At 58.6% G+C, this 71,932-nt stretch overlaps 1 long non-coding RNA gene across 1 annotated transcript; it reads right to left on the reverse strand.

Moving 5' to 3' along the window:
• Nucleotides 1-5,843: 5,843 nt before the first annotated feature.
• On the reverse strand, nt 5,844-49,831 carry LOC142077097 (uncharacterized). Its single transcript, XR_012671548.1, has 10 exons — nt 49,601-49,831; nt 48,967-49,093; nt 27,398-27,472; nt 26,634-26,881; nt 26,000-26,126; nt 12,154-12,228; nt 11,390-11,637; nt 10,756-10,882; nt 6,523-6,597; nt 5,844-6,006 (listed from the first exon to the last, which is right to left on the reverse strand). It is a non-coding gene; the product is annotated as an uncharacterized LOC142077097 (long non-coding RNA).
• Between the last annotated feature and the right edge of the window lie 22,101 nt (nt 49,832-71,932).

The following is a 71,932-nucleotide window of genomic DNA, read 5'->3' on the forward strand; positions in this document are numbered from 1 at the left end:
CAACAAAACCAACGCCCCGGCAACAAAACCAGCGCCCCGGCAACAAAACCAGCGCCCCGGCAACAAAACCGCAGCCCGCGGGAGAAAACCAGAGCCGGGAAACAAAACCAGAGCCCCGGGGAACAAAACCAGAGCCCCGGGGAATAAAACTAGAGCCCCGGCCTCAAAAGCCGGGCCCGAGGCGCGTTACCCGAGCTCCGAACAGTGGAAGTGGCGCCCCGTGAGCAGCAGAACCGGCACCTAGAACCGGCACCTAGAACCCGCACCTAGAAACCCAGGAGCCTGCTGTGGGCACACCGGGACCCCCAGCAGCACCGCAAATAGGCCCAGAAGCACGCCAAGATGCCCAGAAGCATCCTCTGGCCACCCCGACAACCCCAGGAGCACCCCGTGGGCACACAGGGACTCCCAGAGCATCCAGAACCCCCACAAGCACCCCAAGACCCCCACGAGCACCCCGTGGGCATCCAGAGACCCCCCCGCAGCACAACAAGAACCCCCAGAAGCACCCCAAGACCCTCAGGACCATCCTCTGGGCACCCAGACACCCACGGGACCACACCAAGAACCCCCGGCAGCACCCCAAAGGCAGCCGGTACAGACCTCAGAGTTCTGCACCATCTATTTGCATGGACCTTAACAGACCTCATGCTTTCCCACAGGAGACTTCTCTCACCTTCAGCCCTCTATCTTGTGATGCGCAGGCCCGGGCCGTTTACTCGGCGTCTCCCGTCACTTTGGGGTTCCTTTAGACTGGCTTTCGAGGATTCCTTTACAAGGGGAGCACACATAGGCTACACAGACTATAAGCAAGGGGAAAAGCAAGCACTTCAGTCACTACAATCATGCCTTACGCTAAGGGTATTTTGCAAAGCCAGTGTCTTACCAACCCGACGACCAGCAGAAAGACGAACCATCCCTACATTCTCGGATCGTCTTGCGCCGCAAACTCAGCCCCAGCAGTCGGTAGGTGCCAGCTTTACGTGGGCGTCCCCACGGAGGCAACGGTGACCTCGCTGTACACCGGCCCACTGTTCTTCGGGAAAATCCCGGTATTTATACATTTGCCAAGGAAACGGGTTTCGACACACGTGGCCAGCGGGTGCCGAAACACGCCTCAATTGGCAACTCTCAACATAGGGAGCCTACGGCGCATGCGCTCGCCGATCGAGCGCGCTGCACGAGCCACAGCCACCCCGTCTATTGGTTCCTAGGCCTTGTTCACGCAACATATTACCATAGTCCAGCATTTACGTATTAACCTATACTCAAGCCAACAGCAAAAGGTAACAAAGCAAGCAAAATTATACCTTGTACTTTATATTTCTTCGTTACGGCACGTCTTCCACGTCCTTCACGTCCTCCCCTAACATTTTCTCAACCTTCCTTCTCCTTCTGTATTCAGCATTTTCACACAATAGACCATGAACCGTCTGTTTTCTATGCTGACTGCCGTTTTCTTAGCTATCTATTTCTCACCCAGCGTCCAGCCACGGACCAAAAGCCCATCTTTTAACCCTTCCGTATGCGTGTGTATCTCCCGTCAGCTGCGGACAGACTAAAACAGAACAGACCTCATCGACACCCAAATCCAACTGCAAAACCCACCTCAGTAAGGCTCGTGAACACACCTCCCTTTCCCAACCAAAAGGTGCCCTGGTCCCAAAAGTTTAGAAACCCCTTCTCTTCTCCTCAACCGTCAGGGAAGGAACCCCGCTCCTTCCTGACAGCTCCTGCCCTGGATTTGCACCCCTGAACCCCCTGTGTCGCCCGCTCCCCGGGAGCTGCTCTTCCCAGCTATGCCCAGGCTTCCGCGAGCACCTCCTATCTTCCACCTTCCCACACACTCTCACCTCTGCTACAGCCCCACAAAATAAGCAAAGTCCTGACGCTTGTCATCTACGAGGGGCTGGCCGCAAGCTGCATCCGTTCTAGGGACAACATGATACTCTGTGGGCGAACGGGAAAGGCCATGAGCCGTTCCATACGCTGAAAGGTACTATGCCTTATATGTCCCTGCTACTTTCTTGAACAATGCTAGAACTCCGTCTACAGATGCATACAAGATGCTCACCTCAACCCCTGCTAAATACTCTCACCATTGCTCCTATCCAGAGACGATGTCAACAGCTTCTGCAATATACAGCGTCTGGTGGAAAAAAAAAACACAACAAGGTTCCATCTTCAATAAAGTCAGGAATTCCAAAACAATACAATGCACCTGGAATAAAATAAAAACCAAAACCATATTATTAACCAAAACCATACATCTTGCCACCTCTGAACACCCAATACAAATTTACTGACCTGGGGGGAAAAAAAAAAAAGCTGCATACAAGTGTGCTTTCTTCTACACATGCAGCTGAACCTTGACTGGTCCGGAAGCTCTTACCTTAAACAGACACCTCTGCTTCTCTAAATATCAAAACAAGACTACGCAAAGAGCTTAGGCAGCTCAAAAGCTGCAGTCAGCTGCAGGAACAGCAGACCACCACCTCCAGAGAAGCCCAGCAGCAGAATGAGCTGCCTGAGGAGAGGCTGTAGCTCATATGCTCCGGGCCCCACCCACCACCCTTCCCACAATCCCCTGGCAAAGGGGAGGAGAGAACGACCAGAAGCACGGGGAACAAAACCAGAGCCCCGGGAACAAACCCAGGGCCCGGGGGACAAAACCAGAGCCCCGGGAACAAAACAAGAGCCCGGGGAACAAAACAAGAGCCCCGGGAACAAAACAAGAGCCCCGGGAACAAAACCAGAGCCCGGGGGACAAAACCAGGGCCCGGGGGACAAAACCAGAGCCCGGGGGACAAAACCAGAGCCCGGGGGACAAAACCAGGGCCCTGGAAACAAAACCAGAGCCCCGGGAACAAAACCAGAGCCCGGGGAACAAAACCAGAGCCCCGGGAACAAAACCAGGGCCCCGGGAACAAAACCAGGGCCCCGGGAACAAAACAAGAGCCCGGGGGACAAAACCAGTGCCCCGGGAACAAAACCAGGGCCCGGGGGAGAAAACCAGAACCCCGGGGAGAAAACCACAGCCCCGGGGAGAAAACCACAGCCCCGGGAACAAAACCAGAGCCCCGGGAACAAAACCAGAGCCCCGGGAACAAAACCAGAGCCCCGGGAACAAAACCAGAGCCCGGGGAACAAAACCAGGGCCCGGGGAACAAAACCAGAGTCCCGGGAACAAAACCGCGGCCCGCGGGAGAGAACCAGAGCCAGCGGGAGAGAACTAGAGCCAGCGGGAGAGAACCAGAGCTCCGGGAAAAAAACCAGAGCCCCGGAAACAAAACCAGAGCCCCGGGAACAAAACCAGGGCCCGGGGAACAAAACCAGGGCCCGGGGAACAAAACCAGGGCCCGGGGAACAAAACCAGGGCCCGGGGAACAAAACCAGGGCCCGGGGAACAAAACCAGGGCCCGGGGAACAAAACCAGAGCGCTGGAAACAAAAACAGAGCCCGGGGGACAAAACCAGGGCCCGGGAAACAAAACCAGAATCCCGGGGAGAAAACCAGAGCCCCGGGAACAAAACCAGAGCCCCGGGAAAAAAACCAGAGCCCCGGGAAAAAAACCAGGGCCCCGGGAAAAAAACCAGGGCCCCGGGAAAAAAACCAGGGCCCGGGGAGAAAACCAGAGCCCCGGAGAGAAAACCAGAGCCCTGGGGAGAAAACCAGAGCCCTGGGGAGAAAACCAGAGCCCCGGGAACAAAACCAGGGCCCCGGGAACAAAACCAGGGCCCCGGGAACAAAACCAGGGCCTCGGGGGACAAAACCAGGGCCCCGGGAACAAAACAAGGGCCTCGGGAAGAAAACCAGGTCCCGGGGGACAAAACCAGGGCCCCGGGAACAAAACCAGGGCCCGGGGAACAAAACCAGGGCCCGGGGAACAAAACCAGAGCCCCGGAAACAAAACCAGGGCCCCGGAAACAAAACCAGGGCCCCGGGAACAAAACCAGGGCCCCGGGAACAAAACAAGAGGCCCGGGGAACAAAACCAGAGGCCCGGGGAACAAAACTAGGGCCCCGGGAACAAAACCAGAGCCCCGGGGACAAAACCAGGGCACGGGGGACAAAACCAGAGCCCCGGGAACAAAACCAGGGCCCCGGGAACAAAACCAGGGCCCCGGGAAAAAAACCAGGGCCCCGGGAAAAAAACCAGGGCCCCGGGAACAAAACAAGAGGCCCGGGGAACAAAACCAGAGGCCCGGGAAACAAAACCAGGGCCCCGGGGAGAAAACCAGGGCCCGGGGGACAAAACCAGGGCCCGGGGGACAAAACCAGGGCCCCGGGAACAAAACCAGGGCCCCGGGAACAAAACCAGGGCCCCGGGAACAAAACCAGGGCCCCGGGAACAAAACCAGAGCACGGGAAACAAAACCAGGGCCCCGGGGAGAAAACCAGAGCCCCGGGGAGAAAACCAGAGCCCCGGGAACAAAACCAGAGCCCCGGGAACAAAACCAGAGCCCCGGGAACACAACCAGAGCCCCGGGAACACAACCAGAGCCCCGGGAACACAACCAGGGCCCCGGGAACAAAACCAGGGCGCCAGAAACAAAACCAGGGCCCCGGGAACAAAACCAGGGCCCCGGGGAATAAAACTAGAGCCCCGGCCTCAAAAGCCGGGCCCGAGGCGCGTTACCCGAGCTCCGAACAGTGGAAGTGGCGCCCCGTGAGCAGCAGAACCGGCACCTAGAACCGGCACCTAGAACCCGCACCTAGAAACCCAGGAGCCTGCTGTGGGCACACCGGGACCCCCAGCAGCACCGCAAATAGGCCCAGAAGCACGCCAAGATGCCCAGAAGCATCCTCTGGCCACCCCGACAACCCCAGGAGCACCCCGTGGGCACACAGGGACTCCCAGAGCATCCAGAACCCCCACAAGCACCCCAAGACCCCCACGAGCACCCCGTGGGCATCCAGAGACCCCCCCGCAGCACAACAAGAACCCCCAGAAGCACCCCAAGACCCTCAGGACCATCCTCTGGGCACCCAGACACCCACGGGACCACACCAAGAACCCCCGGCAGCACCCCAAAGGCAGCCGGTACAGACCTCAGAGTTCTGCACCATCTATTTGCATGGACCTTAACAGACCTCATGCTTTCCCACAGGAGACTTCTCTCACCTTCAGCCCTCTATCTTGTGATGCGCAGGCCCGGGCCGTTTACTCGGCGTCTCCCGTCACTTTGGGGTTCCTTTAGACTGGCTTTCGAGGATTCCTTTACAAGGGGAGCACGCATAGGCTACACAGACTATAAGCAAGGGGAAAAGCAAGCACTTCAGTCACTACAATCATGCCTTACGCTAAGGGTATTTTGCAAAGCCAGTGTCTTACCAACCCGACGACCAGCAGAAAGACGAACCATCCCTACATTCTCGGATCGTCTTGCGCCGCAAACTCAGCCCCAGCAGTCGGTAGGTGCCAGCTTTACGTGGGCGTCCCCACGGAGGCAACGGTGACCTCGCTGTACACCGGCCCACTGTTCTTCGGGAAAATCCCGGTATTTATACATTTGCCAAGGAAACGGGTTTCGACACACGTGGCCAGCGGGTGCCGAAACACGCCTCAATTGGCAACTCTCAACATAGGGAGCCTATGGCGCATGCGCTCGCCGATCGAGCGCGCTGCACGAGCCACAGCCACCCCGTCTATTGGTTCCTAGGCCTTGTTCACGCAACATATTACCATAGTCCAGCATTTACGTATTAACCTATACTCAAGCCAACAGCAAAAGGTAACAAAGCAAGCAAAATTATACCTTGTACTTTATATTTCTTCGTTACGGCACGTCTTCCACGTCCTTCACGTCCTCCCCTAACATTTTCTCAACCTTCCTTCTCCTTCTGTATTCAGCATTTTCACACAATAGACCATGAACCGTCTGTTTTCTATGCTGACTGCCGTTTTCTTAGCTATCTATTTCTCACCCAGCGTCCAGCCACGGACCAAAAGCCCATCTTTTAACCCTTCCGTATGCGTGTGTATCTCCCGTCAGCTGCGGACAGACTAAAACAGAACAGACCTCATCGACACCCAAATCCAACTGCAAAACCCACCTCAGTAAGGCTCGTGAACACACCTCCCTTTCCCAACCAAAAGGTGCCCTGGTCCCAAAAGTTTAGAAACCCCTTCTCTTCTCCTCAACCGTCAGGGAAGGAACCCCGCTCCTTCCTGACAGCTCCTGCCCTGGATTTGCACCCCTGAACCCCCTGTGTCGCCCGCTCCCCGGGAGCTGCTCTTCCCAGCTATGCCCAGGCTTCCGCGAGCACCTCCTATCTTCCACCTTCCCACACACTCTCACCTCTGCTACAGCCCCACAAAATAAGCAAAGTCCTGACGCTTGTCATCTACGAGGGGCTGGCTGCAAGCTGCATCCGTTCTAGGGACAACATGATACTCTGTGGGCGAACGGGAAAGGCCATGAGCCGTTCCATACGCTGAAAGGTACTATGCCTTATATGTCCCTGCTACTTTCTTGAACAATGCTAGAACTCCGTCTACAGATGCATACAAGATGCTCACCTCAACCCCTGCTAAATACTCTCACCATTGCTCCTATCCAGAGACGATGTCAACAGCTTCTGCAATATACAGCGTCTGGTGGAAAAAAAAAACACAACAAGGTTCCATCTTCAATAAAGTCAGGAATTCCAAAACAATACAATGCACCTGGAATAAAATAAAAACCAAAACCATATTATTAACCAAAACCATACATCTTGCCACCTCTGAACACCCAATACAAATTTACTGACCTGGGGGGAAAAAAAAAAAAGCTGCATACAAGTGTGCTTTCTTCTACACATGCAGCTGAACCTTGACTGGTCCGGAAGCTCTTACCTTAAACAGACACCTCTGCTTCTCTAAATATCAAAACAAGACTACGCAAAGAGCTTAGGCAGCTCAAAAGCTGCAGTCAGCTGCAGGAACAGCAGACCACCACCTCCAGAGAAGCCCAGCAGCAGAATGAGCTGCCTGAGGAGAGGCTGTAGCTCATATGCTCCGGGCCCCACCCACCACCCTTCCCACAATCCCCTGGCAAAGGGGAGGAGAGAACGACCAGAAGCACGGGGAACAAAACCAGAGCCCCGGGAACAAACCCAGGGCCCGGGGGACAAAACCAGAGCCCCGGGAACAAAACAAGAGCCCGGGGAACAAAACAAGAGCCCCGGGAACAAAACCAGAGCCCCGGGAACAAAACCAGAGCCCGGGGGACAAAACCAGGGCCCCGGGGAGAAAACCAGGGCCCGGGGGACAAAACCAGAGCCCGGGGGACAAAACCAGGGCCCTGGAAACAAAACCAGAGCCCCGGGAACAAAACCAGAGCCCGGGGAACAAAACCAGAGCCCCGGGAACAAAACCAGGGCCCCGGGAACAAAACCAGGGCCCCGGGAACAAAACCAGGGCCCCGGGAACAAAACCAGGGCCCCGGGAACAAAACAAGAGCCCGGGGGACAAAACCAGTGCCCCGGGAACAAAACCAGGGCCCGGGGGAGAAAACCAGAACCCCGGGGAGAAAACCACAGCCCCGGGGAGAAAACCAGAGCCCCGGGGAGAAAACCAGAGCCCCGGGAACAAAACCAGAGCCCCGGGAACAAAACCAGGGCCCGGGGAACAAAACCAGAGTCCCGGGAACAAAACCGCGGCCCGCGGGAGAGAACCAGAGCCAGCGGGAGAGAACCAGAGCCAGCGGGAGAGAACCAGAGCTCCGGGAAAAAAACCAGAGCCCCGGAAACAAAACCAGAGCCCCGGAAACAAAACCAGGGCCCGGGGAACAAAACCAGGGCCCGGGGAACAAAACCAGGGCCCCGGGGACAAAACCAGAGTGCTGCAAACAAAAACAGAGCCCGGGGGACAAAACCAGGGCCCGGGGGACAAAACCAGGGCCCCGGGAACAAAACCAGAGCCCCGGGAACAAAACCAGAGCCCCGGGAACAAAACCAGAGCCCCGGGAACAAAACCAGAGCCCCGGGAACAAAACCAGGGCCTCGGGGGACAAAACCAGGGCCCCGGGAACAAAACAAGGGCCTCGGGAACAAAACCAGGGCCCGGGAGAAAAAACCAGGGCCCCGGGAACAAAACCAGGGCCCGGGGAACAAAACCAGGGCCCGGGGAACAAAACCAGAGCCCCGGAAACAAAACCAGGGCCCCGGGAACAAAACAAGAGGCCCGGGGAACAAAACCAGAGGCCCGGGGAACAAAACTAGGGCCCCGGGAACAAAACCAGAGCCCCGGGGACAAAACCAGGGCACGGGGGACAAAACCAGAGCCCCGGGAACAAAACCAGGGCCCAGCGGACAAAACCAGGGCCCGGGGGACAAAACCAGAGCCCCGGGAACAAAACCAGGGCCCCGGGAACAAAACCAGGGCCCCGGGAACAAAACCAGGGCCCCGGGAACAAAACCAGGGCCCCGGGAACAAAACCAGAGCCCCGGGAACAAAACCAGAGCACGGGAAACAAAACCAGAGCCCGGGGGACAAAACCAGGGCCCCGGGGAGAAAACCAGAGCCCCGGGAACAAAACCAGAGCCCCGGGAACAAAACCAGAGCCCCGGGAACAAAACCAGAGCCCCGGGAACACAACCAGGGCCCCTGGAACACAACCAGGGCCCCGGGAACACAACCAGGGCCCCGGGAACAAAACCAGGGCCCCGGGAACAAAACCAGGGCCCTGGGAACAAAACAAGAGCCCCGGGAACACAATCAGGGCCCCTGGAACACAACCAGGGCCCCGGGAACACAACCAGGGCCCCGGGAACAAAACCAGAGCCCCGGGAACAAAACCAGAGCCCGGGGAACAAAACCAGGGCCCGGGGAACAAAACCAGAGTCCCGGGAACAAAACCGCGGCCCGCGGGAGAGAACCAGAGCCAGCGGGAGAGAACTAGAGCCAGCGGGAGAGAACCAGAGCTCCGGGAAAAAAACCAGAGCCCCGGAAACAAAACCAGAGCCCCGGGAACAAAACCAGGGCCCGGGGAACAAAACCAGGGCCCGGGGAACAAAACCAGGGCCCGGGGAACAAAACCAGGGCCCGGGGAACAAAACCAGGGCCCGGGGAACAAAACCAGGGCCCGGGGAACAAAACCAGGGCCCGGGGAACAAAACCAGAATCCCGGGGAGAAAACCAGAGCCCCGGGAACAAAACCAGAGCCCCGGGAAAAAAACCAGAGCCCCGGGAAAAAAACCAGGGCCCCGGGAAAAAAACCAGGGCCCCGGGAAAAAAACCAGGGCCCGGGGAGAAAACCAGAGCCCCGGAGAGAAAACCAGAGCCCTGGGGAGAAAACCAGAGCCCTGGGGAGAAAACCAGGGCCCCGGGAACAAAACCAGGGCCCCGGGAACAAAACCAGGGCCCCGGGAACAAAACCAGGGCCTCGGGGGACAAAACCAGGGCCCCGGGAACAAAACAAGGGCCTCGGGAAGAAAACCAGGGCCCGGGGGACAAAACCAGGGCCCCGGGAACAAAACCAGGGCCCGGGGAACAAAACCAGGGCCCGGGGAACAAAACCAGAGCCCCGGAAACAAAATCAGGGCCCCGGAAACAAAACCAGGGCCCCGGGAACAAAACCAGGGCCCCGGGAACAAAACAAGAGGCCCGGGGAACAAAACCAGAGGCCCGGGGAACAAAACTAGGGCCCCGGGAACAAAACCAGAGCCCCGGGGACAAAACCAGGGCACGGGGGACAAAACCAGAGCCCCGGGAACAAAACCAGGGCCCCGGGAACAAAACCAGGGCCCCGGGAAAAAAACCAGGGCCCCGGGAAAAAAACCAGGGCCCCGGGAACAAAACAAGAGGCCCGGGGAACAAAACCAGAGGCCCGGGAAACAAAACCAGGGCCCCGGGGAGAAAACCAGGGCCCGGGGGACAAAACCAGGGCCCGGGGGACAAAACCAGAGCCCCGGGAACAAAACCAGGGCCCCGGGAACAAAACCAGGGCCCCGGGAACAAAACCAGGGCCCCGGGAACAAAACCAGAGCACGGGAAACAAAACCAGGGCCCCGGGGAGAAAACCAGAGCCCCGGGAACAAAACCAGAGCCCCGGGAACAAAACCAGAGCCCCGGGAACAAAACCAGAGCCCCGGGAACACAACCAGAGCCCCGGGAACACAACCAGAGCCCCGGGAACACAACCAGGGCCCCGGGAACACAACCAGGGCCCCGGGAACAAAACCAGGGCGCCAGAAACAAAACCAGGGCCCCGGGAACAAAACCAGGGCCCCGGGGAATAAAACTAGAGCCCCGGCCTCAAAAGCCGGGCCCGAGGCGCGTTACCCGAGCTCCGAACAGTGGAAGTGGCGCCCCGTGAGCAGCAGAACCGGCACCTAGAACCGGCACCTAGAACCCGCACCTAGAAACCCAGGAGCCTGCTGTGGGCACACCGGGACCCCCAGCAGCACCGCAAATAGGCCCAGAAGCACGCCAAGATGCCCAGAAGCATCCTCTGGCCACCCCGACAACCCCAGGAGCACCCCGTGGGCACACAGGGACTCCCAGAGCATCCAGAACCCCCACAAGCACCCCAAGACCCCCACGAGCACCCCGTGGGCATCCAGAGACCCCCCCGCAGCACAACAAGAACCCCCAGAAGCACCCCAAGACCCTCAGGACCATCCTCTGGGCACCCAGACACCCACGGGACCACACCAAGAACCCCCGGCAGCACCCCAAAGGCAGCCGGTACAGACCTCAGAGTTCTGCACCATCTATTTGCATGGACCTTAACAGACCTCATGCTTTCCCACAGGAGACTTCTCTCACCTTCAGCCCTCTATCTTGTGATGCGCAGGCCCGGGCCGTTTACTCGGCGTCTCCCGTCACTTTGGGGTTCCTTTAGACTGGCTTTCGAGGATTCCTTTACAAGGGGAGCACACATAGGCTACACAGACTATAAGCAAGGGGAAAAGCAAGCACTTCAGTCACTACAATCATGCCTTACGCTAAGGGTATTTTGCAAAGCCAGTGTCTTACCAACCCGACGACCAGCAGAAAGACGAACCATCCCTACATTCTCGGATCGTCTTGCGCCGCAAACTCAGCCCCAGCAGTCGGTAGGTGCCAGCTTTACGTGGGCGTCCCCACGGAGGCAACGGTGACCTCGCTGTACACCGGCCCACTGTTCTTCGGGAAAATCCCGGTATTTATACATTTGCCAAGGAAACGGGTTTCGACACACGTGGCCAGCGGGTGCCGAAACACGCCTCAATTGGCAACTCTCAACATAGGGAGCCTACGGCGCATGCGCTCGCCGATCGAGCGCGCTGCACGAGCCACAGCCACCCCGTCTATTGGTTCCTAGGCCTTGTTCACGCAACATATTACCATAGTCCAGCATTTACGTATTAACCTATACTCAAGCCAACAGCAAAAGGTAACAAAGCAAGCAAAATTATACCTTGTACTTTATATTTCTTCGTTACGGCACGTCTTCCACGTCCTTCACGTCCTCCCCTAACATTTTCTCAACCTTCCTTCTCCTTCTGTATTCAGCATTTTCACACAATAGACCATGAACCGTCTGTTTTCTATGCTGACTGCCGTTTTCTTAGCTATCTATTTCTCACCCAGCGTCCAGCCACGGACCAAAAGCCCATCTTTTAACCCTTCCGTATGCGTGTGTATCTCCCGTCAGCTGCGGACAGACTAAAACAGAACAGACCTCATCGACACCCAAATCCAACTGCAAAACCCACCTCAGTAAGGCTCGTGAACACACCTCCCTTTCCCAACCAAAAGGTGCCCTGGTCCCAAAAGTTTAGAAACCCCTTCTCTTCTCCTCAACCGTCAGGGAAGGAACCCCGCTCCTTCCTGACAGCTCCTGCCCTGGATTTGCACCCCTGAACCCCCTGTGTCGCCCGCTCCCCGGGAGCTGCTCTTCCCAGCTATGCCCAGGCTTCCGCGAGCACCTCCTATCTTCCACCTTCCCACACACTCTCACCTCTGCTACAGCCCCACAAAATAAGCAAAGTCCTGACGCTTGTCATCTACGAGGGGCTGGCCGCAAGCTGCATCCGTTCTAGGGACAACATGATACTCTGTGGGCGAACGGGAAAGGCCATGAGCCGTTCCATACGCTGAAAGGTACTATGCCTTATATGTCCCTGCTACTTTCTTGAACAATGCTAGAACTCCGTCTACAGATGCATACAAGATGCTCACCTCAACCCCTGCTAAATACTCTCACCATTGCTCCTATCCAGAGACGATGTCAACAGCTTCTGCAATATACAGCGTCTGGTGGAAAAAAAAAACACAACAAGGTTCCATCTTCAATAAAGTCAGGAATTCCAAAACAATACAATGCACCTGGAATAAAATAAAAACCAAAACCATATTATTAACCAAAACCATACATCTTGCCACCTCTGAACACCCAATACAAATTTACTGACCTGGGGGGAAAAAAAAAAAAGCTGCATACAAGTGTGCTTTCTTCTACACATGCAGCTGAACCTTGACTGGTCCGGAAGCTCTTACCTTAAACAGACACCTCTGCTTCTCTAAATATCAAAACAAGACTACGCAAAGAGCTTAGGCAGCTCAAAAGCTGCAGTCAGCTGCAGGAACAGCAGACCACCACCTCCAGAGAAGCCCAGCAGCAGAATGAGCTGCCTGAGGAGAGGCTGTAGCTCATATGCTCCGGGCCCCACCCACCACCCTTCCCACAATCCCCTGGCAAAGGGGAGGAGAGAACGACCAGAAGCACGGGGAACAAAACCAGAGCCCCGGGAACAAACCCAGGGCCCGGGGGACAAAACCAGAGCCCCGGGAACAAAACAAGAGCCCGGGGAACAAAACAAGAGCCCCGGGAACAAAACCAGAGCCCCGGGAACAAAACCAGAGCCCGGGGGACAAAACAAGGGCCCCGGGGAGAAAACCAGGGCCCGGGGGACAAAACCAGAGCCCGGGGGACAAAACCAGGGCCCTGGAAACAAAACCAGAGCCCCGGGAACAAAACCAGAGCCCGGGGAACAAAACCAGAGCCCCGGGAACAAAACCAGGGCCCCGGGAACAAAACCAGGGCCCCGGGAACAAAACAAGAGCCCGGGGGACAAAACCAGTGCCCCGGGAACAAAACCAGGGCCCGGGGGAGAAAACCAGAACCCCGGGGAGAAAACCACAGCCCCGGGGAGAAAACCAGAGCCCCGGGAACAAAACCAGAGCCCCGGGAACAAAACCAGAGCCCCGGGAACAAAACCAGGGCCCGGGGAACAAAACCAGAGTCCCGGGAACAAAACCGCGGCCCGCGGGAGAGAACCAGAGCCAGCGGGAGAGAACCAGAGCCAGCGGGAGAGAACCAGAGCTCCGGGAAAAAAACCAGAGCCCCGGAAACAAAACCAGAGCCCCGGGAACAAAACCAGGGCCCGGGGAACAAAACCAGAGCCCGGGGAACAAAACCAGGGCCCCGGGGACAAAACCAGAGTGCTGCAAACAAAAACAGAGCCCGAGGGACAAAACCAGGGCCCGGGGGACAAAACCAGGGCCCCGGGAACAAAACCAGAGCCCCGGGAACAAAACCAGAGCCCCGGGAAAAAAACCAGAGCCCCGGGAACAAAACCAGGGCCCCGGGAACAAAACCAGGGCCTCGGGGGACAAAACCAGGGCCCCGGGAACAAAACAAGGGCCTCGGGAACAAAACCAGGGCCCGGGAGAAAAAACCAGGGCCCCGGGAACAAAACCAGGGCCCGGGGAACAAAACCAGGGCCCGGGGAACAAAACCAGAGCCCCGGAAACAAAACCAGGGCCCCGGAAACAAAACAAGAGGCCCGGGGAACAAAACCAGAGGCCCGGGGAACAAAACTAGGGCCCCGGGAACAAAACCAGAGCCCCGGGGACAAAACCAGGGCACGGGGGACAAAACCAGAGCCCCGGGAACAAAACCAGGGCCCAGCAGACAAAACCAGGGCCCGGGGGACAAAACCAGAGCCCCGGGAACAAAACCAGGGCCCCGGGAACAAAACCAGGGCCCCGGGAACAAAACCAGGGCCCCGGGAACAAAACCAGAGCCCCGGGAACAAAACCAGAGCACGGGAAACAAAACCAGAGCCCGGGGGACAAAACCAGGGCCCCGGGGAGAAAACCAGAGCCCCGGGAACAAAACCAGAGCCCCGGGAACAAAACCAGAGCCCCGGGAACAAAACCAGAGCCCCGGGAACACAACCAGGGCCCCTGGAACACAACCAGGGCCCCGGGAACAAAACCAGGGCCCCGGGAACAAAACCAGGGCCCCGGGAACAAAACCAGGGCCCTGGGAACAAAACCAGAGCCCCGGGAACACAATCAGGGCCCCTGGAACACAACCAGGGCCCCGGGAACAAAACCAGGGCCCCAGAAACAAAACCAGAGCCCCGGGAACAAAACCAGAGCCCCGGGAACAAAACCAGAGCCCGGGGGAGAAAACCAGAACCCCGGGGAGAAAACCAGAGCCCCGGAAACAAAACCAGGGCCCGGGGAACAAAACCAGGGCCCCGGGAACAAAACCAGGGACCCGGGAAGAAAACCAGGGCCCCGGGAACAAAACCAGGGCCCGGGGAAGAAAACCAGGGCCCGGGGAAGAAAACCAGGGCCCCGGGAACAAAACCAGGGCCCCGGGAACAAAACCAGGGCCCGGGGGACAAAACCAGGGCCTGGGGGTCAAAACCAGGGCGCGGGGGACAAAACCACGGCGCGGGGGACAAAACCAGTGCCCCGGGAACACAACCAGGGCCCCGGGAACAAAACCAGGGCCCGGGGAACAAAACCAGGGCCCCGGGAACAAAACCAGGGCCCCGGGAACAAAACCAGAGCCCCGGGAACAAAACCAGAGCCCCGGGAACAAAACAAGAGGCCCGGGAACAAAACAAGAGCCCCGGGAAAAAAACCGCGGCCCGCGGGAAAAATACCAGGGCCCCGGGAAAAAAACCAGGGCCCCGGGAACAAAACCAGAGCCCCGGGAAAAAAACCAGAGCCCCGGGAACAAAAACAGAGCCCCGGGAACAAAACCAGGGCCCGGGGGACAAAACCAGGGCCCGGGGGACAAAACCAGGGCCCGGGGGACAAAACCAGGGCGCGGCGGAAAAAACCAGGGCCCCGGGAACAAAACCAGGGCCCGGGGGACAAAACCAGGGCCCCGGGAACAAAACCAGGGCCCGGGGGACAAAACCAGGGCCTGGGGGTCAAAACCAGGGCCCCGGGAACAAAACCAGGGCCCCGGGAACAAAACCAGGGCCCCGGGAATAAAACCAGGGCCCGGGGAAGAAAACCAGGGCCCCGGGAACAAAACCAGGGCCTGGGGAACAAAACCAGGGCCCCGGGAACAAAACTAGGGCCCCGGGAACAAAACCAGGGCCCCGGGAACAAAACCAGGGCCCGGGGGACAAAACCAGGGCCCTGGGGACAAAACCAGGGCGCGGGGGACAAAACCAGGGCGCGGGGGACAAAACCAGGGCCCCGGGAACAAAACCAGGGCCCCGGGGACAAAACCAGGGCCCGGGGAGAAAACCAGAGCCCCGGAGAGAAAACCAGAGCCCTGTGGAGAAAACCAGAGCCCTGGGAACAAAACCAGGGCCCCGGGAACAAAACCAGGGCCCCGGGAACAAAACCAGGGCCTCGGGGGACAAAAGCAGGGCCCCGGGAACAAAACAAGGGCCTCGGGAACAAAACCAGGGCCCGGGGGACAAAACCAGGGCCCCGGGAACAAAACCAGGGCCCGGGGAACAAAACCAGGGCCCGGGGAACAAAACCAGAGCCCCGGAAACAAAACCAGGGCCCCGGGAACAAAACCAGGGCCCGGGGAACAAAACCAGAGGCCCGTAGAACAAAACTAGGGCCCCGGGAACAAAACCAGAGCCCCGGGGACAAAACCAGGGCACGGGGGACAAAACCAGAGCCCCGGGAACAAAACCAGGGCCCAGCGGACAAAACCAGGGCCCGGGGGACAAAACCAGAGCCCCGGGAACAAAACCAGAGCCCCGGGAACAAAACCAGGGCCCCGGGAACAAAACCAGGGCCCCGGGAACAAAACCAGGGCCCCGGGAACAAAACCAGGGCCCCGGGAACAAAACCAGAGCACGGGAAACAAAACCAGAGCCCGGGGGACAAAACCAGGGCCCCGGGGAGAAAACCAGAGCCCCGGGAACAAAACCAGAGCCCCGGGAACAAAACCAGAGCCCCGGGAACAAAACCAGAGCCCCGGGAACAAAACCAGAGCCCCGGGAACACAATCAGGGCCCCGGGAACACAACCAGGGCCCCGGGAACAAAACCAGGGCCCCGGGAACAAAACCAGGGCCCCGGGAACAAAACCAGGGCCCCGGGAACAAAACCAGGGCCCCGGGAACACAATCAGGGCCCCTGGAACACAACCAGGGCCCCTGGAACACAACCAGGGCCCCGGGAACAAAACCAGGGCCCCAAAAACAAAACCAGAGCCCCGGGAACAAAACCAGAGCCCCGGGAACAAAACCAGAGTCCGGGGGAGAAAACCAGAACCCCGGGGAGAAAACCAGAGCCCCGGAAACAAAACCAGGGCCCGGGGGACAAAACCAGGGCCCCGGGAACAAAACCAGGGCCCCGGGAACAAAACCAGGGCCCCGGGAACAAAACCAGGGCCCGGGGAAGAAAACCAGGGCCCCTGGAACAAAACCAGGGCCCCGGGAACAAAACCAGAGCCCCGGGAACAAAACCAGGGCCCCGGGAACAAAACCAGGGCCCCGGGAACAAAACCAGAGCCCCGGGAACAAAACAAGAGCCCCGGGAACAAAACAAGAGCCCCGGGAAAAAAACCGCGGCCCGCGGGAAAAAAACCAGGGCCCCGGGAAAAAAACCAGGGCCCCGGGAACAAAACCAGAGCCCCGGGAACAAAACCAGAGCCCCGGGAAAAAAACCAGAGCCCCGGGAAAAAAACCAGAGCCCCGGGAACAAAACCAGGGCCCCGGGAACAAAACCAGAGCCCCGGGAAAAAAACAAGGGCCCCAGGAACAAAACCAGGGCCCGGGGGACAAAACCAGGGCGCGGGGGACAAAACCAGGGCCCCGGGAACAAAACCAGTGCCCGGGGGACAAAACCAGGGCCCGGGGGACAAAACCAGGGCCCCGGGAAAAAAACCAGGGCCCGGGGGACAAAACCAGGGCCCGGGGGACAAAAACAGGGCCGCGGGAAAAAAACCAGGACCCGGGGAGAAAACCAGAGCCCCGGAGAGAAAACCAGAGCCCCGGGAACAAAACCAGGGCCTCGAGAACAAAACCAGGGCCCCGGGAACAAAACCAGGGCCCCAGGAACAAAACTAGGGCCTCGGGGGACAAAACCAGGGCCCCGGGAACAAAACAAGGGCCCCGGGAACATAACCAGGGCGCGGGGGACAAAACCAGGGCGCGGGGGACAAAACCAGGGCCCCGGGAACAAAACCAGGGCCCGGGGAACAAAACCAGAGCCCCGGGAACAAAACCAGGGCCCCGGGAACAAAACCAGGGCCCCGGGAACAAAACCAGGGCCCCGGGAACAAAACCAGGGCCCCGGGAACATAACCAGAGCCCCGGGAACAAAACCAGGGCCCGGGAAACAAAACCAGAGCGCGGGAAACAAAACCAGAGCCCGGGGGACAAAACCAGGGCCCGGGGAACAAAACCAGAACCCCGGGGAGAAAACCAGAGCCCCGGGAACAAAACCAGAGCCCCGGGGAGAAAACCAGAGCCCCGGGAACAAAACCAGAGCCCAGGGAACACAACCAGAGCCCCGGGAACAAAACCAGAGCCCGGGGGAGAAAACCAGAACCCCGGGGAGAAAACCAGAGCCCCGGGAACAAAACCAGGGCCCCGGGAACAAAACCAGGGCCCCGGGAATAAAACCAGGGCCCGGGGAAGAAAACCAGGGCCCCGGGAACAAAACCAGAGCCCCGGGAAAACAACCAGGGCCCCTGGAACACAACCAGGGCCCCGGGAACAAAACCAGGGCCCCGGGAACAAAACCAGAGCCCCGGGAACAAAACCAGAGCCCCGGGAACAAAACCAGGGACCCAGAAACAAAACCAGGGCCCCGGGAACAAAACGAGAGCCCCGGGAACAAAACCAGAGCCCCGGGAACAAAACCAGGGCCCCGGGAACACAACCAAGGCCCCGGGAAGAAAACCAGGGCCCCGGGAAGAAAACCAGGGCCCCGGGAACAAAACCAGGGCCCCGGGAACAAAACCAGAGCCCCGGGAACAAAACCAGAGCCCCGGGAACAAAACCAGGGCCCCAGGAACAAAACCAGGGACCCAAAAACAAAACCAGGGCCCCGGGAACAAAACCAGAGCCCGGGGGAGAAAAACAGAACCCCGGGGAGAAAACCAGAGCCCCGGGAACAAAACCAGGGCCCCGGGAACAAAACCAGCACCCCGGGAATAAAACCAGGGCCCGGAGAATAAAACCAGGGCCCCGGGAACAAAACCAGGGCCCCGGGAACACAACCAGGGCCCCGGGAAACAAAACCACGACCCGGGGAACAAAACCAGGGCCCCGGGAACAAAACCAGGGCCCCGGAAACAAAACCAGGGCCCCGGAAACAAAACCAGGGCCCCGGGAAAAAAACCAGGGCCCCGGGAACAAAACCAGGGCCCCGGGAAAAAAACAAGAGCCCCGGGAAAAAAACGCGGCCCGCGGGAAAAAAACCAGGGCCGCGGGGAAAAAAAAAAGGGCCCCTGGAAAAAAATCAGGGCCCCGGGAACAAAACCAGGGCCCCGGGAACAAAACCAGGGCCCGGGGGACAAAACCAGGGCCCGGGGAAGAAAACCAGGGCCCGGGGGACAAAACAAGGGCCCGGGGAACAAAACCAGAGCCCCGGGAACACAACCAGGGCCCCGGGAACAAAACCAGAGCCCCGGGGAGAAAACCAGAGCCCCGGGGAGAAAACCAGAGCCCCGGGGAGAAAACCAGAGCCCTGGGGAGAAAACCAGAGCCCCGGGGAGAAAACCAGAGCCCCGGGGAGAAAACCAGGGCCCCGGGAACAAAACCAGGGCCCCGGGAACAAAACCAGGGACCCGGGAACAAAACCAGAGCCCCGGGAACAAAACCAGGGCCCCGGGAACAAAACCAGGGACCCGGGAACAAAACCAGGGCCCCGGGAACAAAACCAGCGCCCCGGGAACAAAACCAGCGCCCCGGGAACAAAACCAGAGCCCCGGCAACAAAACCAGAGCCCCGGGAAAAAAACCAGAGCCCCGGGAAAAAAACCAGGGCCCCGGGAAAAAAACCAGGGCCCCGGGAAAAAAACCAGGGCCCCGGGAACAAAACCAGAGCCCCGGGAACAAAACCAGAGCGCGGGAAACAAAACCAGAGCCCGGGGGACAAAACCAAAACACCGGGGAGAAAACCAGAGCCCCGGGGAGAAAACCAGAGCCCCGGGGAGAAAACCAGTGCCCCGGGGAGAAAACCAGTGCCCCGGGGAGAAAACCAGAACCCCGGGGAGAAAACCAGAGCCCCGGGGAGAAAACCAGAGGCCCGGGAACACAACCAGGGCCCCGGGAAAAAAACCAGGGCCCCGGGAACAAAACCAGAGCCCCGGGAACAAAACCAGGGCCCCGGGAAAAATACCAGGGCCCGGGGTAAAAAAACAGGGCCCGGGGTAAAAAAACAGGGCCCGGGGGAACAAAACAAGGGCCTCGGGAACAAAACCAGGGCCCCGGGAACAAAACCAGGGCCCGGGGAGCAAAACCAGGGCCCCGGGAACAAAACCAGGGCCTGGGGGACAAAACCAGAGCCCGGGGGACAAAACCAGAGCCCGGGGGACAAAACCAGGGCCCTGGAAACAAAACCAGAGCCCCGGGAACAAAACCAGAGCCCGGGGAACAAAACCAGAGCCCCGGGAACAAAACCAGGACCCCGGGAACAAAACCAGGACGCGGGGGACAAAACCAGGGCGCGGGGGACAAAACCAGGGCCCGGGGAACAAAACCAGAGCCCGGGGAACAAAACCAGAGCCCCTGGAACAAAACCAGGGCCCCTGGAACAAAACCAGGGCCCCGGGAACAAAACCAGGGCCCGGGGAGCAAAACCAGGGCCTCGGGAACAAAACCAGGGCCCCGGGAACAAAACCAGGGCCCGGGGAGCAAAACCAGGGCCCCGGGAACAAAACCAGGGCCCGGGAAACAAAACCAGAGCGCGGGAAACAAAACCAGAGCCCGGGGGACAAAACCAGGGCCCTGGAAACAAAACCAGAGCCCCGGGAACAAAACCAGAGCCCGGGGAACAAAACCAGAGCCCCGGGAACAAAACCAGGACCCCGGGTACAAAACCAGGGCGCGGGGGACAAAACTAGGGCGCGGGGGACAAAACCAGGGCGCGGGGGACAAAACCAGGGCCCGGGGAACAAAACCAGAGCCCGGGGAACAAAACCAGAGCCCCTGGAACAAAACCAGGGCCCCTGGAACAAAACCAGGGCCCCGGGAACAAAACCATGGCCGGGGGGACAAAACCAGGGCCCGGGGGACAAAACCAGGGCCCCGGGAACAAAACCAGAGCCCCGGGGACAAAACCAGAGCCCCGGGGACAAAACCAGAACCACGGGAACAAAACCAGGGCCCGGGGGACAAAACCAGGGCCCGGGGGACAAAACCAGAGCCCCGGGAACAAAACCAGAGCCCCGGGAACAAAACCAGAGCCCGGGGGACAAAACCAGAGCCCGGGGGACAAAACCAGGGCCCCGGGGAGAAAACCAGAGCCCCGGGAAAAAACCAGAGCCCCGGGAACAAAACCAGAGCCCCGGGAACAAAACCAGAGCCCGGGGTAAAAAAACAGGGCCCGGGGTAAAAAAACAGGGCCCGGGGTAAAAAAACAAGGGCCTCGGGAACAAAACCAGGGCCCCGGGAACAAAACCAGGGCCCGGGGAGCAAAACCAGGGCCCCGGGAACAAAACCAGGGCCCGGGGGACAAAACCAGAGCCCGGGGGACAAAACCAGAGCCCGGGGGACAAAACCAGGGCCCTGGAAACAAAACCAGAGCCCCGGGAACAAAACCAGAACCCGGGGAACAAAACCAGGGCCCCGGGAACAAAACCAGGACCCCGGGAACAAAACCAGGGCACGGGGGACAAAACCAGGGCGCGGGGGACAAAACCAGGGCGCGGGGGACAAAACCAGGGCGCGGGGGAACAAAACCAGGGCCCGGGGAACAAAACCAGAGCCCCTGGAACAAAACCAGGGCCCCTGGAACAAAACCAGGGCCCCGGGAACAAAACCATGGCCGGGGGGACAAAACCAGGGCCCGGGGGACAAAACCAGGGCCCGGGGGACAAAACCAGAACCCCGGGAACAAAACCAGGGCCCGGGGGACAAAACCAGGGCCCGGGGGACAAAACCAGGGCCCGGGGGACAAAACCAGAGCCCCGGGAACAAAACCAGAGCCCCGGGAACATAACCAGAGCACGGGAAACAAAACCAGAGCCCGGGGGACAAAACCAGGGCCCCGGGGAGAAAACCAGAGCCCCGGGAACAAAACCAGAGCCCCGGGAACAAAACCAGAGCCCCGGGAACACAATCAGGGCCCCTGGAACACAACCACAGCCCCGGGAACAAAACCAGGGCCCCGGGAACAAAACCAGGGCCCCAGAAACAAAACCAGGGCCCCGGGAACAAAACCAGGGCCCTGGGAACAAAACCAGAGCCCCGGGAACACAATCAGGGCCCCTGGAACACAACCAGGGCCCCGGGAACAAAACCAGGGCCCCGGGAACAAAACCAGGGCCCCAGAAACAAAACCAGAGCCCCGGGAACAAAACCAGAGCCCCGGGAACAAAACCAGAGCCCCGGGAACAAAACCAGAGCCCGGGGGAGAAAACCAGAACCCCGGGGAGAAAACCAGAGCCCCGGGAACAAAACCAGGGCCCCGGGAACAAAACCCCTGACCCCGACCCCTGACCCCTGACCCCTGACCGCAACCCTAACCCCAACCCTAACCCCTGACCCTAACCCTAACCCTGACCCTGACCCCTGACCCTAACCACTGACCCTGACCCTGACCCCTGACCATAACCCCTGACCCTGACCCTAACCCCTGACCCTGACCCCTGACCCTGACCCCTGACCCTGACCCTAACCCCTGACCCTGACCCCTGACCCCTGACCCTAACCCCTGACCCTGACCCTAACCCCTGACCCTGACCCTGACCCCTGACCCTAACCCCTGACCCCTGACCCCTGACCCCTGACCCTGATCCTGACCCCTGACCCTGACCCCTGACCCTGACCCCTGACCCTGACCCCTGACCCTGACCCCTGACCCCTGCCCCTGACCCCTGACCCCTGACCCTGACCCCGACCCCTGACCCCTGACCCGGACCCCTGACCCTGACCCCTGACCCTGACCCCTGTCCCTGACCCCTGACCCCTCATCCCTGACCCTGACCCTAACCCCTGACCCTGACCCCTGACCCTGACCCTGACCCTGACCCCTGACCCTGACCCCTGACCCTGATCCTGACCCCTGACCCTGACCCCTGACCCTGACCCTGACCCCTGACCCTGACCCCGACCCCTGACCCGTGACCCTGACCCCTGACCCTGACCCCGACCCCTGACCCTGACCCCTGACCCCTGACCCTGACCCCTGACCCCTCATCCCTGACCCTAACCCCTGACCCTAACCCCTGACCCTGACCCCTGACCCTAACCCCTGACCCTGACCCTAACCCCTGACCCTGACCCCTGACCCCTGACCCCTGACCCTGACCCCTGACCCCTGACCCTGACCCTGACCCCTGACCCCTGACCCTGACCCCTGACCCCAACCCTAACCCCAACCCTAGCCCTAACCCCTAACCCTAACCCCAACCCCTAACCCTAACCCCAATGACCCTAACCCTAAACCTAACCCCAAACCCTAACCCTAACCCCAAACCCTAACCCTAACGGCCCTAACCGTTCCTCTAACCCCAACCCTAAACCCCTAACACTAACCCCAACCCCAACCCCAACCCCCTAACCCTAACCCCCTAAGCTCTAAACCTAACCCCACCGTTAACCCTAACGGTCCTAACCCTAACGGCCCTAACCCTAAGCCCATCCCTCTAGCCCTAAACCTCTAACCCCAACCCCTAATGCCCTAATTCTATCAGCCCTAACCCCTAACTGTGACCCTAACTCCTAACCCCAATGACCCTAACCCCGATCCTGACCCCTAACCTTAATCCCCTGAACCTCAACTATGATCCTGATCCCAACCCCCTAAGTCACAAGCTGCAAGTCATTATCCTAAGGTTAACTATGGTGCCTAACTGTAACCACAACCTCTAACCTCTTACCCTAAGTGCTGTAACTCTAACTTGTAATTCCTAATCTTAACCTCACCCCTTGCTGTAACCCTGTTTTACCTTTTGTCTTCTCCGTGTTTAGTATTTACTTCCGGTGTACTAAGTGCGACTTCCAGCCTCAGCTTGTGTCCGTCTGCTTTATTTTGATCGTTCCGGGTTGTTTTTCGGTCATAAAAGTGCATTTCCGGTGGCTTTACGGCGACTTCCGGTGCTGCTGGAGGACTTCCGGTGCTGCTGGAGGACTTCCGGTGCTGCTGGAGGACTTCCGGACTACAGAGACTAACTTCCGGTGTGGCACTCTATGGTCCGGAAGTCCATCTCTATGGTCCGGAAGTCCATCTCTATGGTCCGGAAGTCCATCTCTATGGTCCGGAAGACCTCTAAGTGTACTGTCTAGACTGGGCGTTGCTCTCTATGGTCTGGAGGTTTAGCTCTGTGGTCTGAAAGTCCTCCAGCTGTACTCTATGGTCTGGAGACTGCTTTTACGGTGAGGAAATCATGCAGCAGACCTCTATGGTATGGAGATGAGTCTATGTTGTGTCGAAGTCATCTGGCTGTGTGGAAGAGACATGGTTCGAATGGTTTTAAGTGGTGCATTTATTTTTTAACCCTTGGTGTGCTAAAAAAAAAAATTTGCTAATTTGCATATTTTGTGAATTTATTCGGATAATGAGCAGTTAATTAGCATTCCAAGTGGGAGGGATGAATGGTTGCAATAACAGTAGATGATGATTATTGTAATCATTAATTACTCCCACTATAAGTACTAGTAATTTGTATATTTTAATAAAATGAAAAATATTAACTCTGGTGCAGCAGTAGAAAATGGCACAGTGAGTGGCAGCAATTTTTTAAATTTTTTTTTAAAATTTTTTGTAATTATGGCTGCCGAAGAGAATGCCATTTTCTACTGCTGCTATTTAAAATTTTAAAAAGCAAACACCCAAAAACAAACCCAAAACAGGCCCAACACCAAGACAAACACAAAAACCCAGAAGACGCAACAAACCAAAACCAAGACAAACACAAAAACACTGAAAATATAACCTAACAAAGATGCACACAAAACCCCAGACAACACAGCACCCCCAAGATAAACACAGGAAAGGCCTCTAACCGACACAGCAAACCCACAAACAGAGACAACACATTGATGACAAAACACACGTACACACAAAAAAAAAACCCAAAGACCAACATGGACAAAAAAGACATGGGAAACGAAACAGATAAAGAGACCTTTATTAAAACTTTGTTACAATCATATTTTTATTATGCCTTAGACCACTAATAAAGACTGGATTAACTACCACAATTAGCTCTAACTGCAATTAGGATAATTAAACACAGCCGTATTAGCATTCCATCTTTACTGCACAGTTTGATGTGTTTCTTAGAATACTACTTAGACGCAATTTACGCCTGCTAGTGTCTCGTTAACATCGGTATTACAATCTGCATCATTTATGCCCAAGTAGTAATCTACATTTCTTTAAAACTATTCAAAGCTACTACAACCTTTACACAACTACAAATACTTGAAATATACTTAGGAGCCAGTAACACACAGGCATTCTTTTAACCGGTCCGTAGCTAAATTTATCTATAGATATTGACAACTCTCCCTCTGTTGACTAATTCTCATTTAAATCGTCATTTGCAAAAGTTATTAGCACAACAGTCCCTCAGAAAGAGCTGTGAACACTTGTAACAATTCCCCCCCCCCAACAGCTATCTTTACCCACAGACATTAACAACGCCCACTTGGCTAGGTACTTTCATTTGTTTTTTCAGTTCTTACTGTGATTCCAATCAAGAAAAATTTCTGCCTGTAATTTTTCTAAAAGTAAGTTTTACGTGTAATTTGGTCCGTTGCTGACTCCCAGTAAAATTTTCAATATCATTTTTTACATTTCAAATGTACAATGTACTTTCATTTCCGAGATAAAAATTACTCTCTAGTTGACCAAATACTTGCAACAATTACATTTACTCGCTTCTCACTCATTATTTTAGAAAATACATTGCGCCTCTAAAAACCAGCGCCCCGGGAACAAAACCAGCACCCCGGCAACAAAACCAACGCCCCGGCAACAAAACCAACGCCCCGGCAACAAAACCAGCGCCCCGGCAACAAAACCGCAGCCCGCGGGAGAAAACCAGAGCCGGGAAACAAAACCAGAGCCCCGGGGAACAAAACCAGAGCCCCGGGGAATAAAACTAGAGCCCCGGCCTCAAAAGCCGGGCCCGAGGCGCGTTACCCGAGCTCCGAACAGTGGAAGTGGCGCCCCGTGAGCAGCAGAACCGGCACCTAGAACCGGCACCTAGAACCCGCACCTAGAAACCCAGGAGCCTGCTGTGGGCACACCGGGACCCCCAGCAGCACCGCAAATAGGCCCAGAAGCACGCCAAGATGCCCAGAAGCATCCTCTGGCCACCCCGACAACCCCAGGAGCACCCCGTGGGCACACAGGGACTCCCAGAGCATCCAGAACCCCCACAAGCACCCCAAGACCCCCACGAGCACCCCGTGGGCATCCAGAGACCCCCCCGCAGCACAACAAGAACCCCCAGAAGCACCCCAAGACCCTCAGGACCATCCTCTGGGCACCCAGACACCCACGGGACCACACCAAGAACCCCCGGCAGCACCCCAAAGGCAGCCGGTACAGACCTCAGAGTTCTGCACCATCTATTTGCATGGACCTTAACAGACCTCATGCTTTCCCACAGGAGACTTCTCTCACCTTCAGCCCTCTATCTTGTGATGCGCAGGCCCGGGCCGTTTACTCGGCGTCTCCCGTCACTTTGGGGTTCCTTTAGACTGGCTTTCGAGGATTCCTTTACAAGGGGAGCACACATAGGCTACACAGACTATAAGCAAGGGGAAAAGCAAGCACTTCAGTCACTACAATCATGCCTTACGCTAAGGGTATTTTGCAAAGCCAGTGTCTTACCAACCCGACGACCAGCAGAAAGACGAACCATCCCTACATTCTCGGATCGTCTTGCGCCGCAAACTCAGCCCCAGCAGTCGGTAGGTGCCAGCTTTACGTGGGCGTCCCCACGGAGGCAACGGTGACCTCGCTGTACACCGGCCCACTGTTCTTCGGGAAAATCCCGGTATTTATACATTTGCCAAGGAAACGGGTTTCGACACACGTGGCCAGCGGGTGCCGAAACACGCCTCAATTGGCAACTCTCAACATAGGGAGCCTACGGCGCATGCGCTCGCCGATCGAGCGCGCTGCACGAGCCACAGCCACCCCGTCTATTGGTTCCTAGGCCTTGTTCACGCAACATATTACCATAGTCCAGCATTTACGTATTAACCTATACTCAAGCCAACAGCAAAAGGTAACAAAGCAAGCAAAATTATACCTTGTACTTTATATTTCTTCGTTACGGCACGTCTTCCACGTCCTTCACGTCCTCCCCTAACATTTTCTCAACCTTCCTTCTCCTTCTGTATTCAGCATTTTCACACAATAGACCATGAACCGTCTGTTTTCTATGCTGACTGCCGTTTTCTTAGCTATCTATTTCTCACCCAGCGTCCAGCCACGGACCAAAAGCCCATCTTTTAACCCTTCCGTATGCGTGTGTATCTCCCGTCAGCTGCGGACAGACTAAAACAGAACAGACCTCATCGACACCCAAATCCAACTGCAAAACCCACCTCAGTAAGGCTCGTGAACACACCTCCCTTTCCCAACCAAAAGGTGCCCTGGTCCCAAAAGTTTAGAAACCCCTTCTCTTCTCCTCAACCGTCAGGGAAGGAACCCCGCTCCTTCCTGACAGCTCCTGCCCTGGATTTGCACCCCCGAACCCCCTGTGTCGCCCGCTCCCCGGGAGCTGCTCTTCCCAGCTATGCCCAGGCTTCCGCGAGCACCTCCTATCTTCCACCTTCCCACACACTCTCACCTCTGCTACAGCCCCACAAAATAAGCAAAGTCCTGACGCTTGTCATCTACGAGGGGCTGGCCGCAAGCTGCATCCGTTCTAGGGACAACATGATACTCTGTGGGCGAACGGGAAAGGCCATGAGCCGTTCCATACGCTGAAAGGTACTATGCCTTATATGTCCCTGCTACTTTCTTGAACAATGCTAGAACTCCGTCTACAGATGCATACAAGATGCTCACCTCAACCCCTGCTAAATACTCTCACCATTGCTCCTATCCAGAGACGATGTCAACAGCTTCTGCAATATACAGCGTCTGGTGGAAAAAAAAAACACAACAAGGTTCCATCTTCAATAAAGTCAGGAATTCCAAAACAATACAATGCACCTGGAATAAAATAAAAACCAAAACCATATTATTAACCAAAACCATACATCTTGCCACCTCTGAACACCCAATACAAATTTACTGACCTGGGGGGAAAAAAAAAAAAGCTGCATACAAGTGTGCTTTCTTCTACACATGCAGCTGAACCTTGACTGGTCCGGAAGCCCTTACCTTAAACAGACACCTCTGCTTCTCTAAATATCAAAACAAGACTACGCAAAGAGCTTAGGCAGCTCAAAAGCTGCAGTCAGCTGCAGGAACAGCAGACCACCACCTCCAGAGAAGCCCAGCAGCAGAATGAGCTGCCTGAGGAGAGGCTGTAGCTCATATGCTCCGGGCCCCACCCACCACCCTTCCCACAATCCCCTGGCAAAGGGGAGGAGAGAACGACCAGAAGCACGGGGAACAAAACCAGAGCCCCGGGAACAAACCCAGGGCCCGGGGGACAAAACCAGAGCCCCGGAAACAAAACAAGAGCCCGGGGAACAAAACAAGAGCCCCGGGAACAAAACCAGAGCCCCGGGAACAAAACCAGAGCCCGGGGGACAAAACCAGGGCCCGGGGGACAAAACCAGAGCCCGGGGGACAAAACCAGAGCCCGGGGGACAAAACCAGGGCCCTGGAAACAAAACCAGAGCCCCGGGAACAAAACCAGAGCCCGGGGAACAAAACCAGAGCCCCGGGAACAAAACCAGGGCCCCGGGAACAAAACCAGGGCCCCGGGAACAAAACAAGAGCCCGGGGGACAAAACCAGTGCCCCGGGAACAAAACCAGGGCCCGGGGGAGAAAACCAGAACCCCGGGGAGAAAACCACAGCCCCGGGGAGAAAACCAGAGCCCCGGGAACAAAACCAGAGCCCCGGGAACAAAACCAGAGCCCGGGGAACAAAACCAGGGCCCGGGGAACAAAACCAGAGTCCCGGGAACAAAACCGCGGCCCGCGGGAGAGAACCAGAGCCAGCGGGAGAGAACCAGAGCCAGCGGGAGAGAACCAGAGCTCCGGGAAAAAAAACAGAGCCCCGGAAACAAAACCAGAGCCCCGGGAACAAAACCAGGGCCAGAGGAACAAAACCAGAGCCCGGGGAACAAAACCAGGGACCCGGGGACAAAACCAGAGCGCTGGAAACAAAAACAGAGCCCGGGGGACAAAACCAGGGCCCGGGAAACAAAACCAGAATCCCGGGGAGAAAACCAGAGCCCCGGGAACAAAACCAGAGCCCCGGGAAAAAAACCAGAGCCCCGGGAACAAAACCAGGGCCCCGGGAACAAAACCAGGGCCCGGGGAGAAAACCAGAGCCCCGGAGAGAAAACCAGAGCCCTGGGGAGAAAACCAGAGCCCTGGGAACAAAACCAGGGCCCCGGGAACAAAACCAGGGCCCCGGGAACAAAACCAGGGCCTCGGGGGACAAAACCAGGGCCCGGGGAACAAAACTAGGGCCCCGGGAACAAAACCAGAGCCCCGGGGACAAAACCAGGGCACGGGGGACAAAACCAGAGCCCCGGGAACAAAACCAGGGCCCCGGGAACAAAACCAGGGCCTCGGGGGACAAAACCAGGGCCCGGGGAACAAAACTAGGGCCCCGGGGACAAAACCAGAGCCCCGGGGACAAAACCAGGGCACGGGGGACAAAACCAGAGCCCCGGGGGACAAAACCAGGGCCCAGCGGACAAAACCAGGGCCCGGGGGACAAAACCAGAGCCCCGGGAACAAAACCAGAGCCCCGGGAACAAAACAAGGGCCCCGGGAACAAAACCAGGGCCCCGGGAACAAAACCAGGGCCCCGGGAACAAAACCAGAGCCCCGGGAACAAAACCAGAGCCCCGGGAACAAAACCAGAGCCCCGGGAACAAAACCAGAGCCCGGGGGACAAAACCAGGGCCCCGGGGAGAAAACCAGAGCCCCGGGAACAAAACCAGAGCCCCGGGAACAAAACCAGAGCCCCGGGAACAAAACCAGAGCCCCGGGAACAAAACCAGAGCCCCGGGAACAAAACCAGAGCCCCGGGAACACAACCAGGGCCCCTGGAACACAACCAGGGCCCCGGGAACACAACCAGGGCCCCGGGAACAAAACCAGGGCCCCGGGAACAAAACCAGGGCCCCGGAAACAAAACCAGGGCCCCGGGAACAAAACCAGGGCCCTGGGAACAAAACCAGAGCCCCGGGAACACAATCAGGGCCCCTGGAACACAACCAGGGCCCCGGGAACAAAACCAGGGCCCCAGAAACAAAACCAGAGCCCCGGGAACAAAACCAGAGCCCCGGGAACAAAACCAGAGCCCGGGGGAGAAAACCAGAACCCCGGGGAGAAAACCAGAGCCCCGGAAACAAAACCAGGGCCCGGGGGACAAAACCAGGGCCCCGGGAACAAAACCAGGGACCCGGGAAGAAAACCAGGGCCCCGGGAACAAAACCAGGGCCCGGGGAAGAAAACCAGGGCCCGGGGAAGAAAACCAGGGCCCGGGGGACAAAACCAGGGCCTGGGGGACAAAACCAGGGCGCGGGGGACAAAACCACGGCGCGGGGGACAAAACCAGTGCCCCGGGAACACAACCAGGGCCCCGGGAACAAAACCAGGGCCCGGGGAACAAAACCAGGGCCCCGGGAACAAAACCAGGGCCCCGGGAACAAAACCAGGGCCCCGGGAACAAAACCAGAGCCCCGGGAACAAAACAAGAGCCCCGGGAACAAAACAAGAGCCCCGGGAAAAAAACCGCGGCCCGCGGGAAAAAAACCAGGGCCCCGGGAAAAAAACCAGGGCCCCGGGAACAAAACCAGAGCCCCGGGAAAAAAACCAGAGCCCCGGGAACAAAAACAGAGCCCCGGGAACAAAACCAGCGCCCGGGGGACAAAACCAGGGCCCGGGGGACAAAACCAGGGCCCGGGGGACAAAACCAGGGCGCGGCGGAAAAAACCAGGGCCCCGGGAACAAAACCAGGGCCCGGGGGACAAAACCAGGGCCCCGGGAACAAAACCAGGGCCTGGGGGACAAAACCAGGGCCCGGGGGACAAAACCAGGGCCCCGGGAACAAAACCAGGGCCCCGGGAACAAAACCAGGGCCCCGGGAATAAAACCAGGGCCCGGGGAAGAAAACCAGGACCCCGGGAACAAAACCAAGGCCTGGGGGACAAAACCAGGGCCCCGGGAACAAAACCAGGGCCCCGGGAACAAAACCAGGGCCCCGGGAACAAAACCAGGGCCCGGGGGACAAAACCAGGGCCCGGGGGACAAAACCAGGGCGCGGGGGACAAAACCAGGGCGCGGGGGACAAAACCAGGGCCCCGGGAACAAAACCAGGGCCCCGGGAACAAAACCAGGGCCCCGGGAACAAAACCAGGGCCCGGGGAGAAAACCAGAGCCCCGGAGAGAAAACCAGAGCCCTGGGGAGAAAACCAGAGCCCTGGGAACAAAACCAGGGCCCCGGGAACAAAACCAGGGCCCCGGGAACAAAACCAGGGCCTCGGGGTCAAAACCAGGGCCCCGGGAACAAAACAAGGGCCTCGGGAACAAAACCAGGGCCCGGGGGACAAAACCAGGGCCCCGGGAACAAAACCAGGGCCCGGGGAACAAAACCAGGGCCCGGGGAACAAAACCAGAGCCCCGGAAACAAAACCAGGGCCCCGGGAACAAAACCAGGGCCCGGGGAAGAAAACCAGGGCCCGGGGAAGAAAACCAGGGCCCCGGGAACAAAACCAGGGCCCCGGGAACAAAACCAGGGCCCGGGGGACAAAACCAGGGCCTGGGGGTCAAAACTAGGGCGCGGGGGAAAAAACCACGGCGCGGGGGACAAAACCAGTGCCCCGGGAACACAACCAGGGCCCCGGGAACAAAACCAGGGCCCGGGGAACAAAACCAGGGCCCCGGGAACAAAACCAGGGCCCCGGGAAAAAAACCAGGGCCCCGGGAACAAAACCAGAGCCCCGGGAAAAAAACCAGAGCCCCGGGAACAAAAACAGAGCCCCGGGAACAAAACCAGGGCCCGGGGGACAAAACCAGGGCCGGGGGGACAAAACCAGGGCCCGGGGGACAAAACCAGGGCCCGGGGGACAAAACCAGGGCGCGGCGGAAAAAACCAGGGCCCCGGGAACAAAACCAGGGCCCGGGGGACAAAACCAGGGCCCCGGGAACAAAACCAGGGCCTGGGGGACAAAACCAGGGCCCGGGGGACAAAACCAGGGCCCCGGGAACAAAACCAGGGCCCCGGGAACAAAACCAGGGCCCCGGGAATAAAACCAGGGCCCGGGGAAGAAAACCAGGGCCCCGGGAACAAAACCAGGGCCTGGGGGACAAAACCAGGGCCCCGGGAACAAAACCAGGGCCCCGGGAACAAAACCAGGGCCCCGGGAACAAAACCAGGGCCCGGGGGACAAAACCAGGGCGCGGGGGACAAAACCAGGGCCCCGGGAACAAAACCAGGGCCCCGGGAACAAAACCAGGGCCCCGGGAACAAAACCAGGGCCCGGGGAGAAAACCAGAGCCCCGGAGAGAAAACCAGAGCCCCGGGGAGAAAACCAGAGCCCTGGGAACAAAACCAGGGCCCCGGGAACAAAACCAGGGCCCCGGGAACAAAACCAGGGCCCGGGGGACAAAACCAGGGCCCCGGGAACAAAACAACGGCCTCGGGAACAAAACCAGGGCCCGGGGGACAAAACCAGGGCCCCGGGAACAAAACCAGAGCCCGGGGAACAAAACCAGGGCCCGAGGAACAAAACCAGGGCCCGGGGAACAAAACCAGAGCCCCGGAAACAAAACCAGGGCCCCGGGAACAAAACCAGGGCCCGGGGAACAAAACCAGAGGCCCGGAGAACAAAACTAGGGCCCCGGGAACAAAACCAGAGCCCCGGGGACAAAACCAGGGCACGGGGGACAAAACCAGGGCCCCGGGAACAAAACCAGGGCCCAGCGGACAAAACCAGGGCCCGGGGGACAAAACCAGAGCCCCGGGAACAAAACCAGAGCCCCGAGAACAAAACCAGGGCCCCGGGAACAAAACCAGGGCCCCGGGAACAAAACCAGGGCCCCGGGAACAAAACCAGAGCACGGGAAACAAAACCAGAGCCCGGGGGACAAAACCAGGGCCCCGGGGAGAAAACCAGAGCCCCGGGAACAAAACCAGAGCCCCGGGAACAAAACCAGAGCCCCGGGAACAAAACCAGAGCCCCGGGAACACAATCAGGGCCCCTGGAACACAACCAGGGCCCCGGGAACAAAACCAGGGCCCCGGGAACAAAACCAGGGCCCCAGAAACATAACCAGGGCCCCGGGAACAAAACCAGGGCCCCGGGAACAAAACCAGGGCCCCGGGAACAAAACCAGGGCCCCGGGAACACAACCAGGGCCCCGGGAACAAAACCAGGGCCCCAGAAACAAAACCAGAGGCCCGGGAACAAAACCAGAGCCCCGGGAACAAAACCAGAGTCCGGGGGAGAAAACCAGAACCCCGGGGAGAAAACCAGAGCCCCGGAAACAAAACCAGGGCCCGGGGGACAAAACCAGGGCCCCGGGAACAAAACCAGGTCCCCGGGAACAAAACCAGGTCCCCGGGAACAAAACCAGGGCCCGGGGAAGAAAACCAGGGCCCCTGGAACAAAACCAGGGCCCCGGGAACAAAACCAGGGCCCCGGGAACAAAACCAGGGCCCCGGGAACAAAACCAGAGCCCCGGGAACAAAACCAGAGACCCGGGAACAAAACAAGAGCCCCGGGAACAAAACAAGAGCCCCGGGAAAAAAACCGTGGCCCGCGGGAAAAAAACCAGGGCCCCGGGAAAAAAACCAGGGCCCCGGGAACAAAACCAGGGCCTCGGGGGACAAAACCAGGGCCCGGGGAACAAAACTAGGGCCCCGGGGACAAAACCAGAGCCCCGGGGACAAAACCAGGGCACGGGGGACAAAACCAGAGCCCCGGGGGACAAAACCAGGGCCCAGCGGACAAAACCAGGGCCCGGGGGACAAAACCAGAGCCCCGGGAACAAAACCAGAGCCCCGGGAACAAAACAAGGGCCCCGGGAACAAAACCAGGGCCCCGGGAACAAAACCAGGGCCCCGGGAACAAAACCAGAGCCCCGGGAACAAAACCAGAGCCCCGGGAACAAAACCAGAGCCCCGGGAACAAAACCAGAGCCCGGGGGACAAAACCAGGGCCCCGGGGAGAAAACCAGAGCCCCGGGAACAAAACCAGAGCCCCGGGAACAAAACCAGAGCCCCGGGAACAAAACCAGAGCCCCGGGAACAAAACCAGAGCCCCGGGAACAAAACCAGAGCCCCGGGAACACAACCAGGGCCCCTGGAACACAACCAGGGCCCCGGGAACACAACCAGGGCCCCGGGAACAAAACCAGGGCCCCGGGAACAAAACCAGGGCCCCGGAAACAAAACCAGGGCCCCGGGAACAAAACCAGGGCCCTGGGAACAAAACCAGAGCCCCGGGAACACAATCAGGGCCCCTGGAACACAACCAGGGCCCCGGGAACAAAACCAGGGCCCCAGAAACAAAACCAGAGCCCCGGGAACAAAACCAGAGCCCCGGGAACAAAACCAGAGCCCGGGGGAGAAAACCAGAACCCCGGGGAGAAAACCAGAGCCCCGGAAACAAAACCAGGGCCCGGGGGACAAAACCAGGGCCCCGGGAACAAAACCAGGGACCCGGGAAGAAAACCAGGGCCCCGGGAACAAAACCAGGGCCCGGGGAAGAAAACCAGGGCCCGGGGAAGAAAACCAGGGCCCGGGGGACAAAACCAGGGCCTGGGGGACAAAACCAGGGCGCGGGGGACAAAACCACGGCGCGGGGGACAAAACCAGTGCCCCGGGAACACAACCAGGGCCCCGGGAACAAAACCAGGGCCCGGGGAACAAAACCAGGGCCCCGGGAACAAAACCAGGGCCCCGGGAACAAAACCAGAGCCCCGGGAACAAAACCAGAGCCCCGGGAACAAAACAAGAGCCCCGGGAACAAAACAAGAGCCCCGGGAAAAAAACCGCGGCCCGCGGGAAAAAAACCAGGGCCCCGGGAAAAAAACCAGGGCCCCGGGAACAAAACCAGAGCCCCGGGAAAAAAACCAGAGCCCCGGGAACAAAAACAGAGCCCCGGGAACAAAACCAGGGCCCGGGGGACAAAACCAGGGCCCGGGGGACAAAACCAGGGCCCGGGGGACAAAACCAGGGCGCGGCGGAAAAAACCAGGGCCCCGGGAACAAAACCAGGGCCCGGGGGACAAAACCAGGGCCCCGGGAACAAAACCAGGGCCTGGGGGACAAAACCAGGGCCCGGGGGACAAAACCAGGGCCCCGGGAACAAAACCAGGGCCCCGGGAACAAAACCAGGGCCCCGGGAATAAAACCAGGGCCCGGGGAAGAAAACCAGGACCCCGGGAACAAAACCAAGGCCTGGGGGACAAAACCAGGGCCCCGGGAACAAAACCAGGGCCCCGGGAACAAAACCAGGGCCCCGGGAACAAAACCAGGGCCCGGGGGACAAAACCAGGGCCCGGGGGACAAAACCAGGGCCCGGGGGACAAAACCAGGGCGCGGGGGACAAAACCAGGGCGCGGGGGACAAAACCAGGGCCCCGGGAACAAAACCAGGGCCCCGGGAACAAAACCAGGGCCCCGGGAACAAAACCAGGGCCCGGGGAGAAAACCAGAGCCCCGGAGAGAAAACCAGAGCCCTGGGGAGAAAACCAGAGCCCTGGGAACAAAACCAGGGCCCCGGGAACAAAACCAGGGCCCCGGGAACAAAACCAGGGCCTCGGGGTCAAAACCAGGGCCCCGGGAACAAAACAAGGGCCTCGGGAACAAAACCAGGGCCCGGGGGACAAAACCAGGGCCCCGGGAACAAAACCAGGGCCCGGGGAACAAAACCAGGGCCCGGGGAACAAAACCAGAGCCCCGGAAACAAAACCAGGGCCCCGGGAACAAAACCAGGGCCCGGGGAAGAAAACCAGGGCCCGGGGAAGAAAACCAGGGCCCCGGGAACAAAACCAGGGCCCCGGGAACAAAACCAGGGCCCGGGGGACAAAACCAGGGCCTGGGGGTCAAAACTAGGGCGCGGGGGAAAAAACCACGGCGCGGGGGACAAAACCAGTGCCCCGGGAACACAACCAGGGCCCCGGGAACAAAACCAGGGCCCGGGGAACAAAACCAGGGCCCCGGGAACAAAACCAGGGCCCCGGGAAAAAAACCAGGGCCCCGGGAACAAAACCAGAGCCCCGGGAAAAAAACCAGAGCCCCGGGAACAAAAACAGAGCCCCGGGAACAAAACCAGGGCCCGGGGGACAAAACCAGGGCCGGGGGGACAAAACCAGGGCCCGGGGGACAAAACCAGGGCCCGGGGGACAAAACCAGGGCGCGGCGGAAAAAACCAGGGCCCCGGGAACAAAACCAGGGCCCGGGGGACAAAACCAGGGCCCCGGGAACAAAACCAGGGCCTGGGGGACAAAACCAGGGCCTGGGGGACAAAACCAGGGCCCCGGGAACAAAACCAGGGCCCCGGGAACAAAACCAGGGCCCCGGGAATAAAACCAGGGCCCGGGGAAGAAAACCAGGGCCCCGGGAACAAAACCAGGGCCTGGGGGACAAAACCAGGGCCCCGGGAACAAAACCAGGGCCCCGGGAACAAAACCAGGGCCCCGGGAACAAAACCAGGGCCCGGGGGACAAAACCAGGGCGCGGGGGACAAAACCAGGGCCCCGGGAACAAAACCAGGGCCCCGGGAACAAAACCAGGGCCCCGGGAACAAAACCAGGGCCCGGGGAGAAAACCAGAGCCCCGGAGAGAAAACCAGAGCCCCGGGGAGAAAACCAGAGCCCTGGGAACAAAACCAGGGCCCCGGGAACAAAACCAGGGCCCCGGGAACAAAACCAGGGCCCGGGGGACAAAACCAGGGCCCCGGGAACAAAACAACGGCCTCGGGAACAAAACCAGGGCCCGGGGGACAAAACCAGGGCCCCGGGAACAAAACCAGAGCCCGGGGAACAAAACCAGGGCCCGAGGAACAAAACCAGGGCCCGGGGAACAAAACCAGAGCCCCGGAAACAAAACCAGGGCCCCGGGAACAAAACCAGGGCCCGGGGAACAAAACCAGAGGCCCGGAGAACAAAACTAGGGCCCCGGGAACAAAACCAGAGCCCCGGGGACAAAACCAGGGCACGGGGGACAAAACCAGGGCCCCGGGAACAAAACCAGGGCCCAGCGGACAAAACCAGGGCCCGGGGGACAAAACCAGAGCCCCGGGAACAAAACCAGAGCCCCGAGAACAAAACCAGGGCCCCGGGAACAAAACCAGGGCCCCGGGAACAAAACCAGGGCCCCGGGAACAAAACCAGAGCACGGGAAACAAAACCAGAGCCCGGGGGACAAAACCAGGGCCCCGGGGAGAAAACCAGAGCCCCGGGAACAAAACCAGAGCCCCGGGAACAAAACCAGAGCCCCGGGAACAAAACCAGAGCCCCGGGAACACAATCAGGGCCCCTGGAACACAACCAGGGCCCCGGGAACAAAACCAGGGCCCCGGGAACAAAACCAGGGCCCCAGAAACATAACCAGGGCCCCGGGAACAAAACCAGGGCCCCGGGAACAAAACCAGGGCCCCGGGAACAAAACCAGGGCCCCGGGAACACAACCAGGGCCCCGGGAACAAAACCAGGGCCCCAGAAACAAAACCAGAGGCCCGGGAACAAAACCAGAGCCCCGGGAACAAAACCAGAGTCCGGGGGAGAAAACCAGAACCCCGGGGAGAAAACCAGAGCCCCGGAAACAAAACCAGGGCCCGGGGGACAAAACCAGGGCCCCGGGAACAAAACCAGGTCCCCGGGAACAAAACCAGGTCCCCGGGAACAAAACCAGGGCCCGGGGAAGAAAACCAGGGCCCCTGGAACAAAACCAGGGCCCCGGGAACAAAACCAGGGCCCCGGGAACAAAACCAGGGCCCCGGGAACAAAACCAGAGCCCCGGGAACAAAACCAGAGACCCGGGAACAAAACAAGAGCCCCGGGAACAAAACAAGAGCCCCGGGAAAAAAACCGTGGCCCGCGGGAAAAAAACCAGGGCCCCGGGAAAAAAACCAGGGCCCCGGGAACAAAACCAGAGCCCCGGGAAAAAAACCGCGGCCCGCGGGAAAAAAACCAGGGCCCCGGGAAAAAAACCAGGGCCCCGGGAACAAAACCAGAGCCCCGGGAAAAAAACCAAAGCCCTGGGAAAAAAACCAGAGCCCCGGGAACAAAACCAGGGCCGCGGGAACAAAACCAGAGCCCCGGGAAAAAAACAAGGGCCCCGGGAACAAAACCAGGGCCCGGGGGACAAAACCAGGGCGCGGGGGACAAAACCAGGGCCCCGGGAACAAAACCAGTGCCCGGGAGACAAAACCAGGGCCCGGGGGACAAAACCAGGGCCCGGGGGACAAAACCAGGGCCCCGGGAAAAAAACCAGGGCCCGGGGGACAAAACCAGGGCCCGGGGGACAAAAACAGGGCCGCGGGAAAAAAACCAGGACCCGGGGAGAAAACCAGAGCCCCGGAGAGAAAACCAGAGCCCCGGGAACAAAACCAGGGCCTCGAGAACAAAACCAGGGCCCCGGGAACAAAACCAGGGCCCCAGGAACAAAACCAGGGCCTCGGGGGACAAAACCAGGGCCCCGGGAACAAAACAAGGACCCCGGGAACATAACCAGGGCCCGGGGGACAAAACCAGGGCGCGAGGGACAAAACCAGGGCCCCGGGAACAAAACCAGGGCCCGGGGAACAAAACCAGAGCCCCAGGAACAAAACCAGGGCCCCGGGAACAAAACCATGGCCCCGGGAACAAAACCAGGGCCCCGGGAACAAAACCAGGGCCCCGGGAACATAACCAGAGCCCCGGGAACAAAACCAGGGCCCGGGAAACAAAACCAGAGCGCGGGAAACAAAACCAGAGCCCGGGGGACAAAACCAGGGCCCGGGGAACAAAACCAGAACCCCGGGGAGAAAACCAGAGCCCCGGGAACAAAACCAGAGCCCCGGGGAGAAAACCAGAGCCCCGGGAACAAAACCAGAGCCCCGGGAACACAACCAGAGCCCCGGGAACACAACCAGAGCCCGGGGGAGAAAACCAGAACCCCGGGGAGAAAACCAGAGCCCCGGGAACAAAACCAGGGCCCCGGGAACAAAACCAGGGCCCCGGGAATAAAACCAGGGCCCGGGAAAGAAAACCAGGGCCCCGGGAACAAAACCAGAGCCCCGGGAACACAACCAGGGCCCCTGGAACACAACCAGGGCCCCGGGAACAAAACCAGGGCCCCGGGAACAAAACCAGGGCCCCGGGAACAAAACCAGAGCCCCGGGAACAAAACCAGAGCCCCGGGAACAAAACCAGGGACCCAGAAACAAAACCAGGGCCCCGGGAACAAAACGAGAGCCCCGGGAACAAAACCAGAGCCCCGGGAACAAAACCAGAGCACCGGGAACAAAACCAGGGCCCGGGGAAGAAAACCAGGGCCCCGGGAAGAAAACCAGGGCCCCGGGAACAAAACCAGGGCCCCGGGAACAAAACCAGGGCCCCGGGAACAAAACCAGAGCCCCGGGAACAAAACCAGAGCCCCGGGAACAAAACCAGAGCCCCGGGAACAAAACCAGGGCCCCGGGAACAAAACCAGGGACCCAAAAACAAAACCAGGGCCCGGGGGAGAAAAACAGAACCCCGGGGAGAAAACCAGAGCCCCGGGAACAAAACCAGGGCCCCGGGAACAAAACCAGCACCCCGGGAATAAAACCAGGGCCCAGGGAAGAAAACCAGGGCCCCGGGAACAAAACCAGGGCCCCGGGAACACAACCAGGGCCCCGGGAAACAAAACCACGACCCGGGGAACAAAACCAGGGCCCCGGGAACAAAACCAGGGCCCCGGAAACAAAACCAGGGCCCCGGAAACAAAACCAGAGCCCCGGGAAAAAAACCAGGGCCCCGGGAACAAAACCAGGGCCCCGGGAAAAAAACAAGAGCCCCAGGAAAAAAACGCGGCCCGCGGGAAAAAAACCAGGGCCGCGGGAAAAAAACCAGGGCCCCTGGAAAAAAATCAGGGCCCCGGGAACAAAACCAGGGCCCCGGGAACAAAACCAGAGCCCCGGGAACAAAACCAGGGCCCGGGGGACAAAACCAGGGCCCGGGGAAGAAAACCAGGGCCCGGGGGACAAAACAAGGGCCCGGGGGACAAAACCAGGGCCCCGGGAACAAAACCAGGGCCCCGGGGAGAAAACCAGAGCCCCGGGGAGAAAACCAGAGCCCCGGGGAGAAAACCAGAGCCCCGGGGAGAAAACCAGAGCCCGGGGAACAAAACCAGAGCCCTGGTAACAAAACCAGGGCCCCGGGAACAAAACCAGGGCCCCGGGAACAAAACCAGGGCCCCGGGAACAAAACCAGAGCCCCGGGAAAAAAACCAGGGCCCCGGGAAAAAAACCAGGGCCCCGGGAACAAAACCAGGGCCCCGGGAACAAAACCAGCGCCCCGGGAACAAAACCAGCGCCCCGGGAACAAAACCAGAGCCCCGGAAACAAAACCAGAGCCCCGGCAACAAAACCAGAGCCCCGGGAAAAAAACCAGAGCCCCGGGAAAAAAACCAGGGCCCCGGGAAAAAAACCAGGGCCCCGGGAACAAAACCAGAGCCCCGGGAACAAAACCAGAGCGCGGGAAACAAAACCAGAGCCCGGGGGACAAAACCAAAACCCCGGGGAGAAAACCAGAGCCCCGGGGAGAAAACCAGAGCCCCGGGGAGAAAACCAGAACCCCGGGGAGAAAACCAGAGCCCCGGGGAGAAAACCAGAGCCCCGGGAACACAACCAGGGCCCCGGGAACACAACCAGGGCCCCGGGAAAAAAACCAGGGCCCCGGGAAAAAAACCAGGGCCCCGGGAACAAAACCAGAGCCCCGGAAACAAAACCAGGGCCCCGGGAACAAAACCAGGGCCCCGGGAACAAAACCAGGGCCCCGGGAACAAAACCAGAGCCCCGGGAACAAAACCAGGGCCCCGGGAAAAATACCAGGGCCCGGGGTAAAAAAACAGGGCCCGGGGTAAAAAAACAGGGCCCGGGGGAACAAAACAAGGGCCTCGGGAACAAAACCAGGGCCCCGGGAACAAAACCAGGGCCCGGGGAGCAAAACCAGGGCCCCGGGAACAAAACCAGGGCCCGGGGGACAAAACCAGGGCCCGGGGGACAAAACCAGGGCCCGGGGGACAAAACCAGAGCCCGGGGGACAAAACCAGGGCCCTGGAAACAAAACCAGAGCCCCGGGAACAAAACCAGAGCCTGGGGAACAAAACCAGAGCCCCGGGAACAAAACCAGGACCCCGGGAACAAAACCAGGGCGGGGGGGACAAAACCAGGGCGGGGGGGACAAAACCAGGGCGCGGGGGACAAAACCAGGGCCCCGGGAACAAAACCAGGGCCCGGGGGACAAAACCAGGGCCCGGGGAACAAAACCAGAGCCCCTGGAACAAAACCAGGGCCCCTGGAACAAAACCAGGGCCCCTGGAACAAAACCAGGGCCCCGGGAACAAAACCATGGCCGGGGGGACAAAACCAGGGCCCGGGGGACAAAACCAGGGCCCGGGGGACAAAACCAGGGCCCCGGGAACAAAACCAGAGCCCCGGGGACAAAACCAGAGCCCCGGGGACAAAACCAGAGCCACGGGAACAAAACCAGGGCCCGGGGGACAAAACCAGAGCCCCGGGAACAAAACCAGAGCCCCGGGAACAAAACCAGAGCACGGGAAACAAAACCAGAGCCCGGGGGACAAAACCAGGGCCCCGGGGAGAAAACCAGAGCCCCGGGAACAAAACCAGAGCCCCGGGAACAAAACCAGAGCCCGGGGTAAAAAAACAGGGCCCGGGGTAAAAAAACAGGGCCCGGGGGAACAAAACAAGGGCCTCGGGAACAAAACCAGGGCCCCGGGAACAAAACCAGGGCCCGGGGAGCAAAACCAGGGCCCGGGGAACAAAACCAGGGCCCGGGGGACAAAACCAGAGCCCGGGGGACAAAACCAGAGCCCGGGGAACAAAACCAGAGCCCCAGGAACAAAACCAGGACCCCGGGAACAAAACCAGGGCGCGGGGGACAAAACCAGGGCGCGGGGGACAAAACCAGGGCCCGGGGAACAAAACCAGGGCCCGGGGAACAAAACCAGAGCCCCTGGAACAAAACCAGGGCCCCTGGAACAAAACCAGGGCCCCGGGAACAAAACCATGGCCGGGGGGACAAAACCAGGGCCCGGGGGACAAAACCAGGGCCCGGGGGACAAAACCAGGGCCCGGGGGACAAAACCAGAACCCCGGGAACAAAACCAGGGCCCGGGGGACAAAACCAGGGCGTGGGGGACAAAACCAGAGCCCCGGGAACAAAACCAGAGCCCCGGGAACAAAACCAGAGCACGGGAAACAAAACCAGAGCCCGGGGGACAAAACCAGGGCCCCGGGGAGAAAACCAGAGCCCCGGGAACAAAACCAGAGCCCCGGGAACAAAACCAGAGCCCCGGGAACAAAACCAGAGCCCCGGGAACACAATCAGGGCCCCTGGAACACAACCACAGCCCCGGGAACAAAACCAGGGCCCCGGGAACAAAACCAGGGCCCCAGAAACAAAACCAGGGCCCCGGGAACAAAACCAGGGCCCCGGGAACAAAACCAGAGCCCCGGGAACAAAACCAGAGCCCCGGGAACAAAACCAGAGCCCCGGGAACACAATCAGGGCCCCTGGAACACAACCAGGGCCCCGGGAACAAAACCAGGGCCCCGGGAACAAAACCAGGGCCCCGGGAACAAAACCAGGGCCCCGGGAACAAAACCAGAGCCCGGGGGAGAAAACCAGAACCCCGGGGAGAAAACCAGAGCCCCGGGAACAAAACCAGGGCCCGGGGGACAAAACCAGGGCCCCGGGAACAAAACCAGGGCCCCGGGAACAAAACCAGGGCCCCGGGAAGAAAACCAGGGCCCCGGGAACAAAACCAGGGCCCGGGGAAGAAAACCAGGGCCCCGGGAACAAAACCAGGGCCCCGGGAACAAAACCAGGGCCCCGGGAACAAAACCAGGGCCCGGGGGACAAAACCAGGGCCCGGGGGACAAAACCAGGGCGCGGGGGACAAAACCAGGGCGCGGGGGACAAAACCAGTGCCCCGGGAACACAACCAGGGCCCCGGGAACAAAACCAGGGCCCCGGGAACAAAACCAGGGCCCCGGGAACAAAACCAGGGCCCCGGGAACAAAACCAGGGCCCCGGAAACAAAACCAGAGCCCCGGGAACAAAACCAGAGCCCCGGGAACAAAACCAGAGCCCCGGGAAAAAAACCAGAGCCCCGGGAACAAAACCAGAGCCCCGGGAACAAAACCAGAGCCCCGGGAACAAAACCAGAGCGCGGGAAACAAAACCAGAGCCCGGGGGACAAAACCAAAACCCCGGGGAGAAAACCAGAGACCCGGGAACAAAACCAGAGCCCCGGGGAGAAAACCAGAACCCCGGGGAGAAAACCAGAGCCCCGGGGAGAAAACCAGAGCCCCGGGAACACAACCAGGGCCCCGGGAAAAAAACCAGGGCCCCGGGAAAAAAACCAGGGCCCCGGGAACAAAACCAGAGCCCCGGAAACAAAACCAGGGCCCCGGGAACAAAACCAGGGCCCCGGGAACAAAACCAGGGCCCCGGGAATAAAAGCAGAGCCCCGGGAACAAAACCAGGGCCCCGGGAACAAAACCAGAGCCCCGGGAACAAAACCAGAGCCCCGGGAACAAAACCAGGGCCCCGGGAACAAAACCAGGGCCCGGGGTAAAAAAACAGGGCCCGGGGTAAAAAAACAGGGCCCGGGGGAACAAAACAAGGGCCTCGGGAACAAAACCAGGGCCCCGGGAACAAAACCAGGGCCCGGGGAGCAAAACCAGGGCCCCGGGAACAAAACCAGGGCCCGGGGGACAAAACCAGAGCCCGGGGGACAAAACCAGGGCCCTGGAAACAAAACCAGAGCCCCGGGAACAAAAGCAGAGCCCCGGGAACAAAACCAGAGCCCCGGGAACAAAACCAGAGCCCCGGGAACAAAACCAGGACCCCGGGAACAAAACCAGGGCGCGGGGGACAAAACCAGGGCGCGGGGGACAAAACCAGGGCGCGGGGGACAAAACCAGGGCCCGGGGAACAAAACCAGAGCCCCTGGAACAAAACCAGGGCCCCGGGAACAAAACCATGGCCGGGGGGACAAAACCAGGGCCCGGGGGACAAAACCAGGGCCCCGGGAACAAAACCAGAGCCCCGGGGACAAAACCAGAGCCCCGGGGACAAAACCAGAACCCCGGGAACTAAACCAGGGCCCGGGGGACAAAACCAGGGCCCGGGGGACAAAACCAGGGCCCGGGGAACAAAACCAGAGCCCCGGGAACAAAACCAGAGCACAGGAAACAAAACCAGAGCCCGGGGGACAAAACCAGGGCCCCGGGGAGAAAACCAGAGCCCCGGGAACAAAACCAGAGCCCCGGGAACAAAACCAGAGCCCCGGGAACAAAACCAGGGCTTGGGGTAAAAAAACAGGGCCCGGGGTAAAAAAACAGGGCCCGGGGGAACAAAACAAGGGCCTCGGTAACAAAACCAGGGCCCCGGGAACAAAACCAGGGCCCGGGGAGCAAAACCAGGGCCCCGGGAACAAAACCAGGGCCCGGGGGACAAAACCAGAGCCCGGGGGACAAAACCAGGGCCCTGGAAACAAAACCAGAGCCCCGGGAACAAAACCAGAGCCCGGGGAACAAAACCAGAGCCCCGGGAACAAAACCAGGGCGCGGGGGACAAAACCAGGGCGCGGGGGACAAAACCAGGGCGCGGGGGACAAAACCAGGGCCCGGGGAACAAAACCAGGGCCCGGGGAACAAAACCAGAGCCCCTGGAAAAAAACCAGGGCCCCTGGAACAAAACCAGGGCCCCGGGAACAAAACCATGGCCGGGGGGACAAAACCAGGGCCCGGGGGACAAAACCAGGGCCCGGGGGACAAAACCAGGGCCCCGGGAACAAAACCAGAGCCCGGGGAACAAAACCAGAGCCCCGGGAACAAAACCAGAGCACGGGAAACAAAACCAGAGCCCGGGGGACAAAACCAGGGCCCCGGGGAGAAAACCAGAGCCCCGGGAACAAAACCAGAGCCCCGGGAACAAAACCAGAGCCCCGGGAACAAAACCAGGGCTTGGGGTAAAAAAACAGGGCCCGGGGTAAAAAAACAGGGCCCGGGGGAACAAAACAAGGGCCTCGGGAACAAAACCAGGGCCCCGGGAACAAAACCAGGGCCCGGGGAGCAAAACCAGGGCCCCGGGAACAAAACCAGGGCCCGGGGGACAAAACCAGAGCCCGGGGGACAAAACCAGGGCCCTGGAAACAAAACCAGAGCCCCGGGAACAAAACCAGAGCCCGGGGAACAAAACCAGAGCCCCGGGAACAAAACCAGGGCGCGGGGGACAAAACCAGGGCGCGGGGGACAAAACCAGAGCCCCGGGAACAAAACCAGGGCCCGGGGGACAAAACCAGGGCCCCGGGAACAAAACCAGGGCGCCGGGAACAAAACCAGGGCCCGGGGGACAAAACCAGGGCCCCGGGAAGAAAACCAGGGCCCCGGGAAGAAAACCAGGGCCCCGGGAACAAAACCAGGACCCGGGGAGAAAACCAGAGCCCCGGAGAGAAAACCAGAGCCCTGGGAACAAAACCAGGGCCCCGGGAACAAAACCCCTAACCCCTGACCCTAACCCCTGACCCTGACCCTGACCCTAACCCCTGACCCTGACCCCTGACCCCTGACCCCTGACCCCTGACCCCGACCCTGACCCCTGACCCTGACCCCTGACCCTGACCCCTGACCCCTGACCCTAACCCCTGACCCTGACCCCTGACCCTGACCCCTGACCCTGATCCTGACCCCTGACCCTAACCCGTGACCCCTGACCCTGACCCCTGACCCCTGACCCCTGACCCTGACCCCGACCCCTGACCCCTGACCCGTGACCCTGACCCCTGACACTGACCCTGACCCCTGACCCCTGACCCCTGACCCTGACCCCTGACCCCTGACCCCTGACCCTGACCCCTGACCCCTGACCCTGACCCCTGACCCTGACCCCTGACCCTGACCCCTGACCCCGACCCCTGACCCTGACCCCTGACCCCTGACCCCAACCCTAACCCCAACCCCAACCCTAACCCCAACCCTAGCCCTAACCCCTAACCCTAACCCCAACCCCTAACCCTAACCCTAAACCTAACCCCAAACCCTAACCCTAACCCCAAACCCTAACCCTAACGGCCCTAACCGTTCCTCTAACCCCAACCCTAAACCCCTAACACTAACCCCAACCCCAACCCCAACCCCCTAACCCTAACCCCCTAAGCTCTAAACCTAACCCCACCGTTAACCCTAACGGTCCTAACCCTAACGGCCCTAACCCTAAGCCCATCCCTCTAGCCCTAAACCTCTAACCCCAACCCCTAATGCCCTAATTCTATCAGCCCTAACCCCTAACTGTGACCCTAACTCCTAACCCCAATGACCCTAACCCCGATCCTGACCCCTAACCTTAATCCCCTGAACCTCAACTATGATCCTGATCCCAACCCCCTAAGTCACAAGCTGCAAGTCATTATCCTAAGGTTAACTATGGTGCCTAACTGTAACCACAACCTCTAACCTCTTACCCTAAGTGCTGTAACTCTAACTTGTAATTCCTAATCTTAACCTCACCCCTTGCTGTAACCCTGTTTTACCTTTTGTCTTCTCCGTGTTTAGTATTTACTTCCGGTGTACTAAGTGCGACTTCCAGCCTCAGCTTGTGTCCGTCTGCTTTATTTTGATCGTTCCGGGTTGTTTTTCGGTCATAAAAGTGCATTTCCGGTGGCTTTACGGCGACTTCCGGTGCTGCTGGAGGACCTCTGGTGCTGCTGGAGGACTTCCGGTGCTGCTGGAGGACTTCCGGACTACAGAGACTAACTTCCGGTGTGGCACTCTATGGTCCGGAAGTCCATCTCTATGGTCCGGAAGTCCATCTCTATGGTCCGGAAGTCCATCTCTATGGTCCGGAAGACCTCTAAGTGTACTGTCTAGACTGGGCGTTGCTCTCTATGGTCTGGAGGTTTAGCTCTGTGGTCTGAAAGTCCTCCAGCTGTACTCTATGGTCTGGAGACTGCTTTTACGGTGAGGAAATCATGCAGCAGACCTCTATGGTATGGAGATGAGTCTATGTTGTGTCGAAGTCATCTGGCTGTGTGGAAGAGACATGGTTCGAATGGTTTTAAGTGGTGCATTTATTTTTTAACCCTTGGTGTGCTAAAAAAAAAAATTTGCTAATTTGCATATTTTGTGAATTTATTCGGATAATGAGCAGTTAATTAGCATTCCAAGTGGGAGGGATGAATGGTTGCAATAACAGTAGATGATGATTATTGTAATCATTAATTACTCCCACTATAAGTACTAGTAATTTGTATATTTTAATAAAATGAAAAATATTAACTCTGGTGCAGCAGTAGAAAATGGCACAGTGAGTGGCAGCAATTTTTTAAATTTTTTTTTAAAATTTTTTGTAATTATGGCTGCCGAAGAGAATGCCATTTTCTACTGCTGCTATTTAAAATTTTAAAAAGCAAACACCCAAAAACAAACCCAAAACAGGCCCAACACCAAGACAAACACAAAAACCCAGAAGACGCAACAAACCAAAACCAAGACAAACACAAAAACACTGAAAATATAACCTAACAAAGATGCACACAAAACCCCAGACAACACAGCACCCCCAAGATAAACACAGGAAAGGCCTCTAACCGACACAGCAAACCCACAAACAGAGACAACACATTGATGACAAAACACACGTACACACAAAAAAAAAACCCAAAGACCAACATGGACAAAAAAGACATGGGAAACGAAACAGATAAAGAGACCTTTATTAAAACTTTGTTACAATCATATTTTTATTATGCCTTAGACCACTAATAAAGACTGGATTAACTACCACAATTAGCTCTAACTGCAATTAGGATAATTAAACACAGCCGTATTAGCATTCCATCTTTACTGCACAGTTTGATGTGTTTCTTAGAATACTACTTAGACGCAATTTACGCCTGCTAGTGTCTCGTTAACATCGGTATTACAATCTGCATCATTTATGCCCAAGTAGTAATCTACATTTCTTTAAAACTATTCAAAGCTACTACAACCTTTACACAACTACAAATACTTGAAATATACTTAGGAGCCAGTAACACACAGGCATTCTTTTAACCGGTCCGTAGCTAAATTTATCTATAGATATTGACAACTCTCCCTCTGTTGACTAATTCTCATTTAAATCGTCATTTGCAAAAGTTATTAGCACAACAGTCCCTCAGAAAGAGCTGTGAACACTTGTAACAATTCCCCCCCCCCAACAGCTATCTTTACCCACAGACATTAACAACGCCCACTTGGCTAGGTACTTTCATTTGTTTTTTCAGTTCTTACTGTGATTCCAATCAAGAAAAATTTCTGCCTGTAATTTTTCTAAAAGTAAGTTTTACGTGTAATTTGGTCCGTTGCTGACTCCCAGTAAAATTTTCAATATCATTTTTTACATTTCAAATGTACAATGTACTTTCATTTCCGAGATAAAAATTACTCTCTAGTTGACCAAATACTTGCAACAATTACATTTACTCGCTTCTCACTCATTATTTTAGAAAATACATTGCGCCTCTAAAAACCAGCGCCCCGGGAACAAAACCAGCACCCCGGCAACAAAACCAACGCCCCGGCAACAAAACCAGCGCCCCGGCAACAAAACCAGCGCCCCGGCAACAAAACCGCAGCCCGCGGGAGAAAACCAGAGCCGGGAAACAAAACCAGAGCCCCGGGGAACAAAACCAGAGCCCCGGGGAATAAAACTAGAGCCCCGGCCTCAAAAGCCGGGCCCGAGGCGCGTTACCCGAGCTCCGAACAGTGGAAGTGGCGCCCCGTGAGCAGCAGAACCGGCACCTAGAACCGGCACCTAGAACCCGCACCTAGAAACCCAGGAGCCTGCTGTGGGCACACCGGGACCCCCAGCAGCACCGCAAATAGGCCCAGAAGCACGCCAAGATGCCCAGAAGCATCCTCTGGCCACCCCGACAACCCCAGGAGCACCCCGTGGGCACACAGGGACTCCCAGAGCATCCAGAACCCCCACAAGCACCCCAAGACCCCCACGAGCACCCTGTGGGCATCCAGAGACCCCCCCGCAGCACAACAAGAACCCCCAGAAGCACCCCAAGACCCTCAGAACCATCCTCTGGGCACCCAGACACCCACGGGACCACCCCAAGAACCCCCGGCAGCACCCCAAAGGCAGCCGGTACAGACCTCAGAGTTCTGCACCATCTATTTGCATGGACCTTAACAGACCTCATGCTTTCCCACAGGAGACTTCTCTCACCTTCAGCCCTCTATCTTGTGATGCGCAGGCCCGGGCCGTTTACTCGGCGTCTCCCGTCACTTTGGGGTTCCTTTAGACTGGCTTTCGAGGATTCCTTTACAAGGGGAGCACACATAGGCTACACAGACTATAAGCAAGGGGAAAAGCAAGCACTTCAGTCACTACAATCATCCATTACGCTAAGGGGATTTTGCAAAGCCAGTGTCTTACCAACCCGACGACCAGCAGAAAGACGAACCATCCCTACATTCTCGGATCGTCTTGCGCCGCAAACTCAGCCCCAGCAGTCGGTAGGTGCCAGCTTTACGTGGGCGTCCCCACGGAGGCAACGGTGACCTCGCTGTACACCGGCCCACTGTTCTTCGGGAAAATCCCGGTATTTATACATTTGCCAAGGAAACGGGTTTCGACACACGTGGCCAGCGGGTGCCGAAACACGCCTCAATTGGCAACTCTCAACATAGGGAGCCTACGGCGCATGCGCTCGCCGATCGAGCGCGCTGCACGAGCCACAGCCACCCCGTCTATTGGTTCCTAGGCCTTGTTCACGCAACATATTACCATAGTCCAGCATTTACGTATTAACCTATACTCAAGCCAACAGCAAAAGGTAACAAAGCAAGCAAAATTATACCTTGTACTTTATATTTCTTCGTTACGGCACGTCTTCCACGTCCTTCACGTCCTCCCCTAACATTTTCTCAACCTTCCTTCTCCTTCTGTATTCAGCATTTTCACACAATAGACCATGAACCGTCTGTTTTCTATGCTGACTGCCGTTTTCTTAGCTATCTATTTCTCACCCAGCGTCCAGCCACGGACCAAAAGCCCATCTTTTAACCCTTCCGTATGCGTGTGTATCTCCCGTCAGCTGCGGACAGACTAAAACAGAACAGACCTCATCGACACCCAAATCCAACTGCAAAACCCACCTCAGTAAGGCTCGTGAACACACCTCCCTTTCCCAACCAAAAGGTGCCCTGGTCCCAAAAGTTTAGAAACCCCTTCTCTTCTCCTCAACCGTCAGGGAAGGAACCCCGCTCCTTCCTGACAGCTCCTGCCCTGGATTTGCACCCCTGAACCCCCTGTGTCGCCCGCTCCCCGGGAGCTGCTCTTCCCAGCTATGCCCAGGCTTCCGCGAGCACCTCCTATCTTCCACCTTCCCACACACTCTCACCTCTGCTACAGCCCCACAAAATAAGCAAAGTCCTGACGCTTGTCATCTACGAGGGGCTGGCCGCAAGCTGCATCCGTTCTAGGGACAACATGATACTCTGTGGGCGAACGGGAAAGGCCATGAGCCGTTCCATACGCTGAAAGGTACTATGCCTTATATGTCCCTGCTACTTTCTTGAACAATGCTAGAACTCCGTCTACAGATGCATACAAGATGCTCACCTCAACCCCTGCTAAATACTCTCACCATTGCTCCTATCCAGAGACGATGTCAACAGCTTCTGCAATATACAGCGTCTGGTGGAAAAAAAAAACACAACAAGGTTCCATCTTCAATAAAGTCAGGAATTCCAAAACAATACAATGCACCTGGAATAAAATAAAAACCAAAACCATATTATTAACCAAAACCATACATCTTGCCACCTCTGAACACCCAATACAAATTTACTGACCTGGGGGGAAAAAAAAAAAAGCTGCATACAAGTGTGCTTTCTTCTACACATGCAGCTGAACCTTGACTGGTCCGGAAGCCCTTACCTTAAACAGACACCTCTGCTTCTCTAAATATCAAAACAAGACTACGCAAAGAGCTTAGGCAGCTCAAAAGCTGCAGTCAGCTGCAGGAACAGCAGACCACCACCTCCAGAGAAGCCCAGCAGCAGAATGAGCTGCCTGAGGAGAGGCTGTAGCTCATATGCTCCGGGCCCCACCCACCACCCTTCCCACAATCCCCTGGCAAAGGGGAGGAGAGAACGACCAGAAGCACGGGGAACAAAACCAGAGCCCCGGGAACAAACCCAGGGCCCGGGGGACAAAACCAGAGCCCCGGAAACAAAACAAGAGCCCGGGGAACAAAACAAGAGCCCCGGGAACAAAACCAGAGCCCCGGGAACAAAACAAGAGCCCGGGGAACAAAACAAGAGCCCCGGGAACAAAACCAGAGCCCCGGGAACAAAACCAGAGCCCGGGGGACAAAACCAGGGCCCGGGGGACAAAACCAGAGCCCGGGGGACAAAACCAGGGCCCTGGAAACAAAACCAGAGCCCCGGGAACAAAACCAGAGCCCGGGGAACAAAACCAGAGCCCCGGGAACAAAACCAGAGCCCCGGGAACAAAACCAGGGCCCCGGGAACAAAACAAGAGCCCGGGGGACAAAACCAGTGCCCCGGGAACAAAACCAGGGCCCGGGGGAGAAAACCAGAACCCCGGGGAGAAAACCACAGCCCCGGGGAGAAAACCAGAGCCCCGGGAACAAAACCAGAGCCCCGGGAACAAAACCAGAGCCCGGGGAACAAAACCAGGGCCCGGGGAACAAAACCAGAGTCCCGGGAACAAAACCGCGGCCCGCGGGAGAGAACCAGAGCCAGCGGGAGAGAACCAGAGCCAGCGGGAGAGAACCAGAGCTCCGGGAAAAAAAACAGAGCCCCGGAAACAAAACCAGAGCCCCGGGAACAAAACCAGTGCCCGGGGAACAAAACCAGAACCCGGGGAACAAAACCAGGGCCCCGGGGACAAAACCAGAGCGCTGGAAACAAAAACAGAGCCCGGGGGACAAAACCAGGGCCCGGGAAACAAAACCAGAATCCCGGGGAGAAAACCAGAGCCCCGGGAAAAAAACCAGAGCCCCGGGAAAAAAACCAGAGCCCCGGGAACAAAACCAGGGCCCCGGGAACAAAACCAGGGCCCGGGGAGAAAACCAGAGCCCCGGAGAGAAAACCAGAGCCCTGGGGAGAAAACCAGAGCCCTGGGAACAAAACCAGGGCCCCGGGAACAAAACCAGGGCCCCGGGAACAAAACCAGGGCCTCGGGGGACAAAACCAGGGCCCGGGGAACAAAACTAGGGCCCCGGGAACAAAACCAGAGCCCCGGGGACAAAACCAGGGCACGGGGGACAAAACCAGAGCCCCGGGAACAAAACCAGGGCCCAGCGGACAAAACCAGGGCCCGGGGGACAAAACCAGAGCCCCGGGAACAAAACCAGAGCCCCGGGAACAAAACCAGGGCCCCGGAAACAAAACCAGGGCCCCGGAAACAAAACCAGGGCCCCGGGAACAAAACCAGAGCACGGGAAACAAAACCAGAGCCCGGGGGACAAAACCAGGGCCCCGGGGAGAAAACCAGAGCCCCGGGAACAAAACCAGAGCCCCGGGAACAAAACCAGAGCCCCGGGAACAAAACCAGAGCCCCGGGAACACAACCAGGGCCCCTGGAACACAACCAGGGCCCCGGGAACAAAACCAGGGCCCCGGGAACAAAACCAGGGCCCCAGAAACAAAACCAGGGCCCCGGGAACAAAACCAGGGCCCTGGGAACAAAACCAGAGCCCCGGGAACACAATCAGGGCCCCTGGAACACAACCAGGGCCCCGGGAACAAAACCAGGGCCCCAGAAACAAAACCAGAGCCCCGGGAACAAAACCAGAGCCCCGGGAACAAAACCAGAGCCCGGGGGAGAAAACCAGAACCCCGGGGAGAAAACCAGAGCCCCGGAAACAAAACCAGGGCCCGGGGGACAAAACCAGGGCCCCGGGAACAAAACCAGGGCCCCGGGAAGAAAACCAGGGCCCCGGGAACAAAACCAGGGCCCGGGGAAGAAAACCAGGGCCCGGGGAAGAAAACCAGGGCCCGGGGGACAAAACCAGGGCCTGGGGGTCAAAACCAGGGCGCGGGGGACAAAACCACGGCGCGGGGGACAAAACCAGTGCCCCGGGAACACAACCAGGGCCCCGGGAACAAAACCAGGGCCCCGGGAACAAAACCAGAGCCCCGGGAACAAAACCAGAGCCCCGGGAACAAAACAAGAGCCCCGGGAACAAAACAAGAGCCCCGGGAAAAAAACCGCGGCCCGCGGGAAAAAAACCAGGGCCCCGGGAAAAAAACCAGGGCCCCGGGAACAAAACCAGAGCCCCGGGAAAAAAACCAGAGCCCCGGGAACAAAAACAGAGCCCCGGGAACAAAACCAGGGCCCGGGGGACAAAACCAGGGCCCGGGGGACAAAACCAGGGCCCGGGGGACAAAACCAGGGCCTGGGGGACAAAACCAGGGCGCGGCGGAAAAAACCAGGGCCCCGGGAACAAAACCAGGGCCCGGGGGACAAAACCAGGGCCCCGGGAACAAAACCAGGGCCTGGGGGACAAAACCAGGGCCCGGGGGACAAAACCAGGGCCCCGGGAACAAAACCAGGGCCCCGGGAACAAAACCAGGGCCCCGGGAATAAAACCAGGGCCCGGGGAAGAAAACCAGGGCCCCGGGAACAAAACCAGGGCCTGGGGGACAAAACCAGGGCCCCGGGAACAAAACCAGGGCCCCGGGAACAAAACCAGGACCCCGGGAACAAAACCAGGGCCCGGGGGACAAAACCAGGGCCCGGGGGACAAAACCAGGGCGCGGGGGACAAAACCAGGGCGCGGGGGAAAAAACCAGGGCCCCGGGAACAAAACCAGGGCCCCGGGAACAAAACAAGGGCCCGGGGAGAAAACCAGAGCCCCGGAGAAAAACCAGAGCCCCGGGGAGAAAACCAGAGCCCTGGGAACAAAACCAGGGCCCCGGGAACAAAACCAGGGCCCCGGGAACAAAACCAGGGCCTCGGGGGACAAAACCAGGGCCCCGGGAACAAAACAAGGGCCTCGGGAACAAAACCAGGGCCCGGGGGACAAAACCAGGGCCCCGGGAACAAAACCAGGGCCCGGAGAACAAAACCAGGGCCCGGGGAACAAAACCAGGGCCCGGGGAACAAAACCAGAGCCCCGGAAACAAAACCAGGGCCCCGGAAACAAAACCAGGGCCCGGGGAAGAAAACCAGGGCCCGGGGAAGAAAACCAGGGCCCCGGGAACAAAACCAGGGCCCCGGGAACAAAACCAGGGCCCGGGGAACAAAACCAGGGCCTGGGGGTCAAAACCAGGGCACGGGGGACAAAACCACGGCGCGGGGGACAAAACCAGTGCCCCGGGAACACAACCAGGGCCCCGGGAACAAAACCAGGGCCCCGGGAACAAAACCAGGGCCCGGGGAACAAAACCAGGGCCCCGGGAACAAAACCAGGGCCCCGGGAACAAAACCAGAGCCCCGGGAACAAAACCAGAGCCCCGGGAACAAAACAAGAGCCCCGGGAACAAAACAAGAGCCCCGGGAAAAAAACCGCGGCCCGCGGGAAAAAAACCAGGGCCCCGGGAAAAAAACCAGGGCCCCGGGAACAAAACCAGAGCCCCGGGAAAAAAACCAGAGCCCCGGGAACAAAAACAGAGCCCCGGGAACAAAACCAGGGCCCGGGGGACAAAACCAGGGCCCGGGGGACAAAACCAGGGCCCCGGGAACAAAACCAGGGCCCGGGGGACAAAACCAGGGCCCCGGGAACAAAACCAGGGCCTGGGGGACAAAACCAGGGCCCGGGGGACAAAACCAGGGCCCCGGGAACAAAACCAGGGCCCCGGGAACAAAACCAGGGCCCCGGGAATAAAACCAGGGCCCGGGGAAGAAAACCAGGGCCCCGGGAACAAAACCAGGGCCTGGGGGACAAAACCAGGGCCCCGGGAACAAAACCAGGGCCCCGGGAACAAAACCAGGGCCCCGGGAACAAAACCAGGGCCCGGGGGACAAAACCAGGGCGCGGGGGACAAAACCAGGGCCCCGGGAACAAAACCAGGGCCCCGGGAACAAAACCAGGGCCCCGGGAACAAAACCAGGGCCCGGGGAGAAAACCAGAGCCCCGGAGAGAAAACCAGAGCCCTGGGGAGAAAACCAGAGCCCTGGGAACAAAACCAGGGCCACGGGAACAAAACCAGGGCCCCGGGAACAAAACCAGGGCTTCGGGGGACAAAACCAGGGCCCCGGGAACAAAACAACGGCCTCGGGAACAAAACCACGGCCCGGGGGACAAAACCAGGGCCCCGGGAACAAAACCAGGGCCCGGGGAACAAAACCAGGGCCCGAGGAACAAAACCAGGGCCCGGGGAACAAAACCAGAGCCCCGGAAACAAAACCAGGGCCCCGGGAACAAAACCAGGGCCCGGGGAACAAAACCAGAGGCCCGGAGAACAAAACTAGGGCCCCGGGAACAAAACCAGAGCCCCGGGGACAAAACCAGGGCACGGGGGACAAAACCAGAGCCCCGGGAACAAAACCAGGGCCCAGCGGACAAAACCAGGGCCCGGGGGACAAAACCAGAGCCCCGGGAACAAAACCAGAGCCCCGAGAACAAAACCAGGGCCCCGGGAACAAAACCAGGGCCCCGGGAACAAAACCAGGGCCCCGGGAACAAAACCAGAGCCCCGGGAACAAAACCAGAGCACGGGAAACAAAACCAGAGCCCGGGGGACAAAACCAGAACCCCGGGGAGAAAACCAGAGCCCCGGGAACAAAACCAGAGCCCCGGGAACAAAACCAGAGCCCCGGGAACAAAACCAGAGCCCCGGGAACACAATCAGGGCCCCTGGAACACAACCAGGGCCCCGGGAACAAAACCAGGGCCCCGGGAACAAAACCAGGGCCCCAGAAACATAACCAGGGCCCCGGGAACAAAACCAGGGCCCCGGGAACAAAACCAGGGCCCCGGGAACACAATCAGGGCCCCTGGAACACAACCAGGGCCCCGGGAACAAAACCAGGGCCCCAGAAACAAAACCAGAGGCCCGGGAACAAAACCAGAGCCCCGGGAACAAAACCAGAGTCCGGGGGAGAAAACCAGAACCCCGGGGAGAAAACCAGAGCCCCGGAAACAAAACCAGGGCCCGGGGGACAAAACCAGGGCCCCGGGAACAAAACCAGGGCCCCGGGAACAAAACCAGGGCCCCGGGAACAAAACCAGGGCCCGGGGAAGAAAACCAGGGCCCCGGGAACAAAACCAGGGCCCCGGGAACAAAACCAGGGCCCCGGGAACAAAACCAGGGCCCCGGGAACAAAACCAGGGCCCCGGGAACAAAACAAGAGCCCCGGGAACAAAACAAGAGCCCCGGGAAAAAAACCGCGGCCCGCGGGAAAAAAACCAGGGCCCCGGGAAAAAAACCAGGGCCCCGGGAACAAAACCAGAGCCCCGGGAAAAAAACCAGAGCCCTGGGAAAAAAACCAGAGCCCCGGGAACAAAACCAGGGCCCCGGGAACAAAACCAGAGCCCCGGGAAAAAAACAAGGGCCCCGGGAACAAAACCAGGGCCCGGGGGACAAAACCAGGGCGCGGGGGACAAAACCAGGGCCCCGGGAACAAAACCAGTGCCCGGGGGACAAAACCAGGGCCCGGGGGACAAAACCAGGGCCCCGGGAAAAAAACCAGGGCCCGGGGGACAAAACCAGGGCCCGGGGGACAAAAACAGGGCCGCGGGAAAAAAACCAGGACCCGGGGAGAAAACCAGAGCCCCGGAGAGAAAACCAGAGCCCCGGGAACAAAACCAGGGCCCCGGGAACAAAACCAGGGCCCCAGGAACAAAACCAGGGCCCCGGGGGACAAAACCAGGGCCCCGGGGGACAAAACCAGGGCCCCGGGAACAAAACAAGGACCCCGGGAACATAACCAGGGCCCGGGGGACAAAACCAGGGCGCGGGGGACAAAACCAGGGCCCCGGGAACAAAACCAGGGCCCGGGGAACAAAACCAGAGCCCCGGGAACAAAACCAGGGCCCCGGGAACAAAACCAGGGCCCCGGGAACAAAACCAGGGCCCCGGGAACATAACCAGAGCCCCGGCAACAAAACCAGGGCCCGGGAAACAAAACCAGAGCGCGGGAAACAAAACCAGAGCCCGGGGGACAAAACCAGGGCCCGGGGAACAAAACCAGAACCCCGGGGAGAAAACCAGAGCCCCGGGAACAAAACCAGAGCCCCGGGGAGAAAACCAGAGCCCCGGGAACAAAACCAGAGCCCCGGGAACACAACCAGAGCCCCGGGAACAAAACCAGAGCCCGGGGGAGAAAACCAGAACCCCGGGGAGAAAACCAGAGCCCCGGGAACAAAACCAGGGCCCCGGGAACAAAACCAGGGCCCCGGGAATAAAACCAGGGCCCGGGAAAGAAAACCAGGGCCCCGGGAACAAAACCAGAGCCCCGGGAACACAACCAGGGCCCCTGGAACACAACCAGGGCCCCGGGAACAAAACCAGGGCCCCGGGAACAAAACCAGAGCCCCGGGAACAAAACCAGAGCCCCGGGAACAAAACCAGAGCCCCGGGAACAAAACCAGGGACCCAGAAACAAAACCAGGGCCCCGGGAACAAAACGAGAGCCCCGGGAACAAAACCAGAGCCCCGGGAACAAAACCAGGGCCCCGGGAACACAACCAAGGCCCCGGGAAGAAAACCAGGGCCCCGGGAAGAAAACCAGGGCCCCGGGAACAAAACCAGGGCCCCGGGAACAAAACCAGAGCCCCGGGAACAAAACCAGAGCCCCGGGAACAAAACCAGGGCCCCAGGAACAAAACCAGGGACCCAAAAACAAAACCAGGGCCCCGGGAACAAAACCAGAGCCCGGGGGAGAAAAACAGAACCCCGGGGAGAAAACCAGAGCCCCGGGAACAAAACCAGGGCCCCGGGAACAAAACCAGCACCCCGGGAATAAAACCAGGGCCCAGGGAAGAAAACCAGGGCCCCGGGAACAAAACCAGGGCCCCGGGAACACAACCAGGGCCCCGGGAAACAAAACCACGACCCGGGGAACAAAACCAGGGCCCTGGGAACAAAACCAGGGCCCCGGAAACAAAACCAGGGCCCTAGAAACAAAACCAGAGCCCCGGGAAAAAAACCAGGGCCCCGGGAACAAAACCAGGGCCCCGGGAAAAAAACAACAGCCCCAGGAAAAAAACGCGGCCCGCGGGAAAAAAACCAGGGCCGCGGGAAAAAAACCAGGGCCCCTGGAAAAAAATCAGGGCCCCGGGAACAAAACCAGGGCCCCGGGAACAAAACCAGAGCCCCGGGAACAAAACCAGGGCCCGGGGGACAAAACCAGGGCCCGGGGAAGAAAACCAGGGCCCGGGGAAGAAAACCAGGGCCCGGGGAAGAAAACAAGGGCCCGGGGGACAAAACCAGGGCCCCGGGAACAAAACCAGGGCCCCAGGGAGAAAACCAGAGCCCCGGGGAGAAAACCAGAGCCCCGGGGAGAAAACCAGAGCCCCGGGGAGAAAACCAGAGCCCCGGGGAGAAAACCAGAGCCCCGGGGAGAAAACCAGAGCCCCGGGGAGAAAACCAGAGCCCTGGTAACAAAACCAGGGCCCCGGGAACAAAACCAGGGCCCCGGGAACAAAACCAGGGCCCCGGGAACAAAACCAGAGCCCCGGGAAAAAAACCAGGGCCCCGGGAACAAAACCAGGGCCCCGGGAACAAAACCAGGGCCCCGGGAACAAAACCAGGGCCCCGGGAACAAAACCAGCGCCCCGGGAACAAAACCAGCGCCCCGGGAACAAAACGAGAGCCCCGGCAACAAAACCAGAGCCCCGGGAAAAAAACCAGAGCCCCGGGAAAAAAACCAGGGCCCCGGGAAAAAAACCAGGGCCCCGGGAACAAAACCAGAGCCCCGGGAACAAAACCAGAGCGCGGGAAACAAAACCAGAGCCCGGGGGACAAAACCAAAACCCCGGGGAGAAAACCAGAGCCCCGGGGAGAAAACCAGAGCCCCGGGGAGAAAACCAGAACCCCGGGGAGAAAACCAGAGCCCCGGGGAGAAAACCAGAGCCCCGGGAACACAACCAGGGCCCCGGGAAAAAAACCAGGGCCCCGGGAACAAAACCAGAGCCCCGGAAACAAAACCAGGGCCCCGGGAACAAAACCAGGGCCCCGGGAACAAAACCAGGGCCCCGGGAACAAAACCAGAGCCCCGGGAACAAAACCAGGGCCCCGGGAAAAATACCAGGGCCCGGGGTAAAAAAACAGGGCCCGGGGTAAAAAAACAGGGCCCGGGGGAACAAAACCAGGGCCCGGGGGACAAAACCAGAGCCCGGGGGACAAAACCAGGGCCCTGGAAACAAAACCAGAGCCCCGGGAACAAAACCAGAGCCCGGGGAACAAAACCAGAGCCCCGGGAACAAAACCAGGACCCCGGGAACAAAACCAGGGCGCGGGGGACAAAACCAGGGCGCGGGGGACAAAACCAGGGCGCGGGGGACAAAACCAGGGCCCGGGGAACAAAACCAGAGCCCGGGGAACAAAACCAGAGCCCCTGGAACAAAACCAGGGCCCCTGGAACAAAACCAGGGCCCCGGGAACAAAACCAGGGCCCGGGGAGCAAAACCAGGGCCTCGGGAACAAAACCAGGGCCCCGGGAACAAAACCAGGGCCCGGGGAGCAAAAGCAGGGCCCCGGGAACAAAACCAGGGCCCGGGGGACAAAACCAGAGCCCGGGGGACAAAACCAGAGCCCGGGGGACAAAACCAGGGCCCTGGTAACAAAACCAGAGCCCCGGGAACAAAACCAGAGCCCGGGGAACAAAACCAGAGCCCCGGGAACAAAACCAGGACCCCGGGAACAAAACCAGGGCGCGGGGGACAAAACTAGGGCGCGGGGGACAAAACCAGGGCGCGGGGGACAAAACCAGGGCCCGGGGAACAAAACCAGAGCCCGGGGAACAAAACCAGAGCCCGGGGAACAAAACCAGAGCCCCTGGAACAAAACCAGGGCCCCGGGAACAAAACCATGGCCGGGGGGACAAAACCAGGGCCCGGGGGACAAAACCAGGGCCCGGGGGACAAAACCAGGGCCCCGGGAACAAAACCAGAGCCCCGGGGACAAAACCAGAGCCCCGGGGACAAAACCAGAACCACGGGAACAAAACCAGGGCCCGGGGGACAAAACCAGGGCCCGGGGGACAAAACCAGGGCCCCGGGAACAAAACCAGAGCCCCGGGAACAAAACCAGAGCACGGGAAACAAAACCAGAGCCCGGGGGACAAAACCAGGGCCCCGGGGAGAAAACCAGAGGCCCGGGAACAAAACCAGAGCCCCGGGAACAAAACCAGAGCCCCGGGAACAAAACCAGAGCCCGGGGTAAAAAAACAGGGCCCGGGGTAAAAAAACAGGGCCCGGGGGAACAAAACAAGGGCCTCGGGAACAAAACCAGGGCCCCGGGAACAAAACCAGGGCCCGGGGAGCAAAACCAGGGCCCGGGGAACAAAACCAGGGCCCGGGGGACAAAACCAGGGCCCTGGAAACAAAACCAGAGCCCCGGGAACAAAACCAGAGCCCGGGGAACAAAACCAGAGCCCCAGGAACAAAACCAGGACCCCAGGAACAAAACCAGGGCGCGGGGGACAAAACCAGGGCGCGGGGGACAAAACCAGGGCGCGGGGGACAAAACCAGGGCCCGGGGAACAAAACCAGGGCCCCTGGAACAAAACCAGGGCCCCTGGAACAAAACCAGGGCCCCTGGAACAAAACCAGGGCCCCGGGAACAAAACCATGGCCGGGGGGACAAAACCAGGGCCCGGGGGACAAAACCAGGGCCCGGGGGACAAAACCAGGGCCCGGGGGACAAAACCAGAACCCCGGGAACAAAACCAGGGCCCGGGGGACAAAACCAGGGCGCGGGGGACAAAACCAGGGCCCGGGGGAACAAAACCAGAGCCCCGGGAACAAAACCAGAGCACGGGAAACAAAACCAGAGCCCGGGGGACAAAACCAGGGCCCCGGGGAGAAAACCAGAGCCCCGGGAACAAAACCAGAGCCCCGGGAACAAAACCAGAGCCCCGGGAACAAAACCAGAGCCCCGGGAACAAAACCAGAGCCCCGGGAACACAATCAGGACCCCTGGAACACAACCACAGCCCCGGGAACAAAACCAGGGCCCCGGGAACAAAACCAGGGCCCCAGAAACAAAACCAGGGCCCCGGGAACAAAACCAGGGCCCTGGGAACAAAACCAGGGCCCCGGGAAAAAAACCAGGGCCCCGGGAAAAAAACCAGGGCCCCGGGAACAAAACCAGAGCCCCGGAAACAAAACCAGGGCCCCGGGAACAAAACCAGGGCCCCGGGAACAAAACCAGGGCCCCGGGAATAAAACCAGAGCCCCGGGAACAAAACCAGGGCCCCGGGAACAAAACCAGAGCCCCGGGAACAAAACCAGGGCCCCGGGAACAAAACCAGGGCCCGGGGTAAAAAAACAGGGCCCGGGGTAAAAAAACAGGGCCCGGGGTAAAAAAACAGGGCCCGGGGGAACAAAACAAGGGCCTCGGGAACAAAACCAGGGCCCCGGGAACAAAACCAGGGCCCGGGGAGCAAAACCAGAGCCCCGGGAACAAAACCAGGGCCCGGGGGACAAAACCAGAGCCCGGGGGACAAAACCAGGGCCCTGGAAACAAAACCAGAGCCCCGGGAACAAAACCAGAGCCCGGGGAACAAAACCAGAGCCCCGGGAACAAAACCAGAGCCCCGGGAACAAAACCAGGACCCCGGGAACAAAACCAGGGCGCGGGGGACAAAAACAGGGCGCGGGGGACAAAACCACGGCGCGGGGGACAAAACCAGGGCCCGGGGAACAAAACGAGAGCCCGGGGAACAAAACCAGAGCCCCTGGAACAAAACCAGGGCCCCTGGAACAAAACCAGGGCCCCGGGAACAAAACCATGGCCGGGGGGACAAAACCAGGGCCCGGGGGACAAAACCAGGGCCCGGGGGACAAAACCAGAGCCCCGGGGACAAAACCAGAGCCCCGGGGACAAAACCAGAACCCCGGGAACTAAACCAGGGCCCGGGGGACAAAACCAGGGCCCGGGGGACAAAACCAGGGCCCGGGGAACAAAACCAGAGCCCCGGGAACAAAACCAGAGCACAGGAAACAAAACCAGAGCCCGGGAGACAAAACCAGGGCCCCGGGGAGAAAACCAGAGCCCCGGGAACAAAACCAGAGCCCCGGGAACAAAACCAGAGCCCCGGGAACAAAACCAGGGCTTGGGGTAAAAAAACAGGGCCCGGGATAAAAAAACAGGGCCCGGAGGAACAAAACAAGGACCTCGGGAACAAAACCAGGGCCCCGGGAACAAAACCAGGGCCCGGGGAGCAAAACCAGGGCCCCGGGAACAAAACCAGGGCCCTGGAAACAAAACCAGAGCCCGGGGGACAAAACCAGAGCCCGGGGAACAAAACCAGAGCCCCGGGAACAAAACCAGGGCGCGGGGGACAAAACCAGGGCGCGGGGGACAAAACCAGGGCGCGGGGGACAAAACCAGGGCCCGGGGAACAAAACCAGGGCCCGGGGAACAAAACCAGAGCCCCTGGAAAAAAACCAGGGCCCCTGGAACAAAACCAGGGCCCCGGGAACAAAACCATGGCCGGGGGGACAAAACCAGGGCCCGGGGGACAAAACCAGGGCCCGGGGGACAAAACCAGGGCCCCGGGAACAAAACCAAAGCCCGGGGAAAAAAAACAGAGCCCCGGGAACAAAACCAGAGCACGGGAAACAAAACCAGAGCCCGGGGGACAAAACCAGGGCCCCGGGGAGAAAACCAGAGCCCCGGGAACAAAACCAGAGCCCCGGGAACAAAACCAGAGCCCCGGGAACAAAACCAGGGCTTGGGGTAAAAAAACAGGGCCCGGGGTAAAAAAACAGGGCCCGGGGGAACAAAACAAGGGCCTCGGGAACAAAACCAGGGCCCCGGGAACAAAACCAGGGCCCGGGGAGCAAAACCAGGGCCCCGGGAACAAAACCAGGGCCCGGGGGACAAAACCAGAGCCCGGGGGACAAAACCAGGGCCCTGGAAACAAAACCAGAGCCCCGGGAACAAAACCAGAGCCCGGGGAACAAAACCAGAGCCCCGGGAACAAAACCAGGGCGCGGGGGACAAAACCAGGGCGCGGGGGACAAAACCAGAGCCCCGGGAACAAAACCAGGGCCCGGGGGACAAAACCAGGGCCCCGGGAACAAAACCAGGGCGCCGGGAACAAAACCAGGGCCCGGGGGACAAAACCAGGGCCCCGGGAAGAAAACCAGGGCCCCGGGAACAAAACCAGGGCCCGGGGAAGAAAACCAGGGCCCCGGGAACAAAACCAGGGCCCCGGGAACAAAACCAAGGCCCCGGGAACAAAACCAGGGCCCGGGGGACAAAACCAGGGCCTGGGGGACAAAACCAGGGCGCGGGGGAAAAAACCAGGGCCCGGGGGACAAAACCAGTGCCCCGGGAACACAACCAGGGCCCCGGGAACAAAACCAGGGCCCCGGGAACAAAACCAGGGCCCCGGAAACAAAACCAGAGCCCCGGGAACAAAACCAGGGCCCCGGAAACAAAACCAGAGCCCCGGGAACAAAACCAGAGCCCCGGAAACAAAACCAGAGCCCCGGGAACAAAACCAGAGCCCCGGGAACACAACCAGGGCCCCGGGAACACAACCAAGGCCCCGGGAAGAAAACCAGGGCCCCAAGAACAAAACCAGGGCCCCGGGAACAAAACCAGAGCCCCGGGAACAAAACCAGAGCCCCGGGAACAAAACCAGAGCCCCGGGAACAAAACCAGGGACCCAGAAACAAAACCAGGACCCCGGGAACAAAACCAGAGCCCGGGGGAGAAAAACAGAACCCCGGAGAGAAAACCAGAGCCCCGGGAACAAAACCAGGGCCCCGGGAACAAAACCAGCACCCCGGGAATAAAACCAGGGCCCGGGGAAGAAAACCAGGGCCCCGGGAACAAAACCAGGGCCTGGGGGACAAAACCAGGACCCCGGGAACAAAACCAGGGCCCCGGGGACAAAACCAGGGCCCGGGGGACAAAACCAGGGCGCGGGGGACAAAACCAGGGCGCGGGGGACAAAACCAGGGCCCCGGGAACACAACCAGGGCCCCGGGAACACAACCAGGGCCCCGGGAAACAAAACCACGACCCGGGGAACAAAACCAGGGCCCCGGGAACAAAACCAGGGCCCCGGGAACAAAACCAGGGCCCCGGGAAAAAAACAAGAGCCCCAGGAAAAAAACGCGGCCCGCGGGAAAAAAACGCGGCCCGCGGGAAAAAAACCAGGGCCCCTGGAAAAAAATCAGGGCCCCGGGAACAAAACCAGAGCCCCGGGAACAAAACCAGGGCCCGGGGGACAAAACCAGGGCCCGGGGAAGAAAACCAGGGCCCGGGGGACAAAACAAGGGCCCGGGGGACAAAACCAGGGCCCCGGGGACAAAACCAGGGCCCTGGGAAAAAAACCAGGGCCCCGGCAACAAAACCAGAGCCCCGGGAACAAAACCAGAGCCCCGGGAACAAAACCAGGGCCCGGGGGACAAAACAAGGGCCCGGGGAAGAAAACCAGGGCCCCGGGAACGAAACCAGGGCCCCGGGAACAAAACCAGGGCCCCGGGAACAAAACCAGGGCCCGGGGGACAAAACCAGGGCCCGGGGGACAAAACCAGGGCCCCGGGGACAAAACCACGGCGCGGGGGACAAAACCAGGGCCCTGGGAACAAAACCAGGGCCCGGGAAACAAAACCAGAGCGCGGGAAACAAAACCACAGCCCGGGGGACAAACCCAGGGCCCGGGGGACAAAACCAGAACCCCGTGGAGAAAACCAGAGCCCCGGGAACAAAACCAGAGCCCCGGGGAGAAAACCAGGGCCCCTGGAACACAACCGGGGCCCCGGGAACAAAACCAGGGCCCCAGGAACAAAACCACGACCCGCGGAACAAAACCAGGGCCCCGGGAACAAAACCAGGGCCCCGGGAAAAAAACCAGAGCCCCGGGAACAAAACCAGAGCCCCGGGAACAAAACCAGGGCCCGGGGGAGAAAACCAGAACTCCGGGGAGAAAACCAGAGCCCCGGGAACAAAACCAGAGCCCCGGGAACAAAACCAGGGCCCCGGGAACAAAACCAGGGCCCGGGGGACAAAACCAGGGCTCGGGGGACAAAACCAGGGCCCGGGGGACAAAACCAGGGCCCCGGGGACAAAACCAGGGCCCCGGGGACAAAACCAGGGCGCGGGGGACAAAACCAGGGCTCGGGGGACAAAACCAGGGCCGCGGGAAAAAAACCAGGACCCGGGGAGAAAACCAGAGCCCCGGAGAGAAAACCAGAGCCCCGGGAACAAAACCAGGGCCCCGGGAACAAAACCAGGGCCCCGGGAACAAAACCCCTAACCCCTGACCCTGACCCCTGACCCTAACCCCTGACCCTGACCCTGACCCCTGACCCCTGACCCTAACCCCTGACCCCTGACCCCTGACCCTGACCCCTGACCCCTGACCCTGACCCTAACCCCTGACCCTGACCCCTGACCCTGACCCCTGACCCCAACCCCTGACCCTGACCCCTGACCCTGACCCCTGACCCCTGACCCCTGACCCTGACCCCTGACCCTAACCCGTGACCCCTGACCCTGACCCTAACCCCTGACCCTGACCCCTGACCCCTGACCCTGACCCCTGACCCCTGACCCTGACCCCGACCCCTGACCCCTGACCCGTGACACTGACCCCTGACACTGACCCTGACCCCTGACCCTGACCCCTGACCCTGACCCCGACCCCTGACCCCTGACCCCGACCCCTGACCCCTGACCCTGACCCTAACCCCTGACCCTGACCCCTGACCCTGACCCCGACCCCTGACCCCTGACCCTGACCCCTGACCCCGACCCCTGACCCTGACCCCTGACCCCTGACCCTGACCCCTGACCCTAACCCGTGACCCCTGACCCTGACCCTAACCCCTGACCCTGACCCCTGACCCCTGACCCTGACCCTGACCCCTGACCCTGACCCCTGACCCTGACCCCGACCCCTGACCCCTGACCCGTGACACTGACCCCTGACACTGACCCTGACCCCTGACCCTGACCCCGACCCCTGACCCCTGACCCCGACCCCTGACCCCTGACCCTGACCCCTGACCCTGACCCCTGACCCTCACCCCTGTCCCTGACCCCTGACCCTGACCCTAACCCCTGACCCTGACCCCTGACCCTGACCCCTGACCCTGACCCCTGACCCTGACCCCTGACCCCTGACCCCAACCCTAACCCCAACCCCAACCCTAACCCCAACCCCAACCCTAACCCCAGCCCTAACCCCTAACCCTAACCCCAACCCCTAACCCTAAACCTAACCCCAAACCCTAACCCTAACCCCAAACCCTAACCCTAACGGCCCTAACCGTTCCTCTAACCCCAACCCTAAACCCCTAACACTAACCCCAACCCCAACCCCAACCCCCTAACCCTAACCCCCTAAGCTCTAAACCTAACCCCACCGTTAACCCTAACGGTCCTAACCCTAACGGCCCTAACCCTAAGCCCATCCCTCTAGCCCTAAACCTCTAACCCCAACCCCTAATGCCCTAATTCTATCAGCCCTAACCCCTAACTGTGACCCTAACTCCTAACCCCAATGACCCTAACCCCGATCCTGACCCCTAACCTTAATCCCCTGAACCTCAACTATGATCCTGATCCCAACCCCCTAAGTCACAAGCTGCAAGTCATTATCCTAAGGTTAACTATGGTGCCTAACTGTAACCACAACCTCTAACCTCTTACCCTAAGTGCTGTAACTCTAACTTGTAATTCCTAATCTTAACCTCACCCCTTGCTGTAACCCTGTTTTACCTTTTGTCTTCTCCGTGTTTAGTATTTACTTCCGGTGTACTAAGTGCGACTTCCAGCCTCAGCTTGTGTCCGTCTGCTTTATTTTGATCGTTCCGGGTTGTTTTTCGGTCATAAAAGTGCATTTCCGGTGGCTTTACGGCGACTTCCGGTGCTGCTGGAGGACTTCCGGTGCTGCTGGAGGACTTCCGGTGCTGCTGGAGGACTTCCGGTGCTGCTGGAGGACTTCCGGTGCTGCTGGAGGACTTCCGGACTACAGAGACTAACTTCCGGTGTGGCACTCTATGGTCCGGAAGTCCATCTCTATGGTCCGGAAGTCCATCTCTATGGTCCGGAAGTCCATCTCTATGGTCCGGAAGACCTCTAAGTGTACTGTCTAGACTGGGCGTTGCTCTCTATGGTCTGGAGGTTTAGCTCTGTGGTCTGAAAGTCCTCCAGCTGTACTCTATGGTCTGGAGACTGCTTTTACGGTGAGGAAATCATGCAGCAGACCTCTATGGTATGGAGATGAGTCTATGTTGTGTCGAAGTCATCTGGCTGTGTGGAAGAGACATGGTTCGAATGGTTTTAAGTGGTGCATTTATTTTTTAACCCTTGGTGTGCTAAAAAAAAAAATTTGCTAATTTGCATATTTTGTGAATTTATTCGGATAATGAGCAGTTAATTAGCATTCCAAGTGGGAGGGATGAATGGTTGCAATAACAGTAGATGATGATTATTGTAATCATTAATTACTCCCACTATAAGTACTAGTAATTTGTATATTTTAATAAAATGAAAAATATTAACTCTGGTGCAGCAGTAGAAAATGGCACAGTGAGTGGCAGCAATTTTTTAAATTTTTTTTTAAAATTTTTTGTAATTATGGCTGCCGAAGAGAATGCCATTTTCTACTGCTGCTATTTAAAATTTTAAAAAGCAAACACCCAAAAACAAACCCAAAACAGGCCCAACACCAAGACAAACACAAAAACCCAGAAGACGCAACAAACCAAAACCAAGACAAACACAAAAACACTGAAAATATAACCTAACAAAGATGCACACAAAACCCCAGACAACACAGCACCCCCAAGATAAACACAGGAAAGGCCTCTAACCGACACAGCAAACCCACAAACAGAGACAACACATTGATGACAAAACACACGTACACACAAAAAAAAACCCAAAGACCAACATGGACAAAAAAGACATGGGAAACGAAACAGATAAAGAGACCTTTATTAAAACTTTGTTACAATCATATTTTTATTATGCCTTAGACCACTAATAAAGACTGGATTAACTACCACAATTAGCTCTAACTGCAATTAGGATAATTAAACACAGCCGTATTAGCATTCCATCTTTACTGCACAGTTTGATGTGTTTCTTAGAATACTACTTAGACGCAATTTACGCCTGCTAGTGTCTCGTTAACATCGGTATTACAATCTGCATCATTTATGCCCAAGTAGTAATCTACATTTCTTTAAAACTATTCAAAGCTACTACAACCTTTACACAACTACAAATACTTGAAATATACTTAGGAGCCAGTAACACACAGGCATTCTTTTAACCGGTCCGTAGCTAAATTTATCTATAGATATTGACAACTCTCCCTCTGTTGACTAATTCTCATTTAAATCGTCATTTGCAAAAGTTATTAGCACAACAGTCCCTCAGAAAGAGCTGTGAACACTTGTAACAATTCCCCCCCCCAACAGCTATCTTTACCCACAGACATTAACAACGCCCACTTGGCTAGGTACTTTCATTTGTTTTTTCAGTTCTTACTGTGATTCCAATCAAGAAAAATTTCTGCCTGTAATTTTTCTAAAAGTAAGTTTTACGTGTAATTTGGTCCGTTGCTGACTCCCAGTAAAATTTTCAATATCATTTTTTACATTTCAAATGTACAATGTACTTTCATTTCCGAGATAAAAATTACTCTCTAGTTGACCAAATACTTGCAACAATTACATTTACTCGCTTCTCACTCATTATTTTAGAAAATACATTGCGCCTCTAAAAACCAGCGCCCCGGGAACAAAACCAGCACCCCGGCAACAAAACCAACGCCCCGGCAACAAAACCAACGCCCCGGCAACAAAACCGCAGCCCGCGGGAGAAAACCAGAGCCGGGAAACAAAACCAGAGCCCCGGGGAACAAAACCAGAGCCCCGGGGAATAAAACTAGAGCCCCGGCCTCAAAAGCCGGGCCCGAGGCGCGTTACCCGAGCTCCGAACAGTGGAAGTGGCGCCCCGTGAGCAGCAGAACCGGCACCTAGAACCGGCACCTAGAACCCGCACCTAGAAACCCAGGAGCCTGCTGTGGGCACACCGGGACCCCCAGCAGCACCGCAAATAGGCCCAGAAGCACGCCAAGATGCCCAGAAGCATCCTCTGGCCACCCCGACAACCCCAGGAGCACCCCGTGGGCACACAGGGACTCCCAGAGCATCCAGAACCCCCACAAGCACCCCAAGACCCCCACGAGCACCCCGTGGGCATCCAGAGACCCCCCCGCAGCACAACAAGAACCCCCAGAAGCACCCCAAGACCCTCAGGACCATCCTCTGGGCACCCAGACACCCACGGGACCACACCAAGAACCCCCGGCAGCACCCCAAAGGCAGCCGGTACAGACCTCAGAGTTCTGCACCATCTATTTGCATGGACCTTAACAGACCTCATGCTTTCCCACAGGAGACTTCTCTCACCTTCAGCCCTCTATCTTGTGATGCGCAGGCCCGGGCCGTTTACTCGGCGTCTCCCGTCACTTTGGGGTTCCTTTAGACTGGCTTTCGAGGATTCCTTTACAAGGGGAGCACACATAGGCTACACAGACTATAAGCAAGGGGAAAAGCAAGCACTTCAGTCACTACAATCATCCATTACGCTAAGGGGATTTTGCAAAGCCAGTGTCTTACCAACCCGACGACCAGCAGAAAGACGAACCATCCCTACATTCTCGGATCGTCTTGCGCCGCAAACTCAGCCCCAGCAGTCGGTAGGTGCCAGCTTTACGTGGGCGTCCCCACGGAGGCAACGGTGACCTCGCTGTACACCGGCCCACTGTTCTTCGGGAAAATCCCGGTATTTATACATTTGCCAAGGAAACGGGTTTCGACACACGTGGCCAGCGGGTGCCGAAACACGCCTCAATTGGCAACTCTCAACATAGGGAGCCTACGGCGCATGCGCTCGCCGATCGAGCGCGCTGCACGAGCCACAGCCACCCCGTCTATTGGTTCCTAGGCCTTGTTCACGCAACATATTACCATAGTCCAGCATTTACGTATTAACCTATACTCAAGCCAACAGCAAAAGGTAACAAAGCAAGCAAAATTATACCTTGTACTTTATATTTCTTCGTTACGGCACGTCTTCCACGTCCTTCACGTCCTCCCCTAACATTTTCTCAACCTTCCTTCTCCTTCTGTATTCAGCATTTTCACACAATAGACCATGAACCGTCTGTTTTCTATGCTGACTGCCGTTTTCTTAGCTATCTATTTCTCACCCAGCGTCCAGCCACGGACCAAAAGCCCATCTTTTAACCCTTCCGTATGCGTGTGTATCTCCCGTCAGCTGCGGACAGACTAAAACAGAACAGACCTCATCGACACCCAAATCCAACTGCAAAACCCACCTCAGTAAGGCTCGTGAACACACCTCCCTTTCCCAACCAAAAGGTGCCCTGGTCCCAAAAGTTTAGAAACCCCTTCTCTTCTCCTCAACCGTCAGGGAAGGAACCCCGCTCCTTCCTGACAGCTCCTGCCCTGGATTTGCACCCCTGAACCCCCTGTGTCGCCCGCTCCCCAGGAGCTGCTCTTCCCAGCTATGCCCAGGCTTCCGCGAGCACCTCCTATCTTCCACCTTCCCACACACTCTCACCTCTGCTACAGCCCCACAAAATAAGCAAAGTCCTGACGCTTGTCATCTACGAGGGGCTGGCCGCAAGCTGCATCCGTTCTAGGGACAACATGATACTCTGTGGGCGAACGGGAAAGGCCATGAGCCGTTCCATACGCTGAAAGGTACTATGCCTTATATGTCCCTGCTACTTTCTTGAACAATGCTAGAACTCCGTCTACAGATGCATACAAGATGCTCACCTCAACCCCTGCTAAATACTCTCACCATTGCTCCTATCCAGAGACGATGTCAACAGCTTCTGCAATATACAGCGTCTGGTGGAAAAAAAAAACACAACAAGGTTCCATCTTCAATAAAGTCAGGAATTCCAAAACAATACAATGCACCTGGAATAAAATAAAAACCAAAACCATATTATTAACCAAAACCATACATCTTGCCACCTCTGAACACCCAATACAAATTTACTGACCTGGGGGGAAAAAAAAAAAAGCTGCATACAAGTGTGCTTTCTTCTACACATGCAGCTGAACCTTGACTGGTCCGGAAGCCCTTACCTTAAACAGACACCTCTGCTTCTCTAAATATCAAAACAAGACTACGCAAAGAGCTTAGGCAGCTCAAAAGCTGCAGTCAGCTGCAGGAACAGCAGACCACCACCTCCAGAGAAGCCCAGCAGCAGAATGAGCTGCCTGAGGAGAGGCTGTAGCTCATATGCTCCGGGCCCCACCCACCACCCTTCCCACAATCCCCTGGCAAAGGGGAGGAGAGAACGACCAGAAGCACGGGGAACAAAACCAGAGCCCCGGGAACAAACCCAGGGCCCGGGGGACAAAACCAGAGCCCCGGGAACAAAACAAGAACCGGGGAACAAAACAAGAGCCCCGGGAACAAAACCAGAGCCCCGGGAACAAAACCAGGGCCCGGGGGACAAAACCAGAGCCCGGGGGACAAAACCAGAGCCCGGGGGACAAAACCAGAGCCCCGGGAACAAAACCAGGGCCCGGGGGACAAAACCAGGGCCCCGGGAACAAAACCAGGGCGCCGGGAACAAAACCAGGGCCCGGGGGACAAAACCAGGGCCCCGGGAACAAAACCAGGGCCCCGGGAACAAAACCAGGGCCCCGGGAACAAAACCAGGGCCCGGGGGACAAAACCAGGGCCCGGGGGACAAAACCAGGGCCCCAGGAACAAAACCAGGGCCCCGGGAACAAAACCAGGGCCCGGGGAACAAAACCAGGGCGCGGGGGACAAAACCAGGGCCTGGGGGACAAAACCAGGGCGCGGGGGAAAAAACCAGGGCCCGGAGGACAAAACCAGTGCCCCGGGAACACAACCAGGGCCCCGGGAACAAAACCAGGGCCCCGGGAACAAAACCAGGGCCCCGGGAACAAAACCAGAGCCCCGGCAACAAAACCAGGGCCCCGGGAACAAAACCAGAG

Source organism: Calonectris borealis, unplaced genomic scaffold (genome assembly GCF_964195595.1).
Source record: "Calonectris borealis unplaced genomic scaffold, bCalBor7.hap1.2 HAP1_SCAFFOLD_153, whole genome shotgun sequence".
Taxonomy (NCBI): Eukaryota; Metazoa; Chordata; class Aves; order Procellariiformes; family Procellariidae; genus Calonectris; species Calonectris borealis.